At 37.7% G+C, this 62,589-nt stretch overlaps 1 protein-coding gene across 1 annotated transcript; it reads left to right on the plus strand.

Moving 5' to 3' along the window:
- Positions 1–8,876: 8,876 nt before the first annotated feature.
- Positions 8,877–59,828, plus strand: LOC122806804 (cocaine- and amphetamine-regulated transcript protein-like). Its single transcript, XM_044077527.1, has 3 exons — positions 8,877–9,531; positions 10,346–10,429; positions 59,067–59,828. Exons 1-3 carry the CDS (start codon positions 9,382–9,384, stop codon positions 59,172–59,174), a joined length of 342 nt encoding a protein of 113 aa, XP_043933462.1. The 5' UTR covers positions 8,877–9,381; the 3' UTR covers positions 59,175–59,828.
- The last annotated feature ends 2,761 nt before the right edge of the window (positions 59,829–62,589 follow it).

The following is a 62,589-nucleotide window of genomic DNA, read 5'->3' on the forward strand; positions in this document are numbered from 1 at the left end:
GTGTATTTCAAGGTGGATGACATCAGCAGGCTTAGTAAAGTGGGGCTATGGGAGCTATTGTGACTGTGAATAGCCTAAAAATCATTAATCTTTACACAAAAACACAGACAGTTTCACAGGAACTGGAAATTGGCCAGAGGGTTATTTCAAGGTAAATGACATCAGCATGAGTGCTAACATGGGATATGAGAAGTGCATTGTGTATGACTAGGCCATATACCATTCCTCTGGCAACACACACACAACACTCAGTCACACACGACTTTACATTTGACAGGAATGAGTGTATGAATGCTAGATGAATACTGATTTGTACTATCATGTTACCCAGTTATCACAAGCACCACAGACACTATAGTGCTGAGGGCTACCAAACGCTACTGTGTACAGTGATTGACATCAGCACATTTCTCTAAGTGTTGGAGCATTCCCAGTATGACCTTCTGTATTTTTGTTGTCAGGCATGATCTTCATTTCTCTAAGTGTAGGAGCATGCCCAGTATGACCTTCTGTATTGAGTGTGTGAATCCATTCCAGGTAGGTTGTAGTCCAGTGCAGGATTTTGTGTTCTACACCTACAGCTAGCAGCCTGCTTCTGCAGGGTGTCTGTATATAGGTTGACAATATGGGAGTCACAATGGGCAAACTGTTTTCTCTTTCTATTGCCTTTTTTGTTTAAACCCTGAGGCACACCGTGAATTCCCAGTGCTCAGATGTGAATAGAGCTGCTAATTCATGTTTTTTTTTATTTTGTTTAAAACCCAGTGCACAGCATGCACACCCGTTTAGGCAATGTAAATACTGCTAGGCAGTTTCAGACACCTACGTTAAGGGCAAACCCGAGCCACAGATTTCCAATAAGCTTACAGTATGCCTGAAACACACCCCTATGATGTCAGCTAACTCTTAGGCTTGCACCATAGTATTTCTGCACTTACACGGTTGGATGCTGGCTGGCAATGAGGGGAAATCTGTGATTCAGTATCATTCCCCTCATTTGCATAGAACTGACTGCTAATGCATAGTTACAAGTCTAACACTGAGCCTTCCCCCTTAGCAACCACTATTCAGTGGCCATGTTGTCTTCTGCCTGCCATTGAGTATAATGGCAAAATTTTGATTTTGGATACAATGCTTTTTTCAAGGTTTTTTTTTCTGGCCGATCCCGTTTGCGCATCGCTGCCCTACGCTTAAACTGCCAAAATCGGCGAAAAAATAAATAAAAGTTATTTTTTTGTTATTATGTTATTTTGACACTATTTTTCATGCCAATGGCCTTGGCATGCCTTCCACATTATATACACCCTTTATTTGGAGCTGTCATGGCTCCGTTTTGTAGTTTGCAGAAATGTACTCGGTTACTAACCGAGTACATTTGTGCAGGTTACACTAATCCTGCATGGATGGCTGCCTGCTTCCTGGATCGCTAATGCAAATGGGGTAATTAGCATACAGGAGCTGTGTCCATGCAGGAATAGTGCAGGAGCGCTCGTGCAAGTCCCGAGAGCTTGTTCCTGGATCTCTTGGCGGCCATATTGCCTTCAGCAGTTCTTGCACTATTCCTGCACATCGTGCAGAGTTTGCTGAATCCTGGGGTGTGTGTCCTCAATCATCACCATTTTGCACTGATTTTAATAGACTACAGTTTAGTGGTAAACTTACACGTGCTATTAATAGCCCCCCCCCCCTGAAAAAACACTACCTGTCACCATGATGTCCCAGCTTGCTTTATTCCCATCCTTAGCCAACCGGTGTGCCCCACAGGGCTGTGGCCCTTGGCCCACTCTTCTTTGGTATATATTTCTCTTACAAAGAAACCAATATCAAAGGACTGTAGCTAAACAAGTTTGTTAATGCTTGCAAACTGGGGGTGGTTAAGAAATCCCAATCTGATTCTCATATTATCTGTCAAGGCCCGTTCAAAGCAAATGACTGGTCTGTTAATCATTGCCTTACCCTCAATGTCAATAAATGTATCATTTCCTTTGATAACTCTGGCATCATACCCACTTACCATTCAGATAACATTATACTTAAATCTGACACAGTCATCAGACACTTGGGTACTTAAACAACAAGCTCTCCTTTGACCATCATATCACTGTAATCATTAAAAATATCCTTCTATCTTGCACAAATTATTTTTTGTGATATCTACTCAAAGTCTAAAAAAGTTATAGTCACACTTTATTATGCCCTTATTAGCTCCATCACTGAAGTTAATGTCCCCTTCAGCATGTACATCCTAAGTGGCTAAGCCAGTGCAAAAGAACTCTTGTTTCCTCAGGTCTCGGTACCCTTGGCTGTTGTGATAGACTAGAAAGCATGTCCGTCTACTCAGTGTTATACAGATGCATGAGGGGTGACTGCTGCTTAGTTTTTCATGCTATGACTGACCTAGCACTCTTCAAATTCATTTATTTAGATAGAATCAGTAGCAAAGCAAACACCTACTTTAGAGACCTAAACATATACTATTATATCAACAATGCCAGCTGGGTGACAGGTACCTAACTTAACATATCCCCCCTTTCTGGAATATGTTATTCTTATATATCAGTGTACTTACCTAGCAACCTCTAAAACCACTTTTGATGACTGGATGCATGATTGCAAACTTTGACCTAAGAATGTGTGGAAAAAATCTAATGGGGAAAAGGGTTAATCTCCCGCCTATACTAGATGATGTGGCTGAATTTCAAGATGGTCTCCTTGGTCAGAAGTCTATTACGAACCTGTGAAGTTATCAGTCTATTAATGGATTTTGGTATATTTCTTCTTGCTCCACATCTGCCGATATCAAGCCCCTTCTCCCCACAACCATGCTCAGTCATTCCCTATAACTGGGATAAGGGTCAGCCATACCATGAACATTATTGTCTATCTTTTCCCTGGTTTTTAAACTGAATACTTGTAGAAAGAATCACCTGCTACACCTACACCTGAGAGCACACATTCCCATGCATTTGTTTCTCTGACATACTCAGTGAAGGCTGCTATACAGATTCATTTTGGCAAAGCCACATAAGCATTCAGAGTCCATACACTGTATGCTGTGGATCTGTACTTCTAGAAGATGCTATTATTGTAGCAGGTTAGTCTTCCTACCCCTCCACCCACAAATGGGTAAACCAGCATAGTCATTCACTCCCATTCTTCCTCACCAGCTCCTCCAAGGCACATTTTACTAGTTAAGCCCAGGTCATCTGAGTCACAGTTAGAACTTTTATTTCTGTGCCATGGAACTGTCTTACAGCAAAATAGTGACACCTGCAGGCACTTCTCTAGTTACCCAACTGAAACCTCTAGACATCTAATATTTCTATTTACATTTGCATTTATATATTTCCAAGACCATGCTACATACAAACTTTTTAAAGATTGCATCTTAAACCTTGTGTGATGGGCAACACAACTGCACTGGTAGTTGACTTCTGTCTTGTTCAGCTAAAGGGATATTAATTGTAGTTCATATATTTTTCATTTACATTGCCATAATTTTCATATTTCTCTAAATGTCTTAACAACCAAATGACAGGTAAAACTGCTTAATCTCATATGAAACCTCAAAGCTAGATTAACATAATACAATTGACAATTGTGTATAGCTTGAGTTGACACTCATATATTGTAAGTTGTTTACAAAATATTACAAAGTTAATATTTACTGGGTTTATTGTGACTTACAAAATTCAGCTTAACATTCAGACTGTAATGAATACTACCAAAGTAAAGATTAGTCTGTGCTGACCAGTTTGCCATGTGTTTACTAACTAGTTTGGTTCTAAAGATATGAACATTTGCTTGAAATGTAAAGACAATTTGATGTTGCTAAAAAGCTCAGGATGCAACCATTGAAAGATAAAATACAAGCTTCTAGAGCTCTGTTTAAAGGAATGGTAAACAGAATTTAATAGTATTTACAGGAAGTACACAAACAAATAAAATGTGTACACCAGATATAAGATACAACTACGGAAACCATAGCAAATATTCACAAAGGAGAGATGGGAAAGGTTACTAGGTGGTACCCAATGGAAAGAATAATCATGTCAGAGTTATCAGTATGAAAATTTATGTGCTTCTGTGTTGTCACTAAAGGTAAAAAATTAAAGACGCTTTAAAGAATCCCATAACAGGCAGACAATCTGATACTTCACTCTGGCCATTCCTTCAAGGAATACGGCTAACTTATGCAATGCCACTCTAGTGAACCAGCATTTCCCTTTGGGGGTATTCACATGGCTCAGGTTACCAGGTCCAGTAGTAGACGTGGATGCACTTGTCTTGGAATTTCTATGCCTGGGCTGGATCACAGTCACCCAGTGCCACTATCTTTTAACATCTTTTAAAGGTTGGTACTCACGGCTGAAAGTAATTGCAAGGTGCTGCAGAAGCTATGACACTAGCATTTTTATTTCTGTAATCATAAACTATATATGTACAAAAGATGGTTCAGATTAACAAAGGTTACAATTCAGCTTTTTCTAACTCACCAAGAACTGAAATATGCGCTGCCAAATCCCATACTTTAAAACTGTTAATCTGAAATATTTCATTTGGCAAATAATAAAAATTCCTGGCCTGGCTATGTTACTGTCAAAGGAAGCCATTGCTAGTAACACACCACTTACATGAAAACTGAAAAAAATACAGGTCAAATAGAGCACCCCTATATGAAGTGAGGGTTAAGTTTCCCATATAAACATGGAAGGGGTTTTGCCTCGGGCATCCATTGCATTATCTTAATTAAAGTAACAATCTCCAGGGTCACATACCCCAGACAAAGTATCACAATTTCAGTTAAATGGTCTGTCACTGAAAATAGACTCCGTCATACCAATCCCATTAAAAAAGAGGAAGCTATAGTCCTTGTATCAAACATGTTTTAGGCATTATGGAACTGTAGCTGAACAAAACCACGTTTTACTTTTTTTGCTGCTTCTTAAGGATTGTCTATGTCACTGCTGGAGAATAGAGAGGAAACATAAAGATACACCAATGCAGTGACTTAATTTGCATTTAAACAGTTTATACAGAGTGCTTAATAAAATTATACACCTGCTTGTGGTCACACATTATTCAGATGAGATTTGTCGGGTTCAAAATGAGAGTTTAAACTAATGTTCATAACCTAAAACAGACATTTCCTACTGCCTGCTTCTATCTTAGCATCCTATTGACAAAAGGGGCATGATGAGTGGTGACACCTTGTCCAGCTGTAGTGAGTGTCCTTCCCTGCTTCATACTCATGCCTGACCAACCCAGCATTTTATCACCAAATTGGTGATGAACTTGCACATATAGTAATGAAAAAATATCAGCACTATAAGTTTCTTTTATCCTTTTCTATCATGTCTTTGTTTTGTCTTTTCCCAGTTAGGGGTCGCCACAGCAGAACTCCAGTCCGCTAATGATTGGCAGTCGATTTTTATGGTGCTGAGTTGCCAGCCTGACGTCCGACCTTCAGCGAAGGAACACCCATTCACACATGTCTTTCGAAGGCCACTCGACCGTGGGGAGAACATGCAGACTCCACACAGAAGGCACTCCAGCCGTGAATCGAACAGGAGAACCTCTTGCTGTGAGGTAACAACGCTACCGCTGTACCAACATGGCTTCTTTTCTATCATGTCTACTAACTGCTAATACATTTGTTGTATACTTCATAGTTTCTTTATATTTTTTACAATTACATTCCATCTGCATAATGGCAGCCAACCATTCATTACTTTTAGTGGATTATGTCCACTTATACTGAACAATGTAACACCCTTAAGAAGTTACGATTGACTAGTTTAATATAATCAACCCCATGCAGTCTTCTGCAAACTGCAAATATATGTGCAAAATGTAAACATTTAATTACATCCTGAATAGTCCAACCAAGGTAATACCTTCAAACAGATATATTAACAAATTTGTATTTTTCCAGATTTCAAAGCATAGTCACCCTTGTGATGTAAGAAAGGTGCTTAAAGTTTTGTTAAGCACCTCTCAGTACACCGTTGGAGTCATGCTGGAGCATAAACAACAGTCACCACAGAAGATTCGTGGAAAGCTAAAACAGCGTCAAAAGCTGCAATGCACATCACATGCCACACTTTTTATGTATATGGCAGTGCAGAATGTATTACAGCTTTTAAACCTGTTATACAATCAAAGATGCTCTTCACTTCTGATCATTAAGACTAAGCCAGCACTGTGTAGTACAGCTCTCAACGCTTTATAACATTTCATACTCCTATAGTTTTCTTTCTTCCTTTTTCTTTCTTTCCTTCTCTCTATCTATTAATATAACGGAGCAGCTAAAGCATCACATACTACGAAGAACTGTGTGACAGAACTTAGTGTGTTACATCTGTTAAAGCTACAAAACACTTAGCATGTTTACATTTTTGTCTCTCTCTTTCTAAATGGTCGTATGTAGAGCAGGTAAACATCCATGTGCTATAAAAAATTATGATTGTGTTTCTCTGATCATAGCCAGATATATATGTTCTCAAAATAAACATGAAGATTCACATTTCAAGCTTCACTTCACAGTGCTGTCAAGGTGAATTTCTTGACATACACTGCTCAAGCATTTAACACATCAATTATGATGGGAGACCCAATCATATCCTCTACTCAGTTAGTTCCCAAGCATTCCAACTGAGTTAAATCCTAGCATTAATCAAGGCTGGAATGTTTAACACACAAAAAAATGCCATTAAAACATATCATGAATAACCAACTAACCTAGAACGGTAACAAACAACATCATGATGAAGCAGTCTTTGTCTCCTGCAGATGAACGTATCACTGCTGTATGACAAATCACAAATACACAGCAATTTGCACTGATAGTGTTATTCTGAGAAAGGCCATCAAATCTCAAATATGGAAGTACTATGATACCGCATATTATATCATATGGGGTTGCCTTTGTTTAACAGAAAAGAAGGGTAGTCTGTTATTCATAAATTCGCATGATGAAAAATCAAAAAAGCACACCTCATGGTTTCTAAAACATAATCAGCAGATATGTACAGTTAAATAACTTTTATGTGGGCTATGCAAGGCAAGGCATATTACTGCATTCATTTGACTAAAATGTTTCTAGGCATCTCTCAAAAATAGTCACATACGCAACCCAGAGCATCTTAAAACTGTTTAATGTCTTCAATAACCTGTATGTCATATGTTTAGAGATAAGAATACTTATGTAAAAGGGCATTGTGTGTGTGTGTGTGTGTGTGTGTGTGTGTGTGTGTGTGTGTGCGCGCGCGCGCGAATAGATAGCAAATGATGAAAACGATGGGCACATTTTTAAAGAAAATTAATGACTTATTTGGAAAGATGTGAACATTCTTAAATGTTAGAATGAAACATCATCAATATGACATTTGAGAACATGACAGTAGTTTCTGGCTGCACACCTAGCTGCCTGATTAACCTTGTCAACAACAGCAAATTACTTAATATGTACCTTTCCCCAAATGTATCTAGTCCAAAGTATGCAACAAATAATATGTGAAGCAATTCGGGAGCAATGAAACGTAGCTAAATATTAACTTGGAATACAATTATCAGCTGATATAAGCATTCACAAGTACTGTATGTTTTACACAGTATGTTACTGCTGTTGTTCATACCCCCGATTTATTTGCATATGGTCCTTTTCCCTCGTCTCCTCATTTCTCATCGAAATGCATACCCCTCACACACCACCACCTTCAGTAGCACGGCATGTCGCAGCAGTCAATCAACCGACCGCCGGACCCAAAACGAATTTAAACTGTCAGCTTCAGGAAGCAGCTGCTTTTAGCCAGTCTACATTTTATACCACCGCTTATTCTTCATAGCAAAGGTTAAGAGCAATGCATTTCAGATTATATGAAAAGCATTGGCTTGGAATATTTTTTAAATGCTAAAACGTGAGAACGAAATCTTGATTTACTTTGAAAGTGATAATAACACGGGGAAATAAACAATTCAGAATACTAGCTTTTCTACGCTGGAGAAAAAAATGCTGCCCTCAACAGTGTCGGATCATACTTGCAAACTAGCTGTCAGACTAAAACATCAAAAACTCCTTTGGGAGTCGAAAGAGCTTTGAGCTTTTCGTGATCTCTTAACATCCCTGTGAAATAATTTTAGGGAAAAAAAACGGCAGAGGACATAAATGCTTCATAAAGTATTACGTTTTCAACCATTCCGTTATACTGGCAGGATAAGCAGCAAGTTAACTCTTCAGTTGAAAGAATTTAGTGCTCTTTTAGCAGGCATGTTGTAAAAATACGCCGGTATTTCAACGTTCACACGTCTGCAAACATACTCTCATCACATTAACAGCATACTATGAGGTGCGGAATAAAGGAGCCAAGTAAAAAAAAATGTGCATCGAAATGATTTATTTTAAAGACGTGCACTTTTAATATCAAGATGGGTGACTCTTCTCTACTTGTTGAGACAGACGTTGCCCGGCTGTGCATGTTTAAAGAAAATGCACGTATTTTACTTTATAGATCGGAGTGTATATGATCTGTAGAAACCGCAACAATAATTTCCCAATACGGTTGACAAGACTCTAATGAGAAGGATTCATCTGGAAATCAGACTGGTACTTTTTAGAGTTCTTTACTGGTTCGTCGGTAAAACGTATATTATCTACGTATTTATGATAAAGGAAATATCTGGCGGAGACAATTACTTCAGCTAGATTGTGCTTGGGTGCTTCAGTCCTTAAAGCACGTTAAACTAAAATGCAAGTACATCAAATCTGACTGAAATATGGTAGACCCCCACCCCCAAAAAGTATAGATACATAGATGATCTGAAGATGGTATGTCATTGCCTGAGAAATAAGGATAAGGGCAACATTCCTGGTGCCTGCTGATACCATACAATGAACTTTATCTTTGTTGGAACTAAGTTTTAAAGTTACTTTCTTGTAGGAATCTCAAAGCATTTTATTTACATTTTGTTGCGTGGCATACCTTTATTGAGAATATCGCATGCAAAACACAGACTTCTTTGTTTTGCCTTTAATTCAGTGCCCACTGACTCCCCCATCACCTCCACAAACAATGACACACACCTCACGCAGATCTTGTTTGTTAATTTGTATGTTTGTTTTCAATTAAACTACTTCCTTCAAAACTCATTTTTCTTGCTAGACTCGGCTGGCTCGCCCACGCCTTAGGTATGTTCACGTCTGTAACAGCATCATTCCGAGGAGGAGCGACAGGACAGAAAAGACACACGAAGTTGCTGCTGAGATAAATAGGTGGATGAATAGAACTTTAACAAAATCTGGAAAGACAGAGAGAAGAAAACGAGAGACTTTGCTGAGCCTTAAAGTTCAGTGGACGCTTATTAGGGGACGCTTTCAGTACCATGGACAGCAGTAAAGTGTTGTTATTATTCACCGTTACTTGCTCAGCCTTAGTGTCCGGAGTCCATGCAGACGATGTTTACGACGTGGAAACAAGGGGCATCGGAGATTTGTATTACAAGAACTCCAGTCCTTCCAGTGAGAAGCAACTTGTAAGTCACTGTGTATAATTATATTTGCTTAGTGTTTAAACGGTTCATGATATTTAAATGTTATTCTAATAAATGTGATACCTGAAAGTCTGATTATCACATGGGGTAATTGGCTAGGCTTAAAATTGCCCAAAAGGGCAGTTAGCCTAGTACTAATCTATGAATCTAAACAGTTTTGAGATCAATCTCATCAAACCATTACAGCCCAAATGACGGTTTATTTAGTTTTATAACTGTTTATTAAACATCTTTGCTTAAAGTTTTAACGCTGTATTGACAGCGTATCCGACAGTTTATGTTGTTCACCATATCATGAAAACGTAAGGTTGATTCCATACGATTCTGCAAAATCGGGTTCTGGTAAATTTAACAGCAGTGTGACTTAGTAGTTAAGACTGCAAGATACACCTATGCCGACGTCTGTTTAATTCTGACACAAGGTATTGCATGGTGTGTGGTTCTCAGCAAGGGGCTGTTCTAGATCAAAGTGCCTGAGCTGCCCTAGAAAACAGGCATACAGTAATTATACAAAGATGTATACATTTCCTAGCATTTCTTACTTTGTGTACAGTAATTGTACAAAGATGTATACAGTGCTTACTTTGTGAGCTGTAATTTAACAAAAAATTACGATAACTGATCTGAAGTAGGAACAGGGTTTACAACTTTTTTGTTTTTACACGTGTGATTTGCAAAAAAAGGCACCTCTATCAAAACCTGATATGCTGCAAAATTGTGCTATTAAGAATCACGAAAACAAAGATAAATTATTTTAAACAATAATTTGTACGTGAATTGTTTGTTTGTTTTGCAGCTAAGTGCTCTTCAAGAAGTGCTAGAGAAACTTCAAAGCAAAAGAGTTCCAGCCTGGGAGAAGAAGGTCGGACAGGTTCCTACGGTAAATCAATGTTATTTTTTTCTTACAAAGTTTAAACAAGCAGCCATCATAATAGGAATGTGCGTTTTTGACATAATAGCTATAGTGAAAACCGAGTTGGAGGAAGGCAGGGGTAGAGCTGAAGCTAGTATAGGAATATTGTGGGTCCTTGCAGCTGGGTAGTAGAGGTGTGGTGTGAGAGAATGGTATCTTACAAGATTTAGCACACAAGTGAAGGTAAGATTCCATTTAGGCTTTGAAGGTAAAACCAGACTGGCTTTTTTTACACCAGAATTTCAGCCATGTGAGTAAAATTAAGTTTTAAATACACAGAAAGTCCTATAATTCATTATACATAGCTACGTACAATTTCCCCCAGCAGTTAACAGTAAATAAACAACATTTTCACTTATTTTTTTCAGTAGTGGTTCCCATTCAGTTATTCCATCTTAGGACATGGGCAAATCAAATGAGGTATGAAATCCCAGCTTACTAACAAGAGTTGCAACAGTTGTGTTTTGCTAAAAGAACTGCAGTAATTGATTACATATTAATCCAAACGTGGAACATTTTAATAATGTAATTGTGTCTATTTTTTAAGATTTTTATACAATGGTGTTAATTTTTTTTCAGTAGATTATAATTAGTTTTCTGGTCTACCACAACTGCTTGAGTCCTAACTTCTCAAAGCCAAGAACTCTAGCATCTTGTAGCTGGAGTAAGCTGTCATTCATGCTCAAACTTGAACAGGAGTTTAGGCAAACATTATTGGAGTTTGACCAAAGTAAGAGCAGCAACCATAGTGGGGGAGTGTAGATTAGGGCACTGGTCAAGAAGGGTGTTTCAAATTTAAAGAGCAGGAGGGATATTTCTTGCTTTAGGTAGTTTTAGGGCAAAAAATGGGGGGTTTGGTAGGGTTATAAGGCTTTACAGGATAGGGTGTTGGGGGTCTAAAGAGTTACAAGAGACAGAGTTGCCTTTTCAAGCAAGTGGCAGCCTGTCGTGAGGAAATAGTACTCAAGTACTTTGAGTAGATCCCTAGTTTTCTCACTCATAATGTTAACCTTAATCAATCTTGACCTACAAGAAACAGCAGGGGCCAGGATACATGAATTGCAATTATCTCATTAATGCAGCTCTATAGCAGAAACATGAAACAGGACTGTATTATGCAAATCATGTTCCTGGGCTAAATATAGTTTGTTAGATTTGGATTCTTTGAAAAGTATTCATTGATCTGGCCTACTGATATTGAAAAAGCTTAAAAATATTCTCATAGAAATCAAAGTAAAAGTAAATGCAGGTGGTGGTCTGCCCACTCCCCCAATTACAGTATACCCACAATGAGCCATTGTAATAAAGACTGGATCTAGCCTAGGGTATGTCTGTTTTATTCATCAATATTAGAAAACTTGGGAACCAACCTTCCTCCTTGCTGCTGTATGAGGAGCCTGTCTATATCTTTTCTATTCTAAGGTGTGATATTTAACATTATCAGTATTCTTTAATTGTACTCTGCCAACACCATACATCAAAGCTATGCATATGTGAGTTGGGGGTGGGATTTTATCTGACAAACATTTTAAATTTTATCTGCATCATAAAGTGGACCTCCTGCTGTGCATGACCAGTGAGTTGTAGCAGACCACAAAAATAACAACAGTCCATGAAAACAACAAATATACAGCACATGAACTGTATACATGAATGGCCACCTCATTTCATCCTCCACATCTCTGCAGAGATAAGAATAACATGGATGAAGTTTACTTGTGTCTGACACATCTAACAAATGCAATATACAGTGAGAGATGTGTAGATACAAACATTCAATAGAGTCACTGTGCATATATTCTACACTTGTTTCACACTTGCATTCAGGAAAGCTTCAAAGCATGTTGTTCATTATTAATAAATGACCTAAATAACAGTAAATACAGAGTCATTGCTTCACAAGATTCAGGCTGAAAAATCTGTATCCATTTTATGTACATAAACAATGGCAACACAACTCCAGTTATGTATCATTTTGTTAAAGCTTGCCTACATACCACAGAAGAAGTGGGCAAGGTAAAGTCTGTTGTTTAGTCATTCTCAACTGAGCAAATAGAGGTGCATTATTAAAGTATTTTCCATGTTGAAATGGCAAAATATATTTATTTTTAGATGCTTAATACCTTAAACCACCACCATACCCAATGGCTCATATGGCCTCTATGCATGCCTTTCCTATGACTGTCTCATCAAATATGCATGGGTTTTCTTCAAACACTTTAGTTTCCTGCCACCTCTTAAAACATATGATGTGAATGGTTTCTTTAAACTATCCATAGATGTTTCCGTTTCCCTTATCCTTGTCCTTACGTCACACATTGTAACTGAAAAGGATTCAAGACAGACTGCGTCACTTACTAAGTTAATAAATACATTGAATTAAGGAGACTAGCAAGGGCTGAACATCAAATGATGAAGATCAGGATATTGTTTAGCTTTACTAATGCCCTCCCCATTTACATAATATGTTGTAGCATCAGTTCAGGAAGTGCACATGGGATTCAGCACTGTTCCTTGCTGAGGGCATCTATAGACCCCCACAAGTGCTACCTTCCTGTTGCGAATGTCTTCAGGTGTCATCTGGAGGGCTACCATCTATATTAAAGCTCCATTAGGAAAGCTAGTCTCAAGCAACCTGAACCGGATGGCCTTTCAAAAGCCAGTTCACCAGGAGAACCAAGGTTATATCATCACAACTCCACAGGCAGCATTCTCTAGCTTTGCTGTTTCATTGTATAATGCTTAAATTATTGGTACATTAATGTTCTAACTCATACTGACATGAAGTTAGAAATACTCATAAATTAACACCACAACCAGTTTTTGTGCCTTTTCTCCTGCCCCCCATATGCACATCTGTAAAAACAGAAAATCAAGGAATGACATTTATTACTGGCAAATATACTTATATATTGTGTTTATTCACCTCCACAAATACAGATTATAAGTCATTGAGCACTAACTAAGTAGTTAATTTCAGTAACATTAACATATTAATAATCTCTTATGAGCAAACAGCTGACTTGCAGGTATTGTAATTACTGCATTATTCAATCTACATTTCAGTATGCCTATGACTCTTGTCAGTAACTGAGAAATGTTATTTACAAAGCAAATATACACCCACATGTAAAACTATTTGGTATTATATTCATTTTAGGCAAGGTTATTACTTTTGTTTTTGAGAAATCTTTTTTCCTGTGTTTTTTAACCAGGACACCCTTTTTAATTATAATTATAGTAAACTTTATTGTCCTGTTTAATTATGATTTAAATGTTCTGGATAGGATACCTTTTCATTGATAAGAAAGAAGTCCAAAAAATATTTTATTACAAAACCATAAAAGGAAGAGTGCTAGATGACTGATTTTTATTCAAAATGTCAATGTTATTGTTTGCCTTAATCTCCACAAACCATAAACAAATATATTTAATTTAGTGGTATTCATCATGAATACTGCATGTGAATACACACACAGGTGTGTTTGCATATTTTTTTAAACCAGGTAACTGCAGTGATCTTCTGTAAACACATTTCTGGCTACTCTTGGGCATGGATACCATATGTATATAACATTTATGCACATGTATATAACATTTATGCATATACATGCATACATACATACATATATATGTGATCATAATTTTATTATTTAGGATCAAATGTTTATATGTTCAACTGCTAAACTAAGCAGCCAATTACTTTGAAGTCTGTTCAGTTGAAACACCAGAACAGGCTTTAATCTGGGTCCTATAGGGGAGTAGGACCCTCCATGTAGAACCTATTGACAATTACTGACATTCGATTAAACATGTGGTCTGCTGGAGGAGACAAAGATGGCCAGCTTTACTCGATCAAATTAATGTTCAGACATAGGCACAGTAACTACACACAAAGGTATATATTTAATATAAATATGGGTGTGAATAATAAATGTATATTTGGGGAAAGAAGTCAGTGTAGCATGAGAAAAAAAAAGCTAGACATGAAGGTTCTGAGCTGTGAGGCAAATATTTTACTACTAAGTCAACATGCATACATTAGTATATATATATATATATATATATATATATATATATATATATATATATATATATATATTATACAGTTAAGAATAAAACCCTAACTTATTCTTCTAAAATAAGCTATGAAACTTTTATTTTCTCAGAAGTCAAAATATGTTACCAGACTAATATTGTGCATTCTTGCATGCTATTTAATGGCATATTTGTATTTATTCATATCTAGAAAATGAGGTCACAATAGACTGCACTGTGAATGTGCAGTCAAGGAATGAGTGGTCATGCATTTCTTAACTCACTACAGTATAAAACAGCAACTGTACACTTTACTTATATTAACAATAAAAGCATGACTTATGTTACATATTTGTTCATGTGATCATTTATACAAAGACATGCTGTGGTATGTTTTAATGACCAACTTAAGATGTATATATAAAATATAATTTGTATATTATCATACAGCACTCCATTGTTTACAGGGTTTTATTTATGCCTTATATGCTAAAACACAAATTAAGATATTCATTTGCAATTTAACTTATAACAGTAAAACTAATGCCAAAGAAGAAAACATTGATATCAAAGAAACATTAATTGTCATCTTAGTTTTCTTTTTCTAATATAACCATGCAACTGCCCATTCCCAACCAATGCTTTGTTTTTAACTGTTTGTCAAAAAAAATAATGTTATAAAAATTGGGAATATGAGTTTTATTACAAGAAACTCTCATGTTATACACCCACTCCTCTACGAAGTCCTACACAAAACCAGTCCGTTTTCCATCTCCTTTCGCTTAGTCATATATAATTCATAGTTATTTCATACTTCAGATACCTGTTCTCTGACAGCATTCAAATGTCATCTTTGTAAGTAATCGTGAAATAAAGACAGTTTCTAAATGTAAGAAGGCACACCTGGTAATCCTTATAAAATGCTAAGAAACAAATTTGTGTGAACTACATAGAATATAAGGTTCAGTGAACACCCCTTTTATACTCTATTTTTTTTTACTTTAAAAACTTTCCCTTTATATCCATTGAACATTAATCTAAGTACACACCCTTGGCAACTCATTCACTTTACTGAGTCTCCCAACTTCACATACCCACTAATGTAGCCCATAGGGGTCTATATTATAAAGTCGAGCAACCAAAATGTCGACTCACCTTTTATCGACACCTAAATGTCGAAGCTGCACTTCATTGAACAGCCAAATCATCAATTTCTTTCCAAGGGAAAGAAATCGGTTGGCCGTTCTGTTACATCTGCCCTGTTCCCGACTGTAGTGTGATCTTGGAGTTAATATATTTAGTCAGGAGGGTGTGGGGGGCACAGCCCCCCACATTGTGTGTGTGTGTGTGTGTGTGTGTGTGTGTGTGTGTGTGTGTGTGTGTGTGTGTGTGTATATGTGTTTGTGTGTGTGTGTGTGTGTGTGTGTGTGTGTGTGTGTGTGTGTGTGTGTGTGTGTGTGTGTGTGTGTGTGTGTGTGTGTGTGAATCCCCCCACTTAATAGTGTTTATTTTAATGTGTTGTCCGTTGTTGGCCTACCGATTTCTTTCCATTGGAAAGAAATCGATGATTTGGAGTTTCAATGAAGTGCAGCTTCGACATTTAGGTGTCGATGGAAAGTAAGTCGACATTTTGGTTGTTTGACTTTATAATATAGACCCACCTATAGTCTTCTATGGTCTTTCTTTATCAGTGTTTTTTCTTGATCCAATACCATGCTATAGCCATTTATTTGTCAATTCCTGCTATAAAAAATGTCCTTAAAATTACTCTTGAATAGACAGTACCCCACCCCCACACACACACACACACACACACACACACACACACACACACTCTGTATTCCTGAAAATTAAAAATAATCATGAACATTTAGTTGGTATTCTATTTTTCAACACTTTAAAAGTTCAACTCTGTATTCAGGATAGAAACAGGCATCAAGTTATTGACAAGAAGCAACCCCCTCCATCCTTATACATGTAAAAATACCAGTCTTAAGTCAGCACATATAACCACACATTCAACTATGAAATAGAATTCACATAAACACAACTGAAAATTATTTTATGAAGTAGGGCTTAACACCTAATGTGGAGGTGCTATGCCCATATACCCTACCACTTATATATCCCTACTCTAACACTGCACTGCACTGCCTTGGAGAAAGGGAATATTCTCCTTTGTAAATTCTGTATCATAGTTAAACATATGGTTTGTTATAATGTAGATGTACACAGGAAGTATTCTCTGCTATGGGCATCTGTTGGTCTCCCCCCCCCACCAACCAAGTGCTCCCTTGCTGTTGTGAATGCCTTCAGGTGTCACCTAAAGCATATTGCAAACACAAACATTACGAAAACATACACTCCACTTTGTACAATCTACTTTGTAATTGCGAGGGAGGACCTGGGCATACAATGGATTGCGAGTTTGGATTCTCGATAGTTGTGTGATAAAATTTGGAATGCTAGTTCAGGACAAGGTTGGATCAAGTTGTTCAATGGAGGTGAAGAGGAAAATGTTATGTCCTTGGCAAGGAATCTTGGAGTGAGTTTCTTTTACCTCTGAGGTGCATAGACCTCAATGGTAGTAAGATTTGTATCATCTAAGCATCAGAGAAATGTACTCTGTTGTTTTCTTCTGTAGAACCTTGTAGTAGTAGTGTGTGTGTGTGTGTGTGTGTGTGTGTGTGTGTGTGTGTGTGTGTGTGTGTGTGTGTGTGTTTGCGTGTGTATGTGTGTGTGTGTCTATGCACACACTCACCTGTGTGTCTGTCTGCGTACAAAAATATTCAGATATTTACACACCTGAAAACTGCTTGTAGGCATAGCAGGCTTTGTAGCCTTAGCCTGCAGCTTCTCATGAAAGTGATAAAGGGAATTCCATTACATGTATGGCCTCATGAACAGCAGTACAGTGGCATAGTCAACAGTGAAAGTACTGCAAACAAAAATCATCATTCTGCCATCTTTTATATCACACATAGGAGATATCGACAACATTTCTGTACTGAACAGCATGGACATCAAAAGCTGACTGTTCAGTTGCAGTCCATAGCTCTGATTTTTTTTTTTACTTATAATGATACCCCTCCGCATGACTTCAGTACATTTAGCCAGGCTATAGTTTATCCTATGATGTCACCATGTACCTATGATGTCACCATGTATCCAGTCAGATAAGGGACCACTCTTCACATGCTGCAACTACTTTGCGATATAACAATGGTAAATGATAAAGCAATGTCTCCACATTTTATTATTTTGTCTGACCCATGTCACTCACCTACTTCCCCTACAAAAAGAAAAAAAAATCTTGAAACTTTTGTATCCTTTCATAAAGGCAAAGATTGGACAAATTAATAGTTAAAGGTTGAATTCAAAATCCTATATATAGGGCTTAAAAGGCATAGCACAGTCAGTGACTCAGACTAAGCTGTCGGATAAACAGTTCACAAAGAGGAATAGACAGCCGTCTATTTCTGACTCATGCATAAGTTATCCTGTGCTCATCATATATCAGGCAATGAAATAGCTCATTTTAGTGTCACATGAGGAATGCATAGAAGGATGGGACTCAGTGTGGGGGGTGTAGCCATACAGTTGGGGCATACTGTGCACACGATGCTCAGAGAACATGAATAACAACATCGACAGTACACAGCAGTGCGGCACCACGTACCTAACAGCACATAAAGCACTTGAGAGGGATTTATAATAGTAGCAATTTGTGTTCAACAGCACAGTAGCTCAAAAGACACTTGTGGGATATTACAAATATTGAGTGTAAAGGTAGGATACACAATAGAATGTCACTGTGCAGGTTAAGTTTTATACAGCCCAAGGTGTAAGGAGGGCAGTTTGAAAGCTGACCATATCACTTTTGGTATAGCAGAGCTGTCTGTTTTCCATGTACATAGCACTGTATAAAATGTCTGCAGACTGAAGCATGCAGCTTATTTTATTTTACATTTGTTAAATTAGGCACAGCACTGATCTTTTCAGGATCATTTGCAAGCCAGCCAAGAGGAGACAAAAGCATATGCAAAGACAAACATTGAGAAAACATATGATTAAGTACAAAAGACAACAAAACAATAAACAACAACCTTAGAATTTAAAAGAGGTTTCTGCTTGGATACCTAAATGTAAAAGATCTAATTATTGCAGCTATTTTATCAACAGTTATCAAATAATAGTCTAATTACTGATGTTATGTTATATAAAATTACCTAACATCAGCAGGATTCTCACTGCTTTATTGTACAAAGTTAATTACACAAATGTTTTCATTGTAATAATTTGTGTATAAAATAGCGCAAACATACAATATTTAGGGCATTTCTTGTATATAAAGTATTTACAGTTATATGGTATGTATATACAGTATTTACAGTTACATAGTAAAATAACAGTTACATCAGTGTGAGAGGAGTAGGGGAGGGAGAAAATATAAGAGAAGCGAGTGGATGAGGAAGAAGAGGGAGAATGAAAGACTGATGAGAGGGATAGAAGGTAGCATGAAAGAAAACCGTTTCCTGCAGGGTCTCATGTGCCATTAGCTCTTGGGTAGCCATTTCTACTTCCTCAAAATGGCAAATGCCCAACTCCCCACTAACTCAGTTCTATTGCTTAAAACATCAAGTGTCTGAAACCTGACTAACATCATCCTATGACATAAATACATAGCTCACCCAGAACCCAAATTTAAACCCTAACCCCAACAGTCCCAGTCACTATTTAACCCTAATTACAAATCTGACTACCTAACCAGAATTCTCCATCACCCCTAAACCTAACCCCTAACTCCCATTTCTTCTCACCCACTCCCCACAGCTGCTGCATTCACCTTGCCCAAACTCAACTAAGTTTCCTGGCATCATCCCTCCTCCCTCCCTATGGCTAATACATTGACCTTGGGCAACTGTAATAAGTTCTAGTGGCAGCCTATGTGAACTGCCAGGCACATGAAAATAAAGCTATGAGACTGTGGTCTGCAAGCAGACAAGACTCAAGCACTTGATGTAGACACAAGAGAATCACTCAGATGAAGGAAGCAGTCATAATAGTAGAATAGAGTAATTGCTGGTAATGGATGTAGCATTTATGCAACTGATGAACTTTAAAAACATGTACACTAAGCTTTAACTATAAGAAATGTTTTAATTTCAGATCAAAATTTAGAGAATTCTTGCAGTTCTCTTAACGGGGGGGGGGGGGGGGGTCCAATCAGCAACAAAAGACAAAGATCACACAATTGGGTGGCATCTCTTTTTGCCATGGCTGTGTTGTTGATGTAAAGAGAACATATTTTTATTTTGTAGGACTCTTGCAGTGAAGTCTGACTGTTTAGCAAATACAAAGTGTATGATAATGCATATGTGGTTGAACCCCACATTAATAAAAGCTGGTCACTGTATGGAGCATGAAGGAATCACTTTTCCTCCAAGGTACAGCAATTTTAGATATGACTGAAATAAGGCAGAGTGCAGCTCCTGCATGGCATCACAGAGGGCTTTGTTCTGCCTACCCAACAAAAAAAGATATGTGGAAACTATTGTGTAAATACCATTTCAGTTTTCCCTCATCCAAAATTAAATTAACAATTGGAACTTGTTAAATTGTCCCATACCCATGTAAAAACAGTGAAATTCACCAGTTAATCACATCAAGCCACTTTTACATTAACAGTTGTTGTGTCTTTCGGCTTTTCCCGGTTAGGGGTCGCCACAGCGGAACTCCGGTCCGCTAATGATTGGCAGTAGATTTTTATGTGCCGAGTTGCCGGCCCTGACGCACAGCCTTCAATGAAGGTACGCCCATTCACGCATGTCTCCACACAGAAAATGCTCTAGCTGAGAATCGAACAGGACAATGTCTTACTGTGAGGCGACAACGCTACCGCAGCACCTGGACAATAATTAATCTGGGGACCCTGCAGGTGTCTTTAAGAGACATTTCGAATACTCTCCTTAACATTACAGTGCACATTGATATAAGGTGGTATGACTATGAGCAAAATGGTGGCTGCATCTATAGTTTACTTTTAATGACATTTTTCTGATAATGTTTAAAAAGTAGTCTCTTCAGCAGTGAAATGTCCCTTTCCACAGTTTGCAGTGACTTTGGTTGTAACTATAATATTGAGTGGGCTGCTGAAGCCTGTTGAGCATCACACTGACTGTGTTTGGAGCTCTTACCCTAACATAAAATTGTTTTAGAGCTTGGTTACTTGAAACATTGTAATGAATTGTTAATTTTCAAATTTCTTGGCCACTTTCCCAGTCCTGTTTTCAGCAAAAGCAGTTTTGGGTAAAATTGTATTTTGGCTTCACTTAATTTATATTCACTAAACCTCCCTAACTCCTGCTTGCCACCAGATGGTTCCTTTGACTTCCCCATCCAACCAGGAAAAAAATGATGCCCTTTTCTTCCCCATCTTGACAGTGATTGAACCCCCTCTTGACAAAAACGTTCAAAATAACACTGTCCTCCATCTGACCCCTCCTTCATCATTTTCCTGCACCCTTCACCACTAGCATATTCATAAATTCCACCAAACTAGCCAACGTGCCATACTCACACATGCTGTCCATACTGTCTTCTCCTACTCCCTTCTTGTGCCATCAAGCAGTGGGGTGGGGGGCTTTTACACAGTTGCTGATTGCCATCATTGCCTAATACACATGCTAATCAGGAACATAATTATTCTGTTTAGAATCACACTTGCACCTTTAATTGCCACATGTGGTATGCCCGGACTGCACATTATTAGTCTTGTGTATGCCCCACTTGTGAACTTCCTTCAGATTATTTACATGTAATCTGTATAATTTATCCATTCTTAGTTCACTGAGGGTGTGCTCACAAGGAAATTAGGGTAAGGGTACTAGTGAGCCTACACAGAAGATGGCCAGCAACCTGATTCACTGTTAGTGACACTGAGGGAAAGCAATTGTAGTAAAAAGAGGCAAACCCAAAAAGCCCAGATTTAGGGGGCTGCAAGAGCCAAACAGTAGTCATAATAGTGAGCAGCCAGTGATGACTTGTTCATCCCAGGAGTAGGAACTGGGGGCAGGATGCTTGCCCGAGCAAGCCACTGCATTGGACCCATTGGTAGAGACCAGCATTTTACCTATAAGAGGGGGATGAGCTTTGGCTGAGTCACAAATTGAGGCATGGACAATTACACTGAAAGCACAATGCACTCATCCCCTTGAATGTCACAGACATGTGTGGGGTGAAGAATGTAGAGAGGGCAAAAGAAAAAGCCCAGATGGACACCTAGATGACTGTCTCGGTATTATCTCTTATGCCAGTGGGATGGATGAGTTGGGGACTGTTCTTATCCTGTAATTAATAGAAAGGCCACATAAGTTTTTTGGGGGGGGCAACAATCAAGCACCAAATATTTATTTAAAAACAGTAGGAGTTCTTGAGATGCTGTGTGAAATAATGATGTAGGTGTCACACCATATGAGCTAAACATCACCAAGAAAGATGGAAAGGCATTTCAAAGTAAAACTCATTGTTTCAGGGAGGAAGAGGTCAACAAAGAAGTGTTTCTGACAAGCCATAAGGTGTCACAGCAGACAGAAGGACATATTTCTGATTCTAACCTTGATGGGACAGAGAATAGCACAAAGGGAGGACTTCAGGCTGACAGACCTACCAGACAATGTGGGCAGGAGTTAGCTAACATACCAGGGCATCCATCAAAAAGAAAAGGAAAACCTGGACTGGGCACATAAGACAGTTATGACAATACAAATAATGGATGCCTCCATTACATTACTTGGTTATTTGCAATTTCTGCCATTTAAGGCACAACAAAAAATGATGTATAAAAGTGTGGGAGATGAGGGCCTTACAGTGGTTAAACATCCAATGTTGACTGAGGAAGATTGTTCTAAGATGTACAAAAGGCAGCAACAATTTCCATTGAAATAAAATGATAACCAGGAAATATGGGGTGAAGATGTGGCTGAATCCCTCATGGGGGGTTGCTGTGTTAGTAGCACAACAGGTAGCGTCCTTGCCTTGGGTGCAGAAGGCTGTGGGTTCTGCCCCAACACCATGTAAATGATGTGCTGATATTGCAGTGCCCTTTTAAGGGAAATGGGGGGTGTTGTACTCTTGAGTGTGTTCTACTGCAGATGAGATGGCTAGTGAGTATGAACCTGTTGATGGGAGGTTGATATAATGGTGAAAATGTTTACCTTACAGACACAAGGTGCAGTGTTTGATATTCATATGGGGTAAATGGCTAGACTTAAATGGCCCACAAGAGAGTATTTAGCTTAGTACTAATCTATAAGGATGCTAGGATTTTTTTCTCAACTAGTAGACTTGGGTTTGAAACCTGGTTGGAGCACAACTAAGCAGCAACAGTATCTGCATGGATAAATGGCCTAGCAATGTTCTTCTGTAATATATATTGTGGGAGGTTGGCATAAAGGTTAAGGTACTTACAAGGTACAGGGTTTGAGTCTCACACTGGGCAACTAACTAGGCTTAAAATGGCCCACAAGGGCAGTTAGCCTAGTACTAATCCATGAACTAGTGCTTTGAAAGAGGTACAGGTTGCTGTACATTTGTGTAAATAAGTCTGACATTTATTTGCCATGAAATTCTATAGATGTCAACTTTATGAAAGCCAGCCAGATTAATAATAATGGAAAGCAGCAGTGGCAGGTGAATTTTTTTCAAGTACCCCTTTTACAACAAGGTCATTCACATTTTCATCTGAAAACACAACTCGAGCATTATTTTCATTTATTACAGTGGAGGTATGGGCAGAGCAGCAGGACTTCTGCCATAACCTGCAGGGTTTGGGAATTTTACGTAGTCTATATCCCCTCTCTCTAATATGCCTAGCAGCAAGCTACAGCTGACTACTAGGCATGAAGAAACTGTAGCCTTTCTACACTATAGAGAATGAGATTTGCAGTTCTTTTCAGCATTTTTAAATTGAACTAATAATAGGTATTGGTTTAGAAGAATTCTTTTAGGTGGGCTAGCATATTCAGTAACCCAGTGAAGAAACTTAATTTTTACCATCTCTACATGTGATCTTGTTCTTTTGGTACCTTCCCAAAGTTACCAACCCTAAGTGAGGAAAAATGCATACAGTGATCAGTAAAGAGCTTTGACCATGAACTCAACTAACATTGCACTACTGTAGACAGTCTGCGTACTGGCAAGACTGTGGCCACTGCTGTCATCTACTTATCAGTCTTATTGTCCCTCTTACCATCACCTTTGAGCAAAACGTATATATATTTAAACTCCAGCAAGAAGGACAGCTGTTCCTCCCACACCTCCACTTGAAAACAGTTGCTCCTAAATCTGGAGGTACTGAGTCACATTCTAAACTCAGAAAATCATTCTGGTGCATGTGGAAGATTATGATCTGATGATGCCAAAAGTATATTGTTGCCTGTAAACACCAGAAAGACTACCCAAGCCAAATATCCTCCCAACTTTTGTTACATCTTGATGTCCCATCCATGAAAATCAGAAATGGGTGAAGAGACATGGCATATACTTGTTAGAAATTTATGCCCACCTTGAATGAATTTAGCTTAGCACCGCATTTAAAACCACAGTGCTCACTGCATTCATATATTTACTGCATAGCACAAAGCAGAACCCCCCACTACCCCATACCTCCACAGACCCTCCCATTGCACATGTAGGGATGCACAGTCATAAGCCCTCTCCATTTCCACAAAGGAGCTGCAGATTTAATTAGCTGACATCTATGACTTTCTGTACTATGGCACAAGGTAATAGTCTTCTAACAGTATTCGGTGTTTATTAGTCACATTCTTTTCTCTACTATTGTGACACAGCCTTTTCCAAGGAGACTGAGAGGGAGCAGAACCCCAGTTTATTTCTGTAGTTATGTTCTTACTTATTTTTGTTAAGGGGTAGGGTCAGCTAAGTTTATGGCTTGTGTTCAGTGAAGAAACAGGGCATTCACACATACTAAATAAATTTGGCCAGGACAGTGGAGAAATTATCCTGTTCTTTCTCTAAGTGCCATGCATTTTTTTAACATCCTGTTAGTCCAGAGCTACTATTTGTACCTTCCATGCAATGCTGAAGACATTTGCTACCCACATTTCTCTGACCCTGTTTATACTTATTTCAACATTTCCAGCCAGGTCACATCCATGCCTGCAGCCTTACTGCTACAGAGGTATCTGACAAACTCTAGGATTTCAGCAAAATCATGAACCTCCAGCTCACTAAATATTGAATTTACTGCTTCTTGAAATGAAGGAATGTTCAAGTGAGATAAGGAATTCCTCCAAATATTCCATCCATCACTGAACAGATTCTCAGCAATGATCACCTTCAGTTTGCCAGAAAATCTTGACACCAGCTATAAGCCTCTTTCTACGTCCACATTCCTCCCATGTGCTAGATTTTACTACAGCACTAGTTGTCACTACAGCCCTTTGGACACCACATATATCAGTCAGCCTCTAAGCACTTATCAGGTTTTAAGGTTACTATTAACACTCCAATCACAGCTTCTTGCTACTTACCCATTTATTTATTTATTTAACATTTGTTAACAGGGAAAGTCCAATTTGGAACAAAGTCAATTTTCAGCAGAGGCCTGTGGAGAAATGCTCCAGATGCATGTCTTTGAAAGTGGGAGGAAACCGGAGCACCCAGAGGAAACCCACATGAATGCAGGGAGGACATGCAGACTCCACACAGAAGGCACCCCAGCCAAGAATCGAACCAGAGAACCTCTTTCTGTGAGGTGACAGTGCTACCACTGCACCGTCCATTGACTGAAGTCTTTAACATGTCTGATTTCAGTATCATCTGTCTCACTCATAATATTGCGGATGCCCTCTCTGAGGTAGGAAATTAATTCAATTCACACAGAAACACCCATCAGGCATATCCAAGGCACCTTCACTATTCACCTGGATCTCTCTTGCTCCTTACTTGTCTGGTGAATCCAATTAATCATCAAGCATTATTCAGGTCTACCTCTCTCTTCACCTTAAAGTCCAGACAGAACATATGGCCTCAAGTCTAATGATGTGACCAAGAAGACAGTCACCAAACTAAGGCAAGGTACTGTGGTACCAAGTACGCTTAAGGGTCTCATGTCCAGCCATGGTTTTCTTATGAAAAATTTGGGACATGCAAAGAAGTCCTGTGGCAGTAAACCCCTTTACCTTGGATGCAGAAGTTGTCATTATTCTGAATTATGCCCCTCAGGTATATTCATCAATCCCATTTGAGATTCGATCAGGAGCATTATCTTCATTCAGCCCACCTTCTCCAATATAAAGGGAGATCTCAAAGTATTGGTATGCAGGGTTGCAACCTTCCCAAGTGAAAAGAAGAAAATATTTTTACATATTTTATTCATTCTTTTTTTTTTAGAAGCAGATGACTTTCTGATTTCAAGACTCAGAAATCTGCACATGTGCAGTGCAGTACATGCATGGAGTTCTGATTTCAGCAGAAACAGTGCCACTTGACTTTCCTTGGATATTTTTAAAACAGACCAGTATTTATACATATTACCCCCACAGCAAATATAGTGATTATGCCTTATTACAAGTCCTCTGGATGAAATGGCATTTCAGTGGGGAGTGCTTGAGTTCCCACTAGCTAAGGTTGCATCAGATGACTGGTACATGTGGCAGCCCCATTCAAACATAAAAGAATAGTGACGTGACATAGGACTCAGAAGTGTAAATCTTAAACTGAGATTTTAATTAAATTAATTTTTTAATTGAACTGTACTATGCCAGCAATTTCTTGAGGTTCCACAGGCAAGCTCTAGGATGGTGTGCATTTTTATGTGGGGGAATGGCATATTGCTTATGCAGTTAATAGTGTGCGTGCATCAGCATAAGCATGTGCACGAGCATGTTGGGAGGTGACAATGTATTTCTCTGTATGCATCTGATGGTAATGAGTTGAACTACGTTACTGTGGCCATTATTTATATAGTCAATTATTTGTTTCACAATCAGTTATGTGAGGTATATGCAGTCAACAAAATGACTGTAACTGATGCATCTGTATGTCTAATGGATGAGACAAGGGTTGTGCTATATACATCTGACAGAAATAAACTGAAATACATTCTTGTGGCCATTATTTCAGTATTTGTTTCATTCATTTGATCAAGAACAGACATCTGAGGTGTACACCATCAGTTTAGTAACTGCAGTTGGTGGGAACATCTCTGTGTGGGGGGCAGAAATAGGGGTGGAAAAGGGTTGCCCTATATGTCTCTGACAGCATTAACAGTGCCATTATGTATACATTTATTCCTTAATTTTATCACAGAAATCTGATGTGTACACAGTCAAATTTGTTGTAACTAGGGGGCACAAAGGCTGTCAGCTGATGTAACTGACCCCTGCTCTCATTTGATCACAGTTAAGTCATTGTTCTGGCTTGGCAAATTTATTGCGAATTTGAGTACAACAAGCTGAAATACATTACTGTGACTACTAGATCACAGTTGGACATCTGAACTGTACACACTCAATAAAATTATTGTAATTAGCAAATACTGAGGCAGTCTGCAGCTGAAAGTGACTGAGCCCATAGATTTTTTCACAGCTAAACTTGCTCTTATCTAGATTGGCGGTATTGATGTATATTTAAGTAAAACAAACTAAATTACATTACTATGACAATAATGTTTGTTACTGAGGCAATCTGTGAATGAAAGTGACAGACTTCATATGGTTTGACCACAATTAGAGAGTTGTTGATCTAATTTAGCAGGACTAGTATGTATTTGGGGAAAAATAATCTGAAATACATTACTGTGACTATTATTTTTATTTGATCACAGTTGGTAATCTGAGATGTATACAGGTAAGAAAATGACTATAATGAGCGTGTATTGAGACAGTCTGTGGATGGAGTTGACTGACCCTATCAGTAGTTTGATCAAAGCTAAATAGACATTGACTTGCCATAATATAGCTCAACCCCATTCCAGTTAGCCAAACTCATGTAAGCAGAGATGCATGGATATATATATGACTATATAGGAAATTATTTGAACTTCCTATTATTGAACTATATCAAAAATTATATTGATGGAGTTAGGCAATTAGCTTTCCCCATACCATATTACTCATGTGTGCTAACCCTAACCTTTCCACAGCCCATAACCACAACCCTGCACAGTACACTATGAGTAACCCTTTCCCTGTATCAACACTACAAATGCGTGTACACACGCGCACACACACACATACACACACACACACACACACACACACACACACACACACACACACACACACACACACACACACACACTCGCACGCACAGACACTACCTAACCACATATCCACAACACATATATACATACTGAAGTCAGAGCCAAATCATGCCTTTCATTCTGTTCTCAATTCATCAAACCTTGCACATGCACATAGATACATACATACATTTATTTGTTGATTGGGAGAATGCAACTGGGCAAAACCCATTTTCAGCAGTGACCTAGGGAGAAAAGCTTCAGCAGATACTTTTAAGATAGTCATGACAAAACAAAATTTTTACAAAGGTACATTACATAGATAGTTTTTAAGACATCTAGATACAAATAGGTAATTGTTCTGCAGTGACACTATACAAAGACAAAACAGATATTTCTTCTGTGGTGACATAATACATGTTATAAAATTCCAGCTGTAAAACATTTAGTATGCAAATGGTTATGTGCAATATATGTGACAAGCGGACATTAGAATGGGTAAGAAGCATTACAATATTGATTTTAAGAACAAAAAAAATTGAAGTAAGAAGTGTGAAACAGTTGGTAAGTGGATAATATTTACAACTAGAGGGGGGTGCACTGTATAGCAGATGTGTCAATAACAGTGGGAGTAAGAATATCAGGGTACATACTGACATTGAACCTAGTTATGAGAGAGTAGTTGAGAGTATCTGAAGGAGATAGATAAAGTGGGAGGGTTAGAAAGAAAGAAATTGGGTACTTACGTATTATCGCAACCACATTTTCACAGTTGCAAAATTTGCATATTTCCAGTGAAACTAGGGTGTTAAACACTAAGGAGTCATTCAAACTCCTCCTTGCTGATGACAAAGTTTGGGTTAGCTTCAGGAAGACAAACAATGTAAAAAAAATCATCTTCTTGATTAGCGTGCATTACAGATGCACGCTTGATTTGTTATGGCAAATGAAATGTGTAATTACAGATTGCTCCAGGTTCTACAAACTGTAGCCCTCTTTACACATCTATTTATTAAACTAAAATGGTGATGCCTCTGAAGTGGATCAAGAAATGCATGCTATCCTAAAGTGGTATTCTCTCACTTAAAAATTATCACATCGTACATTACACATGTAGGCATTTGCATTCAAAACAGTGCAATCTATCATTAGAAATAATGGTACTTAGGTATTATCGCTGGCCAGTTTGGAGAATAAATAACATAATTATTCTGTCTGGAAGTGCAAACAGTAAAAATGTAAAAGTGCTAAAGCATTCATTGCTGCTAAGATGTTACAGGCTGTATTAAGTAACATTTGCTTGGAGTTTGGGAAGTTTCTGCAGTGAAAATGCATGCTCAGAGGTGTTCTGTGATTACGGAAACATAAAAATATTTTTTCATGCCCTCATTTCAGTTGTAGTATGTGAATTTCATTGGACTTTGGGAAATTCCTGCAGTGAATGTGCATGCTCAGATGTGTAGCACAATGAGGGAAACCTAAAAATCTGTTTTCATGCCCTCATTTCACTAGAAGTATGCGAGTTTTGCAACCGCGAAAATGTGGTTGTGATAATACGTAAGTACCAGAAATTAAAATCTAAAGGAATTAAGATAGGAAGGCAGTTGAGGAGGAGTGGTAGAAAGGTTTACTGTGTTCAAGAGAAAAGGGATTATAAATGGATAGGGGTATAAATTGACAAAGGAAAATGGAGTTACCTAGGTGAGGCCTTTCATTGAGTTGCCAGTCAATTGAACCACCAAAAGAGAAAGAAAAGTATTAAAGATGACATCACTGTACCTGGGCAACAAAGGCTAATTCCTCCCTGGAGGGCCTCTGTTAGCACTCATTTCCTAGGTTAGAGAACCCAAGAAGCAAGTAGTACTGGAGCTGTTTTTAGGATGACCCTTGTTAGTACTCATTCCAAAGGTTCAATACCTCAAGGTGTCACTGAGTTGTGGTTTGATGACCTACAGCTCAACCAGTAGTGGGACCAATGTGAATGTGTAGTTGGTCTGAAAAATTTCTATTACCTAGGATGAAAATGCTTGCTTGAAAGTGTGCATAAGCATACAATGTTCTGCAATTTCATTATTGGGGTTTATGTCACTTCCTTGAGTTCCCTTCCATCAAACTAGATATAGAAGTCAATTAAAACAAAAAGTTATCAAACCTCCCAGTCACACTACCAGAAAGGGAAAGTGGGCATTAAAATGGGTCCTACAAGGAGCAAAATGGCCTTTAGCGCTTCCTTTCTGGAGTAAATGTGTCATTTTCAATTATTTGAGTTCAGGAGTTACACATTTGATTAGCTGTGACTCAGCAAACTCTGCACTTCCCTATGCATGTATATTACAGTAGAAAACAATAAAGATACGTGCTGACCTCATCAAAATAATTTAGTCTTCTAGTAGTCATTTGTTAATAAGCAAATTATAGCACTGACAGGAAAAAGAAAGAAAAAGCAAAATTTCTCAGCATGTTTGCAAAGCATTAACTGTTCAAGCTATATGCAGGTGATAACTGATAGTGGTATTTTTATTTTACTGACTTCAGTAATTATAGGAAGAAATTTATCAGTGAATGTTAAACTCCAGGCTGTCTCTTGTTTCAATATTTCTCTTATTTCATTATTTAAAGAAAATCTATAAAATAGTCAAAGTATCTTCTGTAAAACAGACCACAGCCTAACATCAGTTATTTCACCTACCATTTCACTGTCAAGCTTAGGAATAGCAAACCAAAGCAAAGTTATAAACCACAGATGCTGTTCACATAGTATCTTTTCCTACCCAGTACACCCATTATTGCAATATTAGTATTTCACTCGACACTTGAGCTATTAAGTTAGTATTAACTCTATTAAATCAGTCAGTCATATAACATTTCCTTATTTTCTGAAATGAAAGAGTTAAACCATCCATCGTTTGCAAACCATTTCACAATCTTTTTCATGTACAGCGTCACCGAAATCATCATATCTATCCCATCTCTGTGTAAAATCTGAATCTGCAAAGTAAGCTTTTCATCCTCTCAAGCAGGAGTCCAATTTTTATCATTGGCATTTGTTTTTTCATTGAAGGAAGTACTTTTATTTCAACATTACTTAATATGAATTTGACAAATGGACTTAAAAGAGCTATCTCTTGACATTCTAAGCAGTATACATCTCAATAATGTCTCTGCCACTTGTGTCATGTTTTATTTATCTCCCCCTCTGTACAAGGTCACCATTTATTTTTTCTGTTTCTTCCCTGATAACCAGTTCTGTTTTTGGCCAGTCAATGATCAATGACGTTTGTCAACTGATAAATTCATTTATTGAATGGTGATTTAGGTAAACTTTTTATAGCTGTCTAATCCTTACTACTGTCTTAACTACTTTCTGTGTCATTTTTCTAAATATCTTTGGAAGAACATTCTCCCATAAAGTAGCACTGTGCACCACTGTGGGGGGAAAGACCAAATGGCAAAGTGTATCATTACTAGTGAGGAAATCTGGAAGACCATAATTCTGAATATATGTGGCTCCCTGGTGCAGATGGTAAAGCCTGACTGTGTCCAGCTGATGTGAGTTTGTTAGCAACCCATGCACCATAATAGCATGCATTGAAGGTAAGGGAGTGAGTGGCTGCCATACCATAGGTTAGAAAAGATTGTTAGCCCTGTCACAGGACTGCCATCTGTGGCAATGTCCAGAACTGTGCTTACTATCCAGGATGGCTCAAAATGAAGGCTGAACCAAGAACTATATAGCACTTTAGCTAAGCATCATAGCTGTACACAAGTGAGAATACATCCATGTAGTAAACTTTGCACTAGACCTGCCAGCAAAAAGATGGAGGCGGTAGGTGTATGTAAAAAAGCTCACTACCTTGACTAAACTGACAGCTGCAGTCGAAAATCATTATCTCTACACAAAGACAAAAGCTTGTCCCTTCCTCAAAGTGTTTTCCAATGTTAGGAAAAGAAAAAAAGGGCTTTCAAGGAGAATATTTGATGGTAGTAACAGGGGGACGTATATCAAATATTAAGGATTAAAAAAGACAATAAATAAAAATAATGCCAGATTCACAAATGATACAATCAACATAAAATACCTGGTCTCAAAGTCACAAAACAGGAGGCCTGAAAATACCGGGACATTATACACACCACCTGCAGCTTATTGTTCTTATTTCCAGATTAGAATGATCTTAGATGAAGAATAAACATTAATTAAATCGGGGTAAATGCCAAAAGTGTAGTTCCACAGTTCACACCATCATTCATTTAATTTTTCACTCATTCATTTGCTCACTTGACTGTTGGTACTTACTTTTTTGGAGTGGTGATATTTGGTGTTTTGTATTCAAACAGCTATACAGTCTGCCTCTAATACTTTTTGCATAAATTCTTCTCTCTGTCTTCTTTATTTCTTTAATGCAATACTATACATATTATTCATTAATATATTAAATACTTAGGTATAATATTAGGCACCTAAAGGGTATTTACCCAGTAATCACAAGTGTGTGGACACCTGGCAGGCTAAAAAATGCCACCAAAAGGATAATTGTCTCCAATAAATTTGACTTAATTCAAAATTCAAGGTGTAGCAACCTTGTACTGAGAATATATTTATTGGGGAGTCTCGAGGCACATCTTTCACAGTCTGCAATTTTAAATGAATCATCGATACACTGTGGTTTTCCCAAAGGAATTTTTGTTGGCAAAACACTTTAATGCCCTATGTTAATTTGCTGGAGATGGAATAGGATTTATACTACAATGGAAATGTAAATCAAACTGAATTGGCTTCCCCACATATGCTCCAGCACAACACCGAATGCTTTTCCCCCACAGGAAATCAGTGCCAGCATGATTTTTAATTGTGTGCTGGTAATGATTCACTTCCTTAGGGAGATTTCTTCCTTCAAGTTGGTGAGACCATGGAGTTGGTATACAAGTTCAGGACAAAAAGGGTGCTTGCCCCCTGCAAAAAACAAGAAAAAAGGAGTTTCTAACCCTTTTGTATTTTGGCAATTTTTTCATCCCATTGGAATTTCAATTTTCAGGAAGTCAGCATTTCATAGTAGAGCCTGTTGAATTATTCTTTTAGCCTAGTTCCTTTTGGTATTGTATGTGAACTCTCTTCTGGAAGAGAAACAGTGAAAGCTATGTAATAATACAGTTAACAGAAAAAATCTGGTTCCCAAGCATAATAGCTTCTGCTGTTGATTTTTTTAAGAATATTTTAATTAATTTTACATATTTACAATATATGCACAGAAAGAAAGAAATTCAACATCACATCTGTTATACAATGTTAGGAATACTTTGACTCGTCAAGGTAATCTTATACAATTAACACATTGACTCTTTCTGTTTTTCACAACTAATAACTCATTTCTTTTAATTTATATATGTTCTTAACCAGGTTGTTCAGTGGTGTAGAGGACAGTTTTCATAGGAGAACCAGGAACACTGCCTGGTTAAATGAGTTGCTTAGTCTGAGGCAAACAAAGAGCAACAGCAAGGAAACTGTGTTTATAATTATGCAAACAGAAATTTCTAACAGTAGGCTGTAAGGAAAGAGCATGCTAAGACAAATTTTAAATAAAAAATTGAAAATACTTGATTTATTTAATACTAGAATTGATGCACAATTTAAATAGAATCAAGCAAAGGAAAATGGAAGAGTGAATGACAAACAATAGAATGAGTAGGTTGTATTGCAAAAGAGTAGTGAGGCAATTTCCAGTTTTATAAGAAATTCTTATCAATCAAATTAATCAATAAATAAATAAACACATTTTAGTAATGTATGGAATATCAGAAGAAATAAAATTTTAATTAATGATGAGGCTATATTTGCCTTAAGTCACATAGGCTATATCCACAGTTAATTGAGAAGCAGATCCATGGCAAAAGACAGAAAACAAAGACACAGTCCCAAACTTCTCAAAGTATATAATAAAATACAAATGATGAAAGCAGATAAGTATGAATACTGTCAAAAAAAAAATAAGAGGCAGTCCTATATTCTTCTAGTCTCAAATTCCCATATTCGCCCAAAATGTAATGGTCTACCTCCACAATTGTACAACTATAGAAAAAGGTCAAATGTCCTGAAACACATCATAATCACAAATTATATTGGTGCAGTATCATTCAGTCTCTGAAATGAATGAAACATGTCCAATATTGGTACTTTTATAAATAATTTATTAAAAAAAGAACTCAGTTTAGACCTTTCACCCATATGGGATCAAACCAGGGACTTTCTTAGAGCTAAAACATATTCCACAGATATTTCTTTTAATACTAAAATAGTAGGCCACATGACAACCATATTAATTATTTCATTTAAAATGACATGCAAAACCAAATAAATATGCACTTACAAATCCAGTAAAATACCTGTTTAAATATTGCATACTAGAACAGTCTTTCTTATTTATTCACACACACAGCATTATTAAAATTTACATGTAAAATAAACCACAAAATTAATTTTGCAACACAATGTAATGATAACTGGTCATTGAGCCCCAGGGAGGAATTTGCGTTTAATTTCAGCTACCAAAACAGCTCTTGGAATTTCACTTTTGACTCCCAATTCCTTCCCCTTGGATCTATACGACTTATTTTTTCCCAGGGTGAGGATTACATTTTTTTGAAGCCAAGCAAACGTCAGCATATATGTCCAATGCATTTTTTATTAATGATATCATATTAGTGTTCATATATTCACGTTCTTTTTAATTCTTCACTATATATATATATATATATATATATATATATATATATATATAAATTTGCATTGCATACAGCTTCCACACTTAGTTGTCCTACTCTTTGTTTTTTCTCTTTCTTGTCTAACTGTGTAGATAATATACCTTTGTTTTCAAAATAGTTTTTCATATTCCTACCTCTTTTAAAAACAAACAAGAGCTTCTCCCCTAAAACTTTGCTCATATAATTGCTGCAAAAGGCATGACAGGTTTTTTGTATAACAGATATAATCATGCTTTCCTTACTGTTGTATTCCATTTCTTTTTCCAGTCCCAAATCTTTCACACTCTCATCTCCTCGGTTTTGTGTTCCTGTCAGACTCTTTCCTAAAAGGACTACCATGTCCCCCAAACTTTAATAACTTGTTTGACGATCTTATCCAGTAATTCATCTGAAAGGCATAATCATATTTTGTAAGCACTGCCTTCAGACTCGCTTTCTCAAATAAGCAGTCATCAAAAGTGACATGTAACAGCCTTCTACATATACACAACCTTCATCACATGTACTGACGGACCATTTCAAACGGAGGGTGATTTTCAAAAACCCAGACATAAAACAATGCCATCTTTAGGAACAGTAAAATCTAATGCCCCATATTCTACAAAACTATAACATCACCTCCCTACGTTATTCAAAAATTACTTTACTCAGCCATGTAAATACTGTAGAATATTAAGCAGGCAGAACGTTACTTTTGTCTCATAACATTGCTACATATCTGCCAATATTAACATAAAAAAGTTTTGCTTATCATATCTGCCTTTTTTATCTAGAGGAAAAAATCTACCCAGCTTGTAGTGATATCTTATTATACAACACCATGACATTCAGCATCATATTTAACCAAAGAAAAATGTAAATATAAATTAGAGTCAAACACATCTGCAAGCACGACAGCAGTGAAAATAGACTCCTCTTTGATGTCATAGCATGTGATGTCAATGTGCTCTGTGTAGTAACAGGCACCTCTAAATGTCACAAAGCAGGGTGTCAGGATAGAGGTACCATAGCCTGTATTGGACAGTGTAGTGAACTTACTGTTTTTTTTTAATAATCAGAAAGGAAGACACTTGAGTACATTGCATGCATATATATATATATATATATATATTTCCACATGCATTTTATACACATATATATATATATATATATATATATATATATATATTTATATTTATATGTATGCATAAAATCTCACCATCAAAGTGTACAGATTAGAAAAAGGTGATGCTCAGATCTCAAATACAAAAATACACAACAAAATATCCAGCACTCATACGTATAGATATAGATATGGATATAGAAGTATAGATACAGATATGTGTGTGTGTGTGTGTGTGTGTGTGTGTGTGTGTGTGTGTGTGTGTGTGTGTGTGTGTGTGTGTGTGTGTGTAAACATTACTAACATAACTTATATTTTGGATGCAAAACACTTGATCCTAAAACAATTACATATTCTAAAGCAAGTTTTAAAACAATGTATAAAGGAGCTGTTTCACATCAAAATATATTAAAAAAACACATACAAAATAATTAATGAATAGCTCATTCTCAAAGGACAATAATGCCCTCCAATCTTCTAAGCTATTTGTTATTGTGGAAATAATGTCCTTTTATAGGTGTAGGGGCCCTTTGCTTGTGGTATCAGGTCTCAAATCAGCCCTGGGCATGTGTTACATCCACAACAACATGCACCCTGCTGAACATTATTGCTTGCATACTGCTTCTGTTTTATTATTTCAGCCAACTGCCGTTTATTTAGCCATCCCCATTTCTATTACTAATGGCTCACCTTTACAGAAGAAAACTAAACTATTGCAGCATATCGCTGGACTTAGAAAAATTATGGTCATACCAGATTTAAAGGACATTTACCTTGTGTTTAATTATACTAACCTCATAACATCACCCTGCAGCAGATATAATTAAACTTTTGTGGCTGATTCACACATTTCACCTTTTCATACTTTGTAAGTTTAGTTCTCAAATTCTGCCATCTTTTTACCCTTTGTTTTAAAATCAGTTTTACCCATGGTGTTAAAATCAGTTATCATTCAGCCATTGTCTTCAAGACAGACACTGACAAGGCAGAAATATAATCGGCCTCATTTGACAGTGTTGAAATGTATTTAGCAATTACATGGGCCCTTATACTATGTTACATGTTACATTTAATTGCTAAAGTATACAATTTGTGTCTACAAATTACTTTAAATTTGAAGTATAACAGCGCTTTATCTACAACGATTATCATAGTTAATTTTACTATTTGCATAATCAAGGAAAATCTCATTCATTAGTAGCATTTCAAAATCATAACATTTTATACAGGTCACCTGTAACACAGATACATCACTCACATAGTAAAAAGCTGTAACATCCTGAACGTTTTAGCATTCATCACTGGAATGGCTTTTCCTTCCTTTGTCAAACTGCCAGGCAGCTGGACAATCTCAGTTACCTGAATGTCAGATTTGCATGCCTTTTTAATAAAATATTTGACTCTTGCCTTAAAGAAATACTTGAACAATATTATGTTTGATCAGCTGCTGTCAAAGCACAACTATCCCATCTCTTGGCATTTAACTTCAAAGTGTAATAGTGGCATTGCTGCCCTTAAAAAAATACAACTTGTATATAATTCCAATCATTTTACATACATACATATACATTTTATAATTTACAAAGCAGTCTGTGCATATACTTCAACAAAAGAGTTTGGCCTCAAAAAAATTTAGAAATTCTTCCAAAATGGTATTTTGACTTTTTAAATACTGGAGAACATTGCGTATTACCTCAATCTCATTCTTATGCAAAGGAATTCTGATATTTTCCATAGTTGCAGTCTCTGAAGATTATTGCATTGTTCAGTCAAATACATTACATAACAGCACACACACATGTATGTATGTAAGCATATAGGGATTCTATTCATGGGATTAGCTATCAGTTTATCTAATCACAAGTGGTCTAGAAATAGTGATCTAATCACAGCTAATCTAATGATAGTTTCCAGCACAATTCACCAGTTATAGCTTTGATAAGCTTTTAGTTCTTGCAAGTGCCACCAAAATGATTACTCTTGTTAACATTTGTAGCATTTATTTTACTGAAGGCAGTTGTCAGTGAAACCGCTGTCAGTGAATAAACACTGCCATTTTGATTAAAAAATAATTTTCCCTCTCTGTGTGGCTTCACTTCCAAACTCCACTTACTTATATATACTAACTCTATGGTCACACAACCATGAGAAAAGAACAAGCACCTTGTAAATAAATTCCCTCTGCCATATTTGTAGCACCTTGCAGAAATAAAATGAATCATACAGTGATTAAAGAAGTGAAGCACAGACATCTGTGCATAAATCCAAACATAACTAGAAAGGTGCATGGGCACATGTGAATGAGTGAGTGAAGCTACCTAGCAGTTAGACAGCAATGGTCAGTGGTCACTGTTTCTAACTGTTCTCACCTGCTGGTGCAATGATGTGCCATTTCACAGCTAAAAAGGTCATCTAGTACCTACAAATGTCATTGGAATCCACTGCTGAAATGTATAGTTACTAAAGCCTCTTAAATGTGCTGCTGAAGTGTATGCCCAGTGAATCTTTAGATACTGGTTCATCAGACAATTGTCTCTGCTTCAAGTACAGGTTTAATTAAATGATGCATAAAAACATTTTGACACACAGGAAATATATGCCATATCCAACACGGTATGGAATTTCAAGCTTACTCAAATTCAGCTTCCTACAAACTACACTGGGGAATTATAGCCTCTGGATATCCAAAAAATACTTAAAATGTTGTTTCTTTACTGTAAAAAAACAGAATATCCTCTCCCCTTAAAAATCACACATTCATTTTAAATAATCTTGATTTGACTTTCTGTTACTAGTAATTTGTAGCTTGTCACTCAGTTGTCCGTACTTTTCTGAATGTCCCCAGATTTGACTCAATTTTTAGCTCTGTCTATCTTAATCCCTCCACAAATTGGTAACTTTTGCTTAAAAGTTGGTAAATTTCACTTAATAAATAATGACAATAATTAGAATTACAGACTTCTTTTACTCCAAAAAATGTATATTAATTCACATTCTCTGATTCTATCGACATATCTGGTTAACAGCACTAATATTCTAAAATTCCCTGGATTTTTCCCGAATTCTGTTGAGATTTATTCTGGATTCAGATAAGCGCTATGATTCTTGCAGGAGACTCAGATATTCATTAACTAGTACTATGCTTATCCACTTATAAAACAGATACAGAGAAGGTTATAAGTTCACAACACAGAGACAACTTCTAAAACCCTCTAACGGTAACTTCGAAAAAAATTTAGCAACCATGGCTAAAGATAACCATAAGGCATTCTTCAGCTATATTCATAACCTAAAAGGTAGGATGCAGACTTGTGCTGAACTAGCTGTGGATGGCATCACACACACTGATACTGCAAAAACAGCTAACCTATTAGCTGACAGGCTTGGTAAAAATTTCTCCACCCTGTCCCTCCAAACATTACACAAAGCATTCCTTCTACATCTTCCCACCTTGCATCTCCAAAGAGAAAGTCATTAATGTTCTCTCCAAGGCCAAAAACACAGCCTCTATGGGACCAGGTGGCATCCCAGGCTGCATTTTAAATGGTGTAAAACATGAGTTAGCAACTCCATTAGGTACACTCTTCAACCACAGCCTGGGTACTGGTTTTGTCCCTGCTGAATGAGAAACAGAAACTGTCACCCCCTTCATAAAGGGAGTACAGCAACAAACCCTGGGAACTACAGACCCATAAGCTTAACCAGCCTTATCTGTAAAGCCATGGAATTAATTATCATGGACCTTATAAATAAGGATATAGGTGATCTCCAAACCCTTCATCTGACACAGTTTGGTTTTGTCAAAGGTAGGTCATGCCTGTTAAACTTAGTGGACTTCTTTGAAAACATTACCATGGCTATAGACAAAGGCAAATCTGTGCATACAGCATACCTTGACTTAGCCAAGGCCTTCGACACAATCTCACATTCAGGCATCACTGATAAACTCTCCCAACTGAATATCAACCCTTATGTCATCAGGTGGATCGCTAACTGGCTCAATGACAGATCACGCTCAGTCAAAGTTAGGGACTTTTCCTCAACCAGCAGATCTGTCACCAGTGGAGTTCCACAGGGGTCAGTGCTGGGCCCCCTTTTGTTTGGAATATACTTCTCAGAAGTTCAGGCCAAAACAGAGTTGCTGGGTTGACTAAGTTTGCTAATGACTGCAAATTAGGTGCAATCATTGAATCCCCAAACAATGTTAGTATACTTCAAGAGGAACTTACAAAAACCAGTGACTGGTGCCAAAGCTGTGGACTAAAACTCAGTTGTAAAAAATGCATCATCATCCCCTTCAGTAAAAACGATATCCCTGTAGACCATCATATAAATAATAATAATACCCTAAGTAACAACTCAGTAGTGAGAGACTTGGGAACGCAAGTTGACTGTAGCCTAAACTTTGACTACCATGTGTCTACTGTGGTAAGGAAAGCATTCTACATCACACACCTCATTAGTAAAGGCATTGCCTCGAGAGCAAAAGAGGTCATAACTCCCCTGTACTCGACCTTCATCAGGCAAATAATTGAGTACAATGTTCCCTTTGGTATGTACCTTACCAGGCACCTGCAGCAACTTGAGAGACCTCAGAGATTTCTAACTAAGAAAATTCAGGGTCTCCAGCACATGTCATACATTGGCAGACTGAAGTCACTGTTGCTGTACTCAGCAGTGTACAGACTACTTAGAGGAGACTTGTGCCTGGCCTAAAGAGCAATCTCAGATCCAAACCTATTAGAAATGCTGCACATCCACAAGTCAAATGGGACATGGGTCACTCACTCCAGGGACCTTAACCTGGCCTGCATCATAAATTGGCCATGCCGAAGAAACAGATATATCTCTCAGAGGTTGTCAATCCTCTGGAATAGGCTAAAAGAGCCCCTCTATGACCCTGTTTAAGCATAGTCTGGATGACTGGATGGGAAACCATAAATTCCTACGAGGGATTTACCTATGACCCTACTAGATATGGAGAGTTGTTGCTAACCAAGATCTCGAGTTTTGTCAAGATCCTTTATTTTGGGTTTCTCTAGTATTATATTGGGTACACGCAGTAAGGCTTATAAAGAACAGATCAATAGCTCAGTAATTACCTATGAACCTATTGATTTGGCCTCTTCTGAAGCAAATCTGAACTTCTTCAGGGAGGCTGACCTTACTGTTTCAAAATGGTTGCTCTAAACAATGAGTGCCCATTGTGTCTGCCATTATATGAACTATATAAGATGTGCATAGCTTCAGAACTCATACTAAAACACTTAAAATATTTATGGTGTACAATTTAACATCACACATTTTTGGATACATGAAAGCACAATAAAACCAATGTCATAAAATCCAAAGAAAAACATAAGCATTAACCAAAGAAATTTCAAGTCTAGCACCATAAGAAATAGTAAACCAAAACAAGTGCACACCAGCACTTCCCAGGTACTTTCCATATACCCCCTTACTTAAATATACTGATTTCACAGTCACAGAACCATGGACAAAAGGTAATACCATGGTAAGAATAAAGTTGTCCTGCACTTCATCTGTAGGGAAATATTAATCAAACTGCATCTACAGTTCATAATCCAGCATTTGAACTAAAATATCTTCTGAACAAATTCCGTATAATAGGAATGAAAGCACTAATTGTTTTGTGTGGTATTATTGGTTTACAGGTTATTTCTGCTGACTTCCTAGCTGATATCGCCATTCCAAGTTTTTTTTTTGTGTGTGTGTATATATCTATATCTATATATATATATATATAGACACACACACACACACACACACACACACACACACACACACACACACATATATGGTTCTATATTATTTCATAGAAGGTACATTTGACTGAAAGAAAAAACATAAATACAAATAACTCATCACTGGATGGAGCAGTGATGCAGTAGGTTTCATTGTTACCTCACAGCAAGAGGTTCTCTGGTTCAATTCTCGGCTGGGGAGCCTTCTGTGTGGAGTCTGGATGTCCTCCCTGTCTTTGTGTGGGTTTCCTCTGGGTGCTTCAGTTTCCTCCCACATTACAAAGGCATGCATCTGGAATGTTTCTCCCCAGGCTTCTGCTGAAAATTGGCTCATTCCAAGTCAGACTTTCCCAGTAAAAAAAAAAAAAACTGAAAAGTAAGTTCACTGAAAACATTCGACACAACGTATATTTCATAAAAAAAAGTTGTTTTTTTTTTTTTTAAGCAGGGGAGCAAGTTCATCCTGCATCCCCAAGTGACAGACTCATCGCTTACTTATATATTCCAACTCCATGGCTGCACACCAGAGGAGAAAAGAAAAAAAACATCATACAGAGTAAATCAGCGCTGGTGTGCAAACACAAACATCTACAAATTAGTGGGGGAGGGTTACAATATGATAGTGAGCATTGCCAATCCACATAAAATCTTCTAAACTACATCCCTAACAAATCTCACTGGGAAATACCATCTACAGATTTCTACAGGCTTCTACAAAACAGCCTTTCAGCTAAATGTACTTTCAATCATGTTTTTGACCACTTGTGTTTCAGTCAAACCTACCATTAACAAATAATAGAGCCATATAAATGTGTGTGTGTGTGGATGTGTGTGTGGATGTGTCTATATTTATATATATATATATATATATATATAGATAGCTAGATTATATTCCTTTACATTGCCAATGAACTTTCACCAACATAAAATACGTTGTGAAACTTCATTGGTGTTACCTTTCACTGAAACACAAAAATATTTGCCCTTTCCCCACTATTATGCAGTTTTGGCATGGGCATATATAAGCAACATGTGGTATGGGAGGTGCAGGAGACTCTTGACCCCTGCACGTGGATTTTGGCTATGTGACTTTATATTTATTTTTATTTATTTATTAATTTTGTTCAATCTTGTTCTTAAAAACATTTGTATGTTCAATTATATGAAGCATAATTATAAAAAATGTAAATATTTAGATAAATAGATACAAATCTATGTACATATTATTATTAGGAGTTGACTGGCAATTGGGGAAATAACCCTGAAGAGTAAAGACATACTGTATATTTTATGCTGCGGGAGGTGCTTCTGAACAGCAAGCACATACACTGTTGTTATGGGCTAGGTGGCAGGAAGGAAGGAAGGAAGGAATTGAACAATGGCCATATCTATCATTACGCTACAGGGTGGGTAATGACAGGGGATTTCTCTGAGGAGTGAGCATGTACATTGTTATGCTGGGTGGCTGAAGATGTGCCCTTAGACAAAAAGCTCATATATCATTGTAAAAGACAGTGTGGTTGAAAGAAAGTACCACAAGACAATGGATAGACATTGCATTATAAAATGGTTAAAGATAATACATTAGCTAATTAGTCAATGACAACAGAAAGTGGGTTCATAATACTGCAGAAAGCCTGATGAAAAAAAAGCGACAATAGCAAGACATTTTACAAAATCGTATCAAGCACTCTAGTAACCAGGATAACTCCGACACTGATTCTACTGCCATGTTAACTGCATTCAATTACACGGAATTAATGATTTTTTGCACACAAATTTGTGGGAGAGACCCACCATTGTTTATACATCAGAATTCCCTTGGAAAGTTTACAACTGTGTGTAATATTTTTAATGCTACTGTCATCAACAGTCATGTGCAAAATAGAACTATTGTATTTAACATCAGTATTGTTCTTCTGAGGGATATCTCCCACCAAAATGGGAGGAAACTGCCTCTATTCTGTGTAATCTCTAGCAGTCTTAACCAACAGGCCTAAATCATAGGATACTGATAAATAATGTAATATCATTGATCCATTTGGAAAAGTCAGTGGTCAGTCTAGACAGTCGGATCATCTGACCTCTGGAAATATTTCTTTTCAAATGATTGGTATGAGCACTAAGGTAATAGAAATAGTTCTTAGAGAAACAAGGTTTTCTGTAAATCTCACTAGAAAAACCTAGTAAAACAGCAAGTGTTGAAAACACTTTGCTCAATTTTAAACTGTTTTGTAGAAAGCGTAATTTAGCTTATGCTTTTCAGGACATTGAATATAATGATGAATGTGTTTTTAAGAAATCTAGCTGCTTCAACCTTCCATTATAGGCTACTATCTCTGCCTTTCACGATTTGTGTGAGTAGAACATTTTGAAAATGGCTGAAGGTAAAGCTGACAGTATGATTTTTGCCAACAAAGAAAGGAAAGCATTGGCTGAACTTAATAATAGACTTGATTTATGGTTCATGAAAGCTGATAAAGGCAGTGGTCTAATTATTATGTATCAGTCTGACTATATTAATGAAATTGAAAGCATTAAATGAGCATTAAAAGTAAAGCAAACTATGGTTATAACATCGCTGGTGTCATTTACACTGCTGTCTGTTCACATTGTGATACATTTTACATCGGCATGACAACCAGAAAGTTCTCTCAAAGAGTTAAAGAACCCTTGTATGCTATCAGGAGCAAAGAAAACTACAGTGCCTTATACAGACACACCTTAACATGCGGTTCCTTTAAAAAGTTCTGTTTTGCTGTCATAGAGCATTTATCTGTGGATCTTAGGGAGGGTTGTTTTAAGAAGCAGCTACTTTAAAAAGGCACATTGTGGCAGCTTAAGATGCAAGCCAATAAGTTTCCTGGCCTGAACGATACCGTTTGTATAAAATGTCTTTTTATAATTGTTTTTTAATATTATGTTATTTTGTACTGAGGTATACTTATGTGCTGTGAATTCAGTGTTTTTTTACCTTTTAGGTCTACTATTTGTTTAATTAATTTAATTATTGTTTCACATTTCTGATTGGTCAGTTTGCATTATAAAGTTGTTTTCTAGTCAGTTGTTCAGTTTTCTGATGAAGTCCCTTATGGATGAAACTGCTCAAAAATTAAACTTCCTTGAAGAAAATTCCTTTTCCTGTGGTGACTACCTATGGATGTTTCCATTGTTCATTTTTTTCTATAATTTTCACCATATTGAGCATCATTGCATATGTAAGCTATAGGGTGCCCCTGGGCAGTGAGCACATATACCGTTATGCTGCAGGGTGTACATTGAGATAGGATGCCCCTGGGCAGTGAGCACATATACCGTTATGCTGCAGGGTGTACATTGAGATAGGTGCCCCTGGGCAGTGAGCACATATACCATTATGATGCAGGGTGTACATTGAAATAGGGTGCCCCTGGGTAGTGAGCACATATACCATTATGCTGCAGGGTGTACATTGAGATAGGTGCCCCTGGGCAGTGAGCACATATACCATTATGCTGCAGGGTGTACATTGAGATAGGGTGTCCCTGGACAACAAGCAGGATTTTATACCGAGGATATGGAACAGCGTTTTCTTGGACAATTATATCAGATTTGTAATAAAATGGACTACCCTAAAAAAATGAATATATGCATGAATATATATTGAGGGGCACCCACACATTATGTATAAATTGCATGGGATGGGGAGGAATGAATATACATTCCCTTCTTGTCCAATGCCACCTTATTTGAGGCAATCAACCAGTACTGCGTGTGTGCCACACTATGTCACTCTTGTTGTCTATACCCGTCAGATCCCACAGCAAGGCTTCTGCAGTGTCACCATGGAAGTCTAAGGAGTGGTGTGTGACAAAGGCAGCTAATGCAACATGAAGACCTGCAAAGGAGATTTAAGTTGTATAGCAAAGGTTGATTTGTGCAATAAAAAGTCACAGTTCCTGCATTTACCTTCTTCCACTGCCTATCCTACCAAACTTTTCTATCAACAGTGCTATTTACTGGAGTGCCCTGGAACCTGGCATTTTAAGGCTGATTGCACTGCTCTGAGATAGTCCATCTTGTTAACAAGTCAAGATAACCATGTCAGAACAAAAATTTGTTTTGGTTGGTTCGGTGATGTCTGGGTTCCCTCCTCGTGTTCCACTTGATATGAATCACTGTCACTAATACCAGTGTCCAAATGGTCCATTCATTCCTTTGGAGGGAGCTAAGGATTCTTTTTCATAATATAAATTCAAATATATAAAAAAACAAAGTTAATCAATTTATGGTACTGCAGTGGCGCAGAAAAGGCATGCAAGATATTATTTGTTTATTGGATGTAAGACTTTTAAATAAGGGAAAAGTACAATTCAGGTAGGTAGAGGGTAGGGAGGTGGTATGCACATTGGGGAAGAAGAATGTTCTAGAATCTGTATAATGGTAAAGAAACCAAAATATCGGTATTAAGATATAACAGTAGGCATTCCAGGGAAGATGCTGTTCCTAGATTTAAGGATAAGATACAAAGTAAGACTGATAGCAATTTATGCCTGTATAGACCTAAAAGAAAGGATTATTTGAGGAAATGTTAAAATATGCTACAGTGAAAATGGAAATTGTAATAGCGGACTGTAACTGTGATATAAAGACAAAAAGGAAGAAGGTAACTGGTGATATTAGTAAATGTAGGCTGATAAGTAAAATTATTTACAGGTGGTAAAAGACACTATAGTTATAAAACAGGGACTATAAGAACAGAGGTTGATATTGTATTATTCTCTGAAGAGTTAGAAGTAATGAGAAGGGATATAGAGGAAGATGTGTTTTCAGACAATTGCTAATATAGGTAATGCTTGTAAATCCATCCATCTATCCACAACCCCTTTTTGTCATTATTTCACATGGGGTCGGCAATCATCTATAGCCAATGTTTACATTGCCGGGTGGCTAGCCCTGCCATGGTAGTTCTTCCACACCACCCACTCACATTCACAATGACAATCACATCTATGGCCAATTTAGATTATCCGATCTACCAACTGCACATCCTGACTATGACTGAGGGGGCATGAAAGTGATAGCAAAGCAATTATAAGAAAAATTAAAGGGAAATTGTTCAACCATGGACAGCAGTTATGCTAACATTTTAAAATAAATTTTTATATATTACATTCAGTGATATTAGGTAAGTTAGCATACTTATGGTGTTGTATATCGTGCCCAAGCAAAAAGGAGAATTTGTTTTAATACAGTTTAAATACAAGGCTAAATCCAGTCAAAACGGGAGTTTTATAACATAAAATATAAAAGGAGGGTGGGGTTTAACAGAGTTATTTCTAAACATTGTTGCATTGTTTTTGGGTGTTGAGAAAAATAAAGGAGGAATAACAGAGCTTGCTGGATAAGTCGTTGAACTTCAAGTATCATGATGGGACATGTTGGGAAAGAAGAAAAAATAGACAAAGGGGAAGCTGAATGAATATTACAGGAAAGTGTTGTCATGGAAAACTGAAATCGAAAATATTCAAGAGAAAGACATCAGTGGTATGAAAGAAGTTCAGAAAATATTTCACTGTGGGTCCGTGGGAAAACTTATAAGAAGACACAAAAAGTACAGTTGTGTAACATTTTAATATAACAGCAGATGTTCTTCTTTTGACTGTTACAGTATTCTTTACTAAAGGGATTCACTGTCTAGGGTAGCCCAACATCCGGCCAGTATACCAAAGCCTTAGGATTTTAAGGACGTCGTATGTCACACATACATGGAGTAGGGCATAAAGGTGATGTACAAATGTACATACCTCAGAACTGAATAGCCTCAGAAAGAACAACATTCCAAGGAGAGACGGCAGAACATGTGAACTGAATAGCCCCAGAAAGAACAACATTCCAAGGAGAGAAGGCGGAACATGTGAACTGAATAGCCCCAGAAAGAACAACATTCCAAGGAGAGAAGGCGGAACATGTGAACTGAATAGCCCCAGAAAGAACAACATTCCAAGGACAGAAGGCGGAACATGTGAACTGAAAAGCCCCAGAAAGAACAACATTCCAAGGAGAGAAGGCAGAACATGTGCATCCAGATGGAAAAAAATGAAGGCAGGAGAAAAGAAAAAGAGGTGGGGGGGAGCAAATACTGCAACAGTGAAGAGAACGACATCTACTGTTACGCTAACATTTTACACAACTGTACTACCTCCTTCCATATCACGGTTGTAGCATTCTTTACTAAAGGGAGAGTACAAAAGCTCAAGAGGAAACTTGGGAGGGGGAATGCCCAGCAGAGCCCTCAAGAAACTCATGCAGCATAGCCCTGGCAGAGCCAGCTCTAGCCCTGGAAACTACATCCAGTTTGTGATGTTTAGAGCTATGGTCAGAAGTCCAGGTAGCAGTTTCAAGGATGGACATGGCATCCAAACCTTTGAGAAGAGCACCAGAGGAAGCCACAGTCCTGGCAGAATGAGCCTTTACAGAGGCAGAAAAACATTTCCCATGAAAGGAGTGATAAAAAAGAAATGGCCTTAGAGATCCATGAAGAAATGGTTTGCTTAGAAGCAGCCAAACCTAGAGATCTAGGATGAAAAGAAACAAAAAGTTGCTCAGAATTGCGAATGCCTTAGTCTTATCCAATAATACCTGAGCTGTCTATGCAAATCTAGAGTATGAAGAATCTTCTCCCTAGTAGACTGCAGAAAAGGGAAAAAAGTGGGAAAATTAATAGACTGATTAAGTGGAAACTCATTAACCACCTTGGGCATAAAAGAAGGATTAGTACAAAGAGACACCCTGCCCCTATAAAAAATTAAAAAAGGAGGAACAGCCATAAGGGCCTGAAGTTCAAAAACCCTCCTAGCTGGAGTAAGGGCCAAAAAAAGAACAGTCTTCCATGTACAATGCTGCAATGGAGCTGAAGCTGCAGGCTCAAAAGGAGCCTGAATCAATTTTTCAAGAACAAAATTAAGGTCCCAAGAAGGAGTAATAGGCTTCCTGGGAGGCTTAATAGGAAGGACGCCTTTAGGAAAGTGTTTGACCTCAAACCTAGAGGCCAAATTAGATGCCAGTGGCAGACAAGCAGAAGTAGCTGAAAGATGAGCTTTAACTAAATAGTGAGCCAACCCAGCATGGAGCAATTCACACAAATAAGAGAGAATCAGAGAAACCTCCACAGAAAATGGATACTGGTTACTAGCAAGGCACCAGACCGAAACTCTCTTCCATTTAGAAACATAAGATTTCCTGGTAGTGGGTTTTCTGGCTTCCTGCAGGACCCAAAGCACGTCCTCAGAAAAAGTGGTGCCTAAAAGAGATCAAAACCCTATCACCCACAGTGTCAGCTGAAGAGTGGACAAGTGAGAATGGATGAGAGATCCCTTGTTTTGTGTGACTAGGTCCACCCTGTGAGGTAACTAGTGGTGATTACTCTTGGCTAGATGCAGAAGAAGAGGGAACAAATGCTGTCTGGGCCAAAAGGAAGTTACTAGCAAGATTTTGGTGGAGTCCTGTTCTATCTTAAGCAGGGCCCTTGGTGTGGGAGGAAGAGGAGGGAAGGCATAGAGAAACATCCCCTTCCAAGAAAAAACAGGACATCCATCTTCCATGCTAGAGGACTTGAGACTCTGGTGCAAAAGAGAAGAAGTCTGTTCAGTGGGGAGGCAAAAAGACCTACCTAAGGAGTACCCCACTGATGGACAATGTCCAAAAACATATCTCTGTGAAGCATCCATTCATGAGTCTGTGTCATGGGCCTGCTCAGAATGTCTTCCACAATGTTCTGTTCTGAAGGAATATAAACAGCCTGAAGAGTCACTTGATACTGGACAGCCAGATCCCAAACCTGAAGAGCTGGTCTGCACAAAAGGCAAGACCTTTTCACCCTTGCTTACTGATGTACCACATCACTGTAGTATTGTTTCTAAAGATTTTGAGAGGTCCTGGAAATAAAAGAGTATGGAAGGCCTGAAGAGCAAGAAGGATAGCTCATGTCTCATTGATGATGATATGGTCCTCCCTCTGACAAATGGGAGAAAGACCCTGAACCTTCAGAGAACCAAAAGAAACTCCCCACTCTGTATCTGAGGCATCTGAGAAAAGTTCTTGAGAGGGGACTGGGGTGCTGAAAAAGAAGCCCTGGGTTGAGTGACTGCTGATAAATCCATCACTAGAGCTCTAGGTTGAGACACAGAAGAACAGGGACTAGAAAGTCTAAAGGGTGACCATGTTGAAGCCAGACTGACTTTAGGAACCACTGTAGCTTTCTCGTATGTAGTCTGGCTAGATGAAGCATAGGAATAGTACAAGCCATGGAACACAGAGCCCTTAGAAACTCCAAGGGTGTAACAGAGACCTGAGGAAGAGTGGATTGAAAAAAATGCAGTTACAGCCAGAGCCTTGGGTGGTGGCAGGGAAGACAGCATATGAATTGTCTGGAGCCTGCACACACACAAAAAAAAAAAAAAAAACATGATCCTGAGAAGAAGCCAGGAAGGATTTCTGGATTTCTGGGAACTTATCATAAACTTAAGGCTTTGCAAGAGGCAAATGGCATAGTGGAGGTGCTGGATCAATGTATCTGAACAGAAAGCCTGAATGAGCAGGTCATCTGAGTAGGGAAATATTTTAATCCCCCTCAGCCTACAAAAAGCAATCACAAGATCAAGTCATTTGGTGAAGACCCTTGGGGAAGTAGAAAGGCCAAAGGGCAAAGCAGAGAACTGAAAATGCAAGGAAGAGAAACAAATATTTCCTGAAAAGGAGATGAATAGGGCTGTAAATATAGGCATCCTTGAGATTCAGAGAGACCAGAAAACCTTGGGGAAGAGCAATAGGAAACATAGCCTGAAGGGACAGCATTTAAAAAGAAGGTATCTTCAGAAAGGTGTTGAGCAAAGAAAGGTCCAGAATGGCCTCCAGAGTGCCTTATTTCCTGGGAACCAAATACATTCTGGAATAAAATCCTTTCCCCCTTTGAGGAGCAGAAACTTCTTAGATGGTGCCTTGAAAAAAAAAGGCCCTGAAGAACCTCCAGAAAAAAGGGCAGCTGTGCCGGAGGAGGTTGAGGAATGTCTAGAAAGGAAGGAAGGGATTTCCACACCATGACATATCCGTAATGAATGATGGACAGAATCAAAGAGCCCTAAGTCATCTGTAACCAGTTGGGAAATGACAAAGGAACCTGACCTAGAATGGAATGAAGAAAATAGACAGAACATGGTTTGTCTGGAAAAGGTAGCTTGTGAAAAGCAGGAGTCTGAGTAGATTTAGCAGGAGGGGGTCCATCTAGAGTTCTTTTTACCTTTGGGAGGAGAATGAGACTGTTGACGGACAAAGACGGGCTTAGAAGGATATTTCCTCTGAAATTTTGGAATAGGGGAAACAAAAGTATGTTTCAATTCAAGCAGGACTATGTCCTTTTCCTGAAGGGACTTAAAAAGCTCAGCAGCTTAAGAACCAAAAAGATTATCAAGAGGAGAACCCATTAATTTAGCTTTAATATCATCAGGCAAAGGTTGGAGGTAAAGCCAAGAATAACATCTCAACAGAGAACCAAAGGCAGCAACCCTAGAAGAAGCATCAGCTGCATCATAATTACATTTAATAGAATGATGGGCTACTTGAGTAGAGGAGCCCAACAACAAAAGGGACGAAACCTTCCCCTCAGAATCAGGAAGGTCAGAAATAACCTGATAGGCCTGAGAAAGAAAAGCCAATATGTACCTGGTCATAGGGGTCTGATAATTAATAGCCAGAAAGCCCAGGGTAGTAGCAGTATACACCTTTTTGCCCAGCTGTTCCATGGTCCTACTGTCATTGGTCAGAAGGAAGCAATTTAGTGCAAGGCAATAGTTTGGAAGGTTTGTCAAAAAAGACATGCACAACAGAGGGGTGAGCAGAAGGACATTTGTGCAGAAACTTGCACTCATCAGGCACCTTATAAAACCTGTCAGGTTTTTGGGGGGTTGGAGATTGGGAATCAGGAGCTAGAGATGCTGCTGAAAAGTGTCAAACAGGACAGCAAGGACCAGAGGAACAGCAAAGGGCTTAGTGGACTCCATTTGGAGGAGTTCATAATACCTCTTCTGGACATCAGAAACCTGAGTACAATCCCATTTAAAAAAGTCCATCATACGAGATATACTATCCGCAAAAGAAAGTTCCTCAGAGGAAGAATTTAGACTACTGGAGTCTTCCTCCTGAGAACCATAGTCCAATGGAGAAGGAATCTGAGAGGAGTATGACAAGGACTCCTCCCCTGAGTCCAATTCCTCATCAGAAGAATCCTGCTCCCTAGGCCTGTTAAGAGGAGCAGATGACCAAAAGGAGGCAGGAAGAGAAACTCCCTGGGGGGCTTCAAGGCTATGAGTGCATTAAACAACCCCTGTAGCAGGGAAAATTGGTTTTGTTTTCTGCTTCTTTTTCAAAGGAACATTAGCCCTAAAGACATTAGTAGGTTCAGACCCTTGCCAACACGCAATCAACATAGTGGGAATCTTCTACTGAATAAGAATCTGAGGAACACCCTTCAGTCTCTTGGCCATGATCAGCCTAGGTTCCCCCTCAACATCCACAATAGACATCTGCAGAGCCTCTGAGGATGTGCAAGAAGCCAGATCTGTGTTGGCCTCAGAAACAGTCATGGCAGAGGAATCGTATGGAACAACTGGAAAATCCTCCGGGATTTCACCAGCCTCGAAAGAGATGTATGGGGGAGGTGGTACAGCAGCTGAATCCAACCTGATTTTTTGGTCTTCTTCTTGGCAGATGGCTGACCCTCACAATGGGATAATTTTTCCATTGCACCACCTGACAACAACTTAAGATATTGGTTTTCTAGGTAGATAGACAAGGTGGCTATGAAGGGTATTAAGGACAAATGCTTGACAAATCGAGAATGAAGTATGGTCGTGAGTAGCACCCAAGCAAAACAGACACTTCTTTTGATGGTCCTTATAGGAAATCTGTCTCCCACACTGACATTTTCCCTTTCTGGATCACAACAAAAAGAAAATAAAAACAAGATAACAAGAAAACTCCAGTGTGGCACTTTTCTGAAAATGGTTTGGCAACCAGTGCAAAAGAATGAGCACTCACACTGATGATCGAAGATGGCATTCAGACTGCAAAGAAGTTCTGAGATGTGTGCATTCATACATCATCTTTATGCCCTACGCTGTGAGCAGGGAGCATAGGTATGACATACAATATCCTTAAAATCCTAAGGCTTTGCTATAATGGCTGGAAAGTAGGCCACACTAGGCAGGAAATCCCTTTAGTAAAGAATACTGCAACAGTGATACAGAAGGATTTCAAGTAATACCTAAAAGGAGGATGAGACTGGGGAAGAGTATGGGAGTGAAAATATTTTTAATGGCTGAATAAGTTACCTTTAAAATGGTTTATGTTATACAAACAACAACAGGAAAGGTTGTCCCATATATGAGGGAAAGAAGAATCTACAGAGCTTTTTTTTATATAAAATGTGTGAGAGCAAGGAAGTTTTAGAAAAAGTACTGAGCGTTGAGATCAAGTATGATGTTGGATATATTATGAATCTGAAAGAAATTCATAGAATGGAGAAAATTACTTTTCTTCTGCACAGCAAATGTGGAGAGCTAATTGTAAAGAAATATTTTAAGAAGAAGGAACTAAGTCGTCGTGGCAAAAATTAAGTTTTGGTTATGGAAAACCTTGGAAGAGTTGGAATGAGTGCATTAGTTATGATGTTTTAAATTGAACTGGTTTTCATTTTTTTTTTATGAAATGTAAGTATGTTTCTCATAAAGTACCCCTAGTCTTTTCATATCCTGAACATACATATCATTTAGATAAAATATTTACAAGCTATTTATGGTTAGTATAAAAAATGTAGTAATAGAGAGGTGGGGAGATTTTATTTTCTAAAACATGGGACAATGTATATATATATATTTAAAAATGAAAGTATCAGTTGCAGGAGATAAAAAGAATGGGAAGGTAACTGACTCTGGATTTTTTTTTTCGTTCCTCTCCAGAATTAATTTTTGTATATAATGTAAATATAAAATTGATTTCCTTTTCTTTTTATGCAGTGTATTTTGCTATAAATATTTGTTTATCATTTATGAAATAAATTGTAAAGAACACCTATTCTTTTCATAGAAAGTGATGAAGGGCTGCTACTAGTCAGATGTAGGGCCAAGACAACAGAGGAGGAAGAAAGTGATGGACAGAGCCTGATGATGGAGGTGGTGGTGGTATGTAGAAGGAAAGAATCTTAGCAGCAAGTTGAGATGGTGGTTATTGTGTTGCATGGAGGAGGTCTGGATGTCACCACTATGATTCCTTTAATTAATCAAGAGAACCTACAGGTAACACAAATCTTGAGAAAGAAATTATGGAAATGTGGGCCTCTTTGTTGGAAGGACTTCAGAAGCAAAAAGCCATTTCTGATACCATGAATATGTGACCACAAGAGATGAAGAGATGAATGATGTATGGTAAGGACAACCAAAGTGCAATGCCCGAAACCCCCACAGAGGATACTGTAGGCAGGCAGCCTGCTCAGAGGACTTGCACTACAGCAGCAGCCAAAAGAGGAAACAGGTGGAGCGGTGTTTAAAGTAGTACAAAAGGTACATGGTAGGAATAAAAATGAAAAATATAAATAAATACTTTGTTTTGGACAAACTGATGGAACCCTTAGGTGTTAGGGCTCTTGAAATATATTCACTAATTTGTGTGGACCCACTTTTTGTGATGTGACTCATGAATCTAACCATTTATTGGAAAGATTTTTGTTTTTGGACAAGAAAAAAAAAAGATTTACCCACAAAATAAAAAGAGTTTTCTATCTGAAATGTCCAGAATAACAAAACAGCGACTGCAGTTCAGAACTGATGAGGTGAATGAAACTGATATTAAAGTGCTTTTCGAAGGATTACTTTCAAGTATTGAAACTGTTGCAAGAAAAAAAGATAGGAGAAGGTTACTGCACTGGTAACAGATAAAGCAGCTGTGGATATTCTTGATCTAGCTATATATTAATTTTGTATCTCTTTTTGATTTTTGTACAGAGCTAATAAAAGCACCTTGGTACAGTTCTGAAGCTGAGGACATAACTTTTTGAGAGGACCTTTTGGTTCCCCACTTTGGATTAGAAACTGCTCATGCAATTAACTGAGCTAGCATCTTTTCACACAAAACTTCTTTCTCTATCTAGTCTTTCTTTACGTGTATTGGATAATACATTAGTTAACACCTCTAGCAACCAGGAGCACATATTTGCAACTATTATTTGATACTACGATATGCACCTCATACCCCTGCTTCACTGTCATCAGACATGCTTTGTATATTAGTGCTTTACTTGTATTTACCAAACGAGCACTTAGATGGCTGCTTGTACATTTTGTGATTTTTTTTGTATAGCAGTATCATGAACTTGCATCTGCAGTCAAAGTGTTCAAAGCTTAGCTCATATATTAATCCTGTAGCACCAATTATCATACATCATTTGTAAATTTTGTATCCAGACTCTTGGGTTATATAGAGAGCCATGGTTAAGCTCTTTGAGTATGCATTCATGTCTGGTATGCATCTAGTCCTACCCTTGCCAAAACTGATGCCACAAGAGGGATAAAAAACTGGCTTTAGCAATTGCTTGACTTTTAATGTCATTCCAAGGGAATCCAATATGTGTCTGCATGGAAGAAAATGAGTGGCAGTCCAAAACTTACTGTACCTGTCTTTTCAGACCTTTTGTATATTGTTTAAAGGCTTTTCAACCACATTGTACCTTTTTAGGCCACTTCAGCCTGCTACATCTACCAACCTCAAAGTTAAATCTGGAAAATATATAGGTATGCCCTCAATGAAAACACACCCTCCCTAGAAGTTTTCCTGTACTTAGAAAATGTTGGCATCTATGTCATTGCTGAAACCTGATTCTGTTGCACTTATAACAAAACCTTCTTTCCATTCTTTAATACCTACCAGTAACTCAGACCCCTACTGATAGTGCCTTTGCTATAGAAAGTGGTAAGTCCAGAGTCCTCTGCAACAACATCACATCTAGACATATAATACACAACCTGGAACTTTTCCACTTCCAAATAAGTCTCCCCAGTATCTTCTGGCTAACTACAGAACCCCTTCAATGATCTGCACTACCCATGAGCCATATCTAAAAATAATTAAGGCCCTCACAATTGTACCAAACACTATAATTCTTGGTGATATCAACTACCCATTTATAAACTGGAAGACCTTTGCTGCTGCAAATAAATATATACAAGTCGTCCTATTTTTCATCTCACTTGACTAGGTAGTGCTAATCCCCACCAGAAGAACAAACTTGCTTGTTGTAGTCTTCACAAACATTGTACCACACTGCTCAGCATCTATACTTAACCGATCACTGGCCAGGTCAAGTCTTCACCAACAGAACATAACCCAGTATGCTCACAAACCCTGCTGACTTTAGATATTTCTATAAAGCTAACTTTTGATACTGACTGAAGTCCAGAATGATTCAAATTCCTCACCTCCTATCAAGGACACTGTGAACAGCTCCACCACAAAGACCATCTTTGCTTATCTTAATGTCTGTATCAAAAATCAGTCCCAATCCATCACAAGTATACCATTTAGTTTAGGAACAAATCCCTTTGGTGGACCACCAGTCTAAACAAACTATGCACCAAATGAAAGAACTTGAACCCTTAGAAATAAATACTGTTCCAAAACTGTACTAAAAAAATAAACAAAGAACTTAAAAATAAAATTAAATCCACCAATGTAAGAATGTACTGAAAATTGCCACCAGTATCAAGGGCAGCCATAATTTCTTCTTCAACATTAGTAATCTCAGAAAAAAATGCCCAACATTGTATCAAGTTGTTTCATAGCACTTCCGACTCAAATCATGAAGACATAGCTAACATAATAGCTGACAAATTTGTTCAAACTTCTCGCTGCCCTTACAGACCCTTACCCACATGCTATGCTATAAATGCCCCCCCAAAGATCACCTCCAAGCAAGTTTTAAAAGCCCTCTTGGTGGTAAAAAAAAATAGATCCATGGGGTTTATTGATACACTGGGATGTTTCCTTGTCAAAATAAAACACTGTCCCCCTGACCACTCTCAAATTTTGTTCAATCTCATCCCATTTGTGCTGAGGGCTTGGACAACAGCTGTGGTCATCGTCTTTCACAAGGTAGCCCCAGCAGTAATCCAGAATATTACAGACTAATAAACCTTACTAGCTTTGTCTGTAAGTCAGTGGAATTGTATCATGGACCTGGCAGCTAGAAATACTTTAAATCAAAATAGTTTGCATTTGTGAAAAGTAAATCCTATATAGTAATATTGGAACTGCTTTGAAAAAGTCACTGAGGCTGTGTTTGAGGAAAAACAGTTCACTCAGCTAAGCTAACCTTGATCTAACTAAAGCTTTTGACACAATCCTTCACTCTAGAATTATAGATAAAATAACTAAACTAAACTAAATGTAAATCTATATGTAACCCACTGGATAGCCAGTTGGCTCAAAGATAGAACCCATCAAATCAAGACTGTAAGCATACTCCCTACCAAAAACATGTTATCAGCTGGATTCCCTCGGGTTCTGCATTGGATCTCCTCCTATTTGGTATCTCTTTTTATGATGTTTAACCTGATGCAAATTATCTGTAGCTGAACATTTTTGCAGATGACTGCAAGCTAAGAGTCATAATCAATTATCCTACTGATTCTCAGGTCCTACAAGATGGCCTGTCACATGGAAACACACGGTGCCATGATTATAGTCCAAGTGTAACACTGTGTCCTTTGACAAACAACAGCACCTTAGTACCCATCACATACAGGACACTCCCTCTAAATCATTTTAGCTAGGTGGAACCAAGGCACATTCATTAACAAGCTCTGCTTTGCTCACCACGCCTGTACAGTACTTAGAAAGTCCTTTTACCTAGCCAAGCTAATTACCAAACATATATTTTCCTGATACAGAGATGTTATAATTCCTCTCTACACCTCCCATATTAGACTGATAATTGAATGTAATGACCCCTTCAGCAGATATCTGGCAAAGCATATGACCCACCTTGAAATATCACAGTGCCTCCTCCCTAAGGAATTAAATGGTCTGAGTTCTATGCCCTGTACAGAATGCCTTAAAGGTCTATCCCTATTCTCATTCATCTTCCTCCCTGGTAACCTCTGCCTTGCTTACAATGCCTCAGTGATGTTGTCCTATATGACCTTCTACAGGTTTGCAAAACATACAGCATCACATAATTGTGAAAGATGAGTTACAGAATGGATGAGTATGGCTCCAAAACAAGCAGGAGGAAGTTTAACTAAAATGGTTCATGGATTTGTCAAAACTGAGAACATTCTAAGTATTGGTCACGAGTAAACTCTAAATAGTAAGGGGGACAGAGGAAATGATGTAATATAGGGTTCAGAAGGGAAATTTATAGGTGAAAGTGTATTGCAAATGAAATCTTCAATCAAAGCTATGAAAGGGAATCAAATAAATGACATGAGAGGGCCTAGTAAAAGAAAAGGGTCTATATTAAATCAGCGAACGCTTAAAAAAGCGAACGCTGATTTATTGACCCTATTTAAATGAAAGCTTACCATCCCGAACACTCGGAACAGCGATTTGTTTTTCCCAGGGAAAAAAATCGCTGTTCCAAAACAAAGCAAACAAAAAAAAAAACTTTAAAACAATACATAAAGTGGGGGGCTTCATCTCCCACACCCCCCTACTTAAATATACCAACTCCGAGATTGCACTACAGTGCCGAAAACGGCAAAGTAACGAAGTGGCCAAGCGAATTCTTTCCCAGGGAAAGAATTCACTAAAAAGCCACTTCGCTATTTTGCCTTTTCGTTCTTTTAAGTTCGATCAAGGCGCATTTGAAAGAATGCATCTTTGATCACTTAATAGGAACCCAAAGAAAATACTACTCAGACATGGCCACCATTGACAAAAGGCAAATATGAAAAGAACTGAGTATGTAGGAACAGGCACTTGGAACGTTAGCAGACAAACTAGGAGGCATATAGGGTCATGCAGGCTTAAGGAGTTTGGCAGATAAAGACAATACAGGCACCATCCAGGAGGCTGGACTGGCCAAACATTGTTTTTTTTTTACTTTTGTGTTTCACATTGCAATATTAAGAGTTTCAAAACCACAGACAGGATGGGGGTTGGTAAAATGGTTAAGATGTTTACCTCACAAACAAAAGGTAGAGAGTTTGATTCTCACCTGGCTTGACTCAAAACAACCCTGCAGTCCTTAGCCTAGTATATTCCTGTAAGTAATAGATGTGTAGCAGCATTTCTTTTTCTTTCTTTGTGCATTTAAAGTGTTTGCATTTACAAAGTATTTTTTCTGCCCTATATCTTAACATTACAGTTGCCCAATCCAGTTAACTCAAGAAAGCAGTCTTCAGTGAGAGACACAACATCTATATATGCTGAAAAGAGCATTTGGTTGTGTGTGTGTGTGTGTGTGTGTGTGTGTGTGTGTGTGTGTGTGTGTGTGTGTGTGTGTGTGTGTGTGTGTGTGTGTGTGTGTGTGTGTGTGTGTGTGTGTATCTATACAGTCATAAGGATGAATGTGTGCACTTGTACCAGTGGTGCAACCACACCAGCATTTACCAGCAGCTCACACCATCCTTTTTTTTTCTTTTTTAGTGTGACATCGGTGAGCAATGTGCGGTGAGAAAGGGTGCAAGAATTGGTAAACTCTGTGATTGTCCCCGTGCTTCCATCTGTAACTTCTTCCTCCTGAAATGCCTGTAACAGGGACATCCAGACGATAAACTCAAGTCAGTGTCATCGGTTTTAGAAATCAAGATGAACAAGCAACCAAAACCAGTTGATACATATTACCATCTGAATGACCATTCGGTTATTTTGATGGTCTCTATAATTTCTTAAGAAAACATTATATTGGGTTTTTGTATTTTTTTTTGTATGTGTGTTAGCTGATAAATATGTATGCATATATATTATATGTTATATATTATATATTAAAAATGTTTTGTGTTTTGTAAAGCAGTCTGTGTGGGCTTTCACTGTTGGCTTATCACATGTCTATATGGATCCAACACGATTGCTGTTAAATCATGTGAACACAGAGGTAAGACACAGGGCCACTGTCTTAGTTTATTTGAATGGGTGACTTCTGATTTGGAAGCATCTTAAAACACCAAGTAAATTAGACTTTTTAAAATCACTGGGACAGAAATATGAATGTTTTCTGTGGAAATTACCACAATGAAAATTGTATTTTTGTACACTTAATTATTTAATATCTGCGTATGCTATTAAGGCATTTGTGCATAAGCATCTGTCTTCACATTCCTCCAAACAGTTGAAAAAAGGAATAGGTTGAAAAAACAGTCTACTGGCCCATTTGAAATAAATAATAAATAAATAAAATACAACAAATAAGCAGATGATTACTGTTCTTTTGAGAGACACAAGGAATTTATAATGAAGCACACAATGGAAAAACATCATACCGGTCATTGAAATACGGTGCACATAAAATGGATGGTAAAATCTATTATATAGCAAGCAGTTTGGTTGGAATTCTGAAAAATAAATCAGAGTAGCTATTATTTATATCCTGGGACTCTCAACATTAATTATTAAAACTACTACAAATTATATTTTTTTTACAATATAATTTTTAACTACAGAAAATTACCCTTTTTAGAGCACAGTTCTGTAATAAACATACATATTTACACATCATAACTCATGTGATCACTTTGCAATACCCATTTCCGGGGTTTTGGGTTCACATAATGGTTAAGGTGTTTACCTTAAAGACACAAAGCACAGAGTATGATTGTCACCATTGAGGAATATTGGCTAGACTTAAAATGACCCACACGGCCAGATAGTGTAGGAATTACCTATAAGCCTAATGGAACTTGGGGGTTGGTGTAGTAGTTACAACAGTAATATACCATGGCAGAATTGTGTATAATTCACATTTTTACCCACAGTGGATGGCTGTAGTTTGGTCACTCAGGTTGCCATGATGCATTGCCATATTAGGTGGTAGATTTTCTGAATGAGAGAGACAGAAGTACAAATAAATCTACATGATCAAGGGTAGTTAGTTACAATAGTCATGAATGGTATTATAAAGGTAACGGCACTCCTTTGCATTATGGTAGAACCAACTGTATTCAGCTAGTTGTAAGTTAAAAACCCTTCTGGTGCACTCAGACAGGACAAGATTATTCAAGACCTTTAGGAAGCTGCGTCATATAACTGCAATGGAAGAAAAAACAGAGCATGCAAAATTAAAAAAATAGCAAAATGCATTATTTATTTATTTATTTATTTAATCAACCAATACAAATTGAGCATGAAATTTAAAAAAAATAACATTTCCACAGACTCAAATTTAATATACAACCTCATGAATATTGCACTTTTCTTATTTAAAAACATTCTAAACATAAAATAACACTCATAATACAATTAATTAAAATATTTAAAATATATAAATAATTTCATTTATATTTAATGAGTGAAGAATATTGTATTGGTTGATTTTTTTAATTAATGTATAAATGGTTTAATTGACAGCAACACTGGTCATCTGAGGAAGTCTGATTCGAGGATTTAAAACAGCGTGTACTGCAAAAGGCGTTTATGTGTGCTTTTTACCTGTGAAGTTTCATGTGTATTTGGAATAAAATTCAGCTTGGAAAACTACCTCGGTGTTTTAGTCTATGCTACAGGCACTTTTTGACTGTTTTCTTGCACATTAATCACTTCAGTTTTACTATACCCTCTTACTAATAGTCTACTCTCAATGCTGATAATTCAGAGTAAAACGGGTCTATATTATATAGTCGAGCATGCAAAATGTCTTCTTACCTAAAACCAACCCGTATTTGTCAAAGCTGCACAACATTGAATGGCTAAAACATCGATTTCTTTCTCAGAGAAAGAAATCGGTAGCCCAACCATGCACACCACATTAAAACAAACACTATGAAAGTGGGGCTTCACCCCCCCCCCTGATCTGGGGGGGCTGTGTCCCCCACACCCCCCCCAGCTAATACATTCGGGAAAAAGGCAGATTTAAAAAAAATGGCCAACTGATTTCTTTCCCTTTGAAACAAATCGATGATTTGGCCATTCGGTGATGTGCAGCTTCGACAAATGTGGGTCGACTAAAGGTGATTCGACATTCTGCTTCTTTGCATAAATAATATAGACCCGAGTAAAACCCATCCACTGATGCATGAAGTCTTGATGCCCTCATACTTTGACCTTTAATAACGTTCTTGAAAACATAATTCAGTTGCATACTACACCCTATGAAGTAGGTGCATGCCATACCTATGAAGTAAAGTATTCCTATGGCAAGGTTTCCTGAAACCCCCCCCATATTCACCATTCCATTGTCTAATCTTTGTATAAAGACATTCAGGTATTCAATTTTGACTTGGGAAAAATGCAATGGAAAGATGTCAAGCAACTAGTTGCCTTTGTTCAACTGATCATAAAAAACATTCAATTCCTCTTTGCCACTTATCCAAATAAAAATGAATCATCAACAAATGTGGTAATGAAAAATGTTCATTATTCAACTAGACTTTTCATGATGCATAAAGGTTACTAGGGTACAAAACTGATGCAAATTACAAATAACGCAATAGAACATTTAAATAACTTTATATGGCAATGTTTTAAAACAGGCAGCAAATCAAAATGAATAAGGGATTGTTTTCATCATTCCATACTTTCACTATCATCTTATTATGATTTGGCTGTATAATACTGCTAACAACTAAACGAAAGCTTGTAACAGAAGTTTAAAAGGAGGAAGGATTAAACATCTTTAAATTCCTGCCACACGAAAAAATTGTTACCGGATATGAAATTCAGAATCAACTGAACACTGATCTATTCTAAAGTAAATATTTAATTTTCCTTTGTTGCTTTATTACACCATTCCTGAATAAATGCATGTCCTTGATTATGTCATCAAGACCTTTTTTTTGGTCATACATCTCTTTCAGGTATTCTCAGCTGAAGGTTATCCTCTGTCAACATGAGGTTACATAGTCCATGGTAAGTCAAGTCCATGCATTCACAAAGACATAAGGATGATGATGATGATGATGTTAATACCCATTTGTTAACCATGTAGCCCTACTGGACATGAGTCCCTTTTCAGGAA

Source organism: Protopterus annectens, chromosome 7.part0, assembly GCF_019279795.1.
Source record: "Protopterus annectens isolate FY-2018-M chromosome 7.part0, PAN1.0, whole genome shotgun sequence".
Lineage (NCBI taxonomy): Eukaryota > Metazoa > Chordata > Ceratodontiformes > Protopteridae > Protopterus > Protopterus annectens.

Coding starts and splice junctions, on each gene's coding strand:
- LOC122806804 (XM_044077527.1), top strand. CDS start 9,382: ATGGACAGCAGTAAAGTGTTGTTATTATTCACCGTTACTTGCTCAGCC. Junction 9,532..10,345: donor CTTCCAGTGAGAAGCAACTT/GTAAGTCACTGT, acceptor TTTGTTTTGCAG/CTAAGTGCTCTTCAAGAAGT. Junction 10,430..59,066: donor AGGTCGGACAGGTTCCTACG/GTAAATCAATGT, acceptor TTTCTTTTTTAG/TGTGACATCGGTGAGCAATG.